Raw genomic sequence first — 63,068 nt, 5'->3', positions numbered from 1 at the left:
TTGTAGAGTCCCAGTAGATGGTATGTCCCCAGAGGAGCCCCAGGAACACTGGCAGTACAGGACTGCCTACAAGAGTGGGATACAAAACCTCAACTGTCAGGTGATCTACCCTCGTTGTCATCACTCTATTCCTCACTGTGTGTTGTAGAGTCCCAGTAGATGGTATGTCCCCAGAGGAGCCCCAGGAACACTGGCAGTACAGGACTGCCTACAGGAGTGGGATACAAAACCTCAACTGTCAGCTGATCAGCCCTCGTTGTCATCACTCTATTCCTCTTTGTGTGTTGTAGAGTCCCAGAAGATGGTATGTCCCCACACGAGTCCCAGGAACACTGGCAGTACAGGACTGCCTACAGGAGTGGGATACAAAACCTCTACTGTCAGCTGATCTGCCCTCGTTGTCATCACTCTATTCCTCTTTGTGTGTTGTAGAGTCCCAGTAGATGGTATGTCCCCAGAGGAGCCCCAGGAACACTGGCAGTACAGGACTGCCTACAGGAGTGGGATACAAAACATCGACCGTCAGCTGATCTACCCTCGTTGTCCTCTCTCTATTCCTCACTGTGTGTTGTAGAGTCCCAGTAGATGGTATGTCCCCAGAGGAGCCCCAGGAACACTGGCAGTACAGGACTGCCTACAAGAGTGGGATACAAAACCTCAACTGTCAGCTGATCTGCCCTCGTTGTCATCACTCTATTCCTCTTTGTGTGTTGTAGAGTCCCAGTAGATGGTATGTCCCCAGAGGAGCCCCAGGAACACTGGCAGTACAGGACTGCCTACAGGAGTGGGATACAAAACCTCAACTGTCAGCTGATCTGCCCTCGTTGTCATCACTCTATTCCTCTTTGTGTGTTGTAGAGTCCCAGTAGATGGTATGTCCCCACAGGAGTCCCAGGAACACTGGCAGTACAGGACTGCCTACAAGAGTGGGATACAAAACCTCAACTGTCAGCTGAACTGCCCTCGTTGTCATCACTCTATTCCTCTTTGTGTGTTGTAGAGTCCCAGAAGATGGTATGTCCCCAGAGGAGCCCCAGGAACACTGGCAGTACAGGACTGCCTACAAGAGTGGGATACAAAACCTCAACTGTCAGCTGATCTGCCCTCGTTGTCATCACTCTATTCCTCTTTGTGTGTTGTAGAGTCCCAGAAGATGGTATGTCCCCACAGGAGTCCCAGGAACACTGGCAGTACAGGACTGCCTACAAGAGTGGGATACAAAATCTCAACTGTCAGCTGATCTGCCCTCGTTGTCATCACTCTATTCCTCTTTGTGTGTTGTAGAGTCCCAGTAGATGGTATGTCCCCAGAGGAGCCCCAGGAACACTGGCAGTACAGGACTGCCTACAGGAGTGGGATACAAAACATCGACCGTCAGCTGATCTACCCTCGTTGTCCTCTCTCTATTCCTCACTGTGTGTTGTAGAGTCCCAGTAGATGGTATGTCCCCAGAGGAGCCCCAGGAACACTGGCAGTACAGGACTGCCTACAAGAGTGGGATACAAAACCTCAACTGTCAGCTGATCTGCCCTCGTTGTCATCACTCTATTCCTCTTTGTGTGTTGTAGAGTCCCAGTAGATGGTATGTCCCCAGAGGAGCCCCAGGAACACTGGCAGTACAGGACTGCCTACAGGAGTGGGATACAAAACCTCAACTGTCAGGTGATCTACCCTCGTTGTCCTCTCTCTATTCCTCACTGTGTGTTGTAGAGTCCCAGTAGATGGTATGTCCCCAGAGGAGCCCCAGGAACACTGGCAGTACAGGACTGCCTACAAGAGTGGGATACAAAACCTTAACTGTCAGCTGATCTACCCTCGTTGTCATCACTCTATTCCTCACTGTGTGTTGTAGAGTCCCAGTAGATGGTATGTCCCCAGAGGAGCCCCAGGAACACTGGCAGTACAGGACTGCCTACAGGAGTGGGATACAAAACCTCAACTGTCAGGTGATCTACCCTCGTTGTCATCACTCTATTCCTCACTGTGTGTTGTAGAGTCCCAGTAGATGGTATGTCCCCAGAGGAGCCCCAGGAACACTGGCAGTACAGGACTGCCTACAGGAGTGGGATACAAAACCTCAACTGTCAGCTGATCTACCCTCGTTGTCATCTCTCTATTTCTCACTGTGTGTTGTAGAGTCCCAGTAGATGGTATGTCCCCAGAGGAGCCCCAGGAACACTGGCAGTACAGGACTGCCTACAAGAGTGGGATACAAAACCTCAACTGTCAGGTGATCTACCCTCGTTGTCATCACTCTATTCCTCACTGTGTGTTGTAGAGTCCCAGTAGATGGTATGTCCCCAGAGGAGCCCCAGGAACACTGGCAGTACAGGACTGCCTACAGGAGTGGGATACAAAACCTCAACTGTCAGCTGATCTACCCTCGTTGTCCTATTTCACTGCTCTCTCTCCTAATGACCTTAGAGCCAGCAAATTTGTTTTATAAATAAATCAAATGTGGTGATAGTTGTACATGTTTAAATCCTAAACTTATGCTTTCATATTTACATTTAAAATAATTAGGTTATTTTTAACACCGGTATGAAAAAAACTGATGAGTGTTAAGATGTGTGTTAAAAATAAAATGGCAGCATTGTTATTAACTAGGATCAGCTGATTCTTTAGCCAATAAAGGGATGTAATAGCTATTTACCTAACCCGCCATGTTAAACTTCCCTATCCCAAGCGTGATGTATACAACTTCCTTACTTCTCGAGTGATGTAAAGTTGAAAAAAACTCACTCGGTGATGTAATGAAACCCATTTAAATAACATTGAGTGGATAACTTAAAAAATATACCTCTATGGAGCCAACGACGTTCAACGCTAGAAATCAGCTGTGTTTGAATTTTATTGTCATGCTTTGAAGAATTTTCCTAACCTAGCTTTTGTTTGAAATAGTTATTTGTGTAACTAGTGGTGAAAGTGGCACTTTGCTGCACACGAGAGCAATGTTTACGCACGAGCCGCAGGCGAGTGCGGAATGATCTCGAGTGCAGCAAAGGCCTTTTTCACTCGTGTTACACATTATATTTTTCCTACAGTCACTATAAAGCATATAAATAATTAGTCTTTCAAACACTATACAACACGTTTTTAGGTTCAGCTGGCAACACAAATAGGTGCTCTAGAGAAAGTAGTACCCGCGGTCTGTATCACTCCGCTATTTTTCCTCGGCAAGAAATGTGCTCCGCGTTTTGAGAATATAGTTCCGTATGTTTTTGTAATTTAAAGTGGTTTCCACGCCTAAAAAAATGCGTTAAAGGCATTTTCTTGTTTATTAAGATCGTAGGAATGGTTTAAAAACGTTTAAATGAAAAGTCCAGAAAGTTCAGAAATACCTAAACTATAAACACGAAATGACAGGTTAAATCGTAGTTATAATAGTCAATCAGCTGCTCATAGTATTATTATCTTTAAGTGTTGCCAACCTATTTCCAAGCGGACACGGATTACGTGCATAATAGAACCACGCTGTTTTGTGTTGTTTCGTTGGAATCCTGATGTGCGGCAAAGTATAAACCGTGCGGCAAAGTATAAACCGTACGGCAAAGTATAAATATGCAGCAATTAGCAGCTTTCTGTACTATAAACAGTACAAGGAAGCCAACTTTGTCGGGTGACTGTAGGAAAATGAACGTTACTGTTAGAAGATGAGTGAAATTGATAATGAAGCATATTGCTCGTGACCTCCTGAATATTGTCGGGTCAGGTAAAATCTTGTACGTTACACGTTACGCAAGAGCGTGTTTACATCACTTCGGTGAATTATGCAACTCGCCTTCGCTCGTTGCACAACATTCACCTGCGTGATGTAAAAACGCTCTTACTACACTTGTAATGTAAATAGCTATTACCTTACAAGTGTAGTAAGAGCGTTTTTACATCACGCAGGTGAAGGTTGAGCAACGAGCGGAAGCGAGTTGCATAATTTAGCTAAGTGATGTAAACACGCTCTTGCGTAAGGTGTAACGTACAAGATTTTACCTGACCCGACAATATACAGTAGGTTACGAACAGTAATCATCATCCATTTCACTCATCTTCTAACAGTAACGTTCATTTCATTTACAAACAAAAGATAGGTTAGGAAAATTCTTCAAAACATAACAATACAATTCAAGAGCACAGCTGATTTCTAGCGTTGAACGTCGTTGGCTCCATAGAGGTATATTTTTTAAGTTAATCACTCAATGTTATTTAAATGGGTTTCATTACATCACCGAGTGAGTTTTTGATACTTTACATCACTCGAGAAGTACAGTAAGGAAGCTGTATACATCACGCTTGGGATAGGGAAGTTTAACATGGCGGGTTAGGTAAAAGACTAAAAATGATACTGTAGATTGAATGTCAATGATATTTTTCAGCCAGGTACTGTTATCAACGATAAAATAATATTCTGACTCTTCTCCTGATCAAGTCTGGTATTAGTTTGCTATTATAACCACTATGCATTTTTCCGGAGATGTTAACAATATGGCGGCTGACGATGATGATGTGCCTGAGATTGCCACAATCACGGACCACAGTCGTCACAGTGTAAAACAGTTCAATATAGTCCAAAAGTTGATTTTATTTGCCAATGTTGCTATTTGCAAGAATCCTCACTCAACATTTTCAATAAACTAAAGTTTCACTTGTTCCACTGGATGAAAACTTACATCCCAAAAATCAGGAAGGAACTAAAAATCCTGCACCAAGCTAAAATTACAATCCCGTCCATAAGTTTAGTTGATATAATCCTTTAAAAAATCAGGATTTGGTTTGAGTAAATCTTTGTTTGCTATAAGTGTCTATAGACTTCTCATCCTATTAATAATATTATAAAAGATGAAGCCATTTAAAATAGATGTTTAATTTCAGCTTACTTTTAAGCGAGATAAAATTGATTAAATGGGTTTTTCTTATTAGATAAAAATACTGTATTTTTTGCCTTACTCACAAGATGGGTAATTCAGATAGCCCAAAATGTTAGTACGGAGGCTATGACTACGATTATATCCCCCATGACATCTTCCATTATGTGAGTCTAAGATGATATACCTTTAAAATGGCCTTAGGCTGGATATCTTTTGAACACAGTCATCTAATGTATTCTAGTCACATATCTTGGAAAAGTGTGCCTGCATTCTCCAGAGCACTGAAGAAGCCAAACTTGCACTGTGATGCACCAAACGCTGCTAAATCTGGTTTAACATTGTTTTTGGAGCATACATTTTTGGAAATACCATCTCTGGCATAAGAATGCACCCTCTTGAAGTATTGCGAACAGCGATTACTAGATTGCTTTCATTTCGAGGACTGATAGTTTTGTAGCTGGCAAGAGTTTTATACACTAAGGTAAAATACACTTATACTGTATTCATTATGATGAATACTGCTTTTCTCTATGTAAAAAGTGCGATGCATCCAAAATGTATCGAAATTCCGATTCGATTCGATTCAGTTCAGTGGTGGTAAAAAAATGATTCGGTTCATGTAATCAGTCAGTAAACAGTATCCATATTCGAAAAATGCCTGCAGAAAGTCAATGCAATACCCGCAATACAGGAACGCGTTGTTGTAGCGTTTTCATTGCGAAGGCGTTCTTATTTGGAGTCCTATACCACGCATGTTAAATTGACAAACTTTAGGTACCTATTACTCTTAGAATACTTTACTTATCACAATGAAGCTTTGTATGCTTGTTTATTATGGTCTATTAACAACTGGAGGTAAAACTATAATAATACTCGTACAGATAATAATAAAAAAAATTGGAAACCACTTTTTTCTTTCAGATTTATTTATTCATTCGTTATTTCTAACACAAATTTTGCCTAATCCTTATCCAAAAGGGAGAACATTATGCAATTGCAAAAAAATTGTGATATACCAGAAAATCATAATACAACATGTTGCTTGATTCTCCCGTGATGTCACTAAACACACACACACACACATCACAACATTTAATGCATGTATCACCATTTCAATGCAGCAAACAATGCATGTATCACTGTATCACGTAATTTCAACTGTCATAAAATTACTAAATCAGCTGACAAAAAAATAAATGCTTTGTGTTTGTATTGTGTCCATCATCAAGTTGTTTATCAACATTATCAAAATGTCAACCAAGAAATAAGTCAAGCTACTACAGACCAAGATTTATTGCAAGTTTCCTAAATTATTTGTGAAAATGTCTGTCAACCTACTTGCAAGGAGTTCAAAATCATTACTGTTCCAAGAATATCAAATATATCAGAAAATTACAAATAAAATATGGACGAACTCTAATAGAGTCATACATAACAACTTGCTGAAAAGTCAGTTGAAAGCCATAGTTCCATCTATTGTTCAATCAGTAAATACAGATACTTTATTGACCACAGGTAAGAGATTCTTATACCACCATAATACAGTTTTATCAATTGCATTTCAGTTGATATTATCTTTTCTTGAATATTAGTTGTAGTTTATATTTTATATTATTTTTCTGTGAGGTGTCGTTGGTGGGGGCCATGGATTTTAGTGTGAAAAGCTAAATTTAAAATCCACTATGCTCTTTAACAGATTGTGTTATACTGTGACTTGTTTGTAGAGGAGTGCGTTTTCCTGCGACTCTCAAACAAGATACTTGCTTGCGCTAAAGAAAATTCCTAAGGACTTTTATGCAATTGGTTGAAGGTATGGGGATATTTAAATATTTTAAACTTACGGGGGTTTATTTAAGTTTGCCTCTCACTTTGAAACAGGTGAACTTCTCATGAGCTGCATATCGGACCTGACTGAAACATTATTTAAACTTGAACCCTATTGAATATTTGATGCACCATATGAAGGGTCGCGGTTTGGCCCAATAGAGAATTGCGATCTTTCCACCTCCTTGTGGGCTCAATATCAGCACTTTTATCATCATTGCGCCCCTAACAAACCAAAAACCTCTTGCGCCTCTGGTCCATTACTGAAGCGGACATGACCACATGTCAGTTAAATCAGCTCTTTTGGTGGAGTTATGAACACATTTCTACGTGAAGGTTTGTTTATTTTACTTTAGATGGTCAAACTGTCAGGCCCCAAGAGATTGCGAGTTGTCCACAAATATTTACAATCAAAATCATGCACTCTGATATTGAGCTTGATCCTTTAAATTTAGGTAAGAATACCTGCTGTATTGCTAATTTCCAAAGACTCTCTTCGAAAGAGGCATACGAAGACATTCCAATTTGTCTCTCAGAACTACGAAGTCTTCTGAAGAATGGTAATGCTGTGCTGATTGATGTCAGAACTGAAAGGGAAACTTGGAGATCTGGAGTATTGCCTGGGAGTATTTGTGTCCCTTGTAAGTGTTCGAATGTAAAGTGTACTTTAATCTTTTACTAGTGTACATGTTGCTCGAATTCGAGCAATTTCAAAGTATTACAGGTGTTGTCTTAAAACGAATAGCAGTCATAATTTCCGATGAGTTTAAAAGAGTCAACTCAAAGATAATGTAACTAATGGAAATACTCACATGTCCATACCAGTTCGATATAATCAACATTCCTTGTAAATATTTTATCATTTTTCAAATGCTGATCTTTTATTTACTTAGTGTTTTCTACAAATGTTTCCCACTCATAGCCGAATTAGATTGTCCATTATTATATTCGTCATTGATAATGTAGAAACATGGTACCACCATTGTTGCCAGTATGTTTAAAATTTTATGATTTTTTTTTTAAATAACGATAACATTTGTTCACATTACTTAACATAACATAACCAAGAACTACCAGATTTCCTGTGTAGGTAACCTGTCTTTCACAATTTTATATGCCTCAATTGGCATTCTTTTGGTTAGTGGCTTTAATAACGTCAATTATATTTACCTGAAAAGATCTGATGTTTTTTCAGATGATTTTTTTGTTTCCCTTAACTGTGAATACTAATTGCATCTTCAATGAAAGTTTTATTTAAAAAGTAAAAGTTTCTTGGATGTATTGCTAATATTTTGATGTTGATGAGTGATTTATTATTTTGAGTTTGGCGTGAGCAAATTCTTTCTAAGTTTCTATGCAATTCTTGTTAACTCAGATAGCTAAGAGTAAGTTGAAAAAGAAAATCGTAAAATATTACATAATATGCCTAAACAAAATATTAACTTCCTTGAACATTTTAGGGCCATAAAAGTTATTATTATCTTCTCTAATATATAAAATTCTCGTGTCACAGTGTTTGTCTGCAAACTCCTCCGGAACGACTTCACCGATCGTTATGAAATTTGGTGTGTAAATTCTGTAGGTATGCGAATCGGACGTAAACTATTTCCCGTTTCGAAATTCTTAAAAGGGCTCCGCCCCAGTGGCTCTGGAGTTTCCCATGTTAACCTTATGAGAAATGGAATTAATGAATCTTAACAGCTGTTTCAATTAAACAAGTTGGTTCTGTTCTATGATGTTCAATAGCATTAAAGTTACAAAGATTACCAACAGGGTGCAGCACTATTATTTCTTTTACATTTATGACAACAGCTAATTTGCAACCAAAAGGTGAGTGAGCGTAGCGAACGAACTTCAACCTGGAGGCGAGTTAGCGTAGCGAACGAGCTAACCTGAAGGCAAGTGAGCGTAGCGAACGAGCTCCAACCTAAAGGTGAGTGAGCGTAGCGAACGAGCTCCAACCCAAAGGTGAGTGAGCGTAGCGAACGAACTTCAACCAGGACGTGATTGAGCGATGCGAACGAGATCATCTTGAAAATTAAACGTAACGGTACTTTCTTTCCATCGGTCTGTCTTTTAGGCTGGGGCTCCACTTGCCGTAAATCGTCGCGCTGCAAATTGTAGCGCGCTACACGCGACAGTTGGTGGCTCCACTAGCAGCAGAGTACGAACTACAATCTGCAGCGTCCTCACATGCACCGTGGCTCCACTAGCAGTTTAGTGTAGCGCGGAGGTAAATTTGACCCTGGATCATGCCGCAAATTAACATTCGTAGTCTTGTTGTTATCAGTGTACTTTTACCAAGACGACGCCGATCACAGCATCCGAAAATGTTGGATCCATCCAATTTTAAGCAATAGAAAGTCCGAAGGGATGTTCTACACATTGCATACTAAACTACAAAAGTATTCAGACAGTATCAACACGTTTGAAGAAGAAGAATACCAAACTAAGAGAAGCAATTGGAGTAGGGGAACGGCTTTCAGTGACATTAATGCAATTTTAGTGTACTGAATTTTAACTAATTAATTTTATACAGTGAACCCTCGCTTCATCAATCCTGGGTGTGTCGAATTACCTACTCTTACTGTAATGGTCATTTTATCTCTATTTCTATTCTATTTCCATTTTTTATTTTTTATTGCACTCATTTACCCTCAGAAGTAATATGTCTAACCAAAGTAGGCCTACGCTGAATATCAATGAGTTTCTTGAGTTTTTGTTGTACATATTAATAATAATCTAAAACAACCATTAGGAACTTTTCATTATAGGGCTAATCATAACAATTTGACGACTGCTGCATTTAAAAACAAATTGAATGTGTTTACGTATTTGCTTCTCCAATCACTACTGTATTAATTTATAATATGTATAAAGTAGAAACCCCCTACACAACCTCTATAAAACAAGATCCCCACACTCCCGATATAATAAGTTATAAATTTATAATATAATAATTTCACAGTCTATAGTTCAGGCTCCATTGATTACAAATCAATCCACAAAAATCAAAAACTAAGGACACTAAAAAGTCGATACTGATTGTAGCGTGTGTCTCGTGCCTGTATGCTGGTCGGTTGTACGTACACTTTGACGCGGCACTACAATCTACAGCTAGTGGAGCCACCTGTTCGCTGCAAAATGTAGCGTGAAAATGGTCCGAGTTCCATTCCCGCGCGACGCTACATTCTACGGCGCGCCGTAAAATGTAGCGCGCTGCAGACTGTCGCTAGTGGAGCCACCTTCGTTTGATCGCTGCCTTCCCATTTCTTCAACTGACCAGCTACAATTTGCAGCGCTGCAATCTACGGCAAGTGGAGCCGCGGCCTTAGGGGAAACCTATAACTTAGGCGATACGAAGTTCGCCGGGTCAGCTAGTATTTTTCTAAAATCACTTGACTTTTATGAAAAGAAAACATATATTTAATGTTCTTGCTGTAACAATTTTATTTGGCTTAAGATGGGGGTTTCCTCTGCAATTATCACAAAGTTAATACATGTTTTCTACTAAAAATGGAAACACTTCGGCTAAAAGGAATTTTCAACTTTGTAGGTGTTCTTCTAGGGTAATAACGATGATAAATTCCTAAAAAACAATTATCTATTTATTCTACTTGGTGGCGTTCTATGACTTTTTTGTGTTTCCATAGTTTGAAAATCGATTCTTTCAAGGATTGCTCAAGAAATGTAGTACTGTGTCAATTCATTTTTCTTATTTGGTGAAATAATATATCAAACTGTCCAGGCTTTCTCCATTTTTTTGCATTGTTATATGTACGCAAAACCAAATTTAAATAGTAAATATTTAATTTAATTCCCACCAAGTCAGTAAATGATACATTGAATAGCAATGATAAAGGGAGTTTGCAAATCTACGTGACACGATATTTCCAATCAAATCTTTCTCAATGGTCAAAATCGGTCAAGAAATGGCAGAGGAGTTCAAACTAGGCAAATTTTGTGTTGGCGTACCGTATTTAGTAATATAGATATAGATATTTATATAATTTTATATATTATTAGTCATATATATATTTTTGTTTCTTTCAAAAATGAAAGTGAATAAAGGGAATCGCAGAGTGACCAAAATTCAACTATTGAACTGTTACCACTGCAAAAATTAGGATTTTAACATTTATTATTTAAATTTGTGAGAAAAAGAAAGCAGTTTTGAACTCATTAACGTGTTGCATTACTATTAGATGGTTCATCAATTTGAATTAACCCTCTAGGTCGCCTATACGGTACTTTGCTATTGAGTACTGTGTGTGTATACTCAATAACTTTACTGAATAAGGTAATAATAAAAAGTTTAATATGAGTGCAAGAGTAAGAGTAGAATGGAAATAAGACTTTTGGTACGCTTGATTTATAACCTGAATTTTGGGGTTGTAGATTGTCATGGTAGATAGAAAAAAAGACAATTAAAGCTTAGGTGACTTGCCTTCTTAGGGGAATTAAAAAAGGAGCAGATAGTCCGCTAAGGCTGCAAGTCAAGTACCGGTATGTAACAGTTGTTAAATCATCTCCCAATAATAAAAAAACTCTATTATTGGCATCAGGCTTCAAGATGGGATCTGGAAAGATGGAAAACTGATTCTACCAAGCAATTAAGCAAAACTCTGCGATGTTGCAGTCAGATTATTATCGAACTTTGGAGAGAGATGTCACTTATATTATTAGTGATGCTTACTGCCATGAGCCCCACTCCTTCTCTAGACGAACAGTGTACAAAAATGACACAGCACAACAGTTTTCCCTTGGTTTTAATGTGTTTATTCTGTGCTGTTATCTGGAAGTCTTTCAAATTCTTATCACTTTAAGATACGAGGGGTCATGTAAGGGGGGCAGAGGGAGATAACACATGATTTACTAGGAGAGCATGTACAGAGCAATTTTCCAAAATTTCCTTTCAATTGTGTTTTTGTAGAACAAAATATTTTAAACGATGAACCCCTCTAAACGAAAAAAACTGTTTAATGGCCCTCTATTCCTGTGCTGTGTCTTTGTTTGACTTAGTAGCGGGAACTATATTTACCGGTAATTTAAACTTATGGAAACTGTGATCTGTCACCAATCAAATTCTTATAACTTAGTGAATTGATTAGGTGCTAACTACTATTTATTTTCAGTACATCAACTTGATGAAGCTCTAAAAATGGCTCCTGAAGATTTTTTAAGGAAATATTGCAATGCGAAACCAACTAAGGATAAAACTATCATATTCGTATGTCAAAGAGGGTCAAGATCGTTTCACGCGGCTAAGAAAGCACGGCAATTGGGATATGAAAGGTTTTTTAATAATATGTATTAACTATTGCTTGTTTAGCAGTATGATCAAATTGGTTTGATATTATAAGAAGAGTTGACAAATCTAGTTCTTTGGGTGATGATGACCTTGCAGAACCGGCTTCAGGTACGTGTAAAAGCTGTGGCTGCACAGGACCCCGCAACTGGTGAAAAAATTGGAAAAAGTAGTGAAAGTTATATAAATTATGTCAATTGTGAAGATATAAAAAGAGGGGAGTATAAGTATTAACATTATGCATTGAGATTTTTGTTAGTATTTTTGGGATAGGCTACTACTTTTATAGTAGTGAGGGGCCCGCTCTGTATCTTTGTACTGGGCCCTACACCACTCGAAGCCGGATCTGCAACCACGTCGTTGAATAATCTAAACTAACTAGAGGCAGACATTTCGTTTGGGTAATAACTTTGACTATTAATACTTCAGTATCCAATAGTCAATGGTAATAATCCATCTTCAGGATAAACTGCTATTTAACTGAAGAGGTTCTTGTGCTTCATCGTTTGTAGGTTATTTTGGAGTGTGGGTGACGATTGTATGTCGAGTCTTGTCAAAACGTTCCTGGATTCTGTAATGTTCTGAAATGTCGTTGTGCAGGGAGTGACTGATACTATTGTCTGTGCTGATACCTGAACTGTTTTTGTGATAGGCTAAGAATGGTTTAGCTTATTCAACGACTGGTCATCACCCGAAGACCTAGATTTGACACTCTACTGTGACCGTGGAGGCCATAATCTTGCTTATAGAGCTGCACAACTTTTATAGTTTTAGAGTGCAGATCTAAATCGTTGATAATAAATTAGGAATCCTTGCATGGTACAAAAGATAATTTATTTAGTTTGTGATAGTATGTTTTTCTAAACATATAGCAATTTACCACAAAAGTATGTACACTACATTCGTTTTTAAGGATACTAACATGCATAGCATTTTCTTAATTTTTTAGTGTTTTTGTTGGTTAACCTAATTTAATTGAGAATTGATACCTATTATATTTATGTATGTGTAATCATTTTAGTGTGCATTCAGTTCAAGGTGGGTTTGTAAAATGGTTTGATAGACAAAGGAAGATAAGGGAGTATCAAGACCAAGCTAAAGAGTGTGAGAGTGACTGAATAAAATATATAGTGAATGAAAACTGGAGATGAAAAGCTTTAGTAATAATACTAAAATGAAAATGTAAACGACTTTAAACTAATAAAGTGTCAGATTTAAAATGGACAAATTTTGTGTTTTATCGTTAACTTTTTATTTGGATGTTTTACTCCATGTAAGACTACAAGGATTTTTGGATGTAAGGATAGCAGGCTCTAAATGAAAGAGTCCAAACTCTGGGACAAAAAACACAAAAACATTTCATAATTTACATGCATACAAAGCATTAGATAGTTCATATTCAATACTCAACAAAACTAGGGTTAAAATAAATCAAGTGGAAATTATAGATTATACGATTATTTTTCCTTTATGGCCATATTTAAAAACTTATTACCAAAAACTATGTTCACTTTGAGTTGCAATATTACTGCCAGTCAACAGGTCTTTTAAAATTTAATTTGACCGCCATAAGTAAAATCAATAATTATAGTTACAATTAATTTTGAGTTTTTATCTTATTACAGGGTGTTAAAAAAGGTGATGACATTTATACGTAGTGATTCCTTGAGTGAAAATAAAGAGAAATTCAAGAATAACATTTTTCCAAAATCGCTTCGTTAACCAGGTATCCACCATTTTGTAATTTTTACATAAACATTTTGATTTTAGATTTTTTTCAACCATCTTTATGAAACTTGCTACGTATGTTGAGATAGAAGAAAATTGTCAGTTATTTCACCCAAAAAGAAGAAAAACCACTAGAAAAAAAATTATTTTTATAAATTTACAAACTTTTGATGGTAAAACACAAAATGCATATTATCGAAAAATAGTAACTTACAATCTTGCTGGCAATTTAATAAGCTTTCATTTTGTATATGACCATAATTAATTTTACTTGGACCCATAGTTTCCGAGATTTTTACAAAAAACTGAAAAATCGGACCATCAAGCGCCCCTCCCTCCACCACAGCACAAGGGCTAGAGGTAGGGATTTTTGGTACATTTACCTCCTAAATTGCGATAGCTAATCAAATCTAACTAATCAAAGTTACGAAGTCAGAAATCATGTTCCAAACATTTCCCTCTAACCTTTTCGTTGCCTGGACTATAGCCTACTAACGAAATTTAGTTTTTCCTACCAAAAAAAGGATTTGCGATTATGGAAAATGTGTAACTTTAAACTATTTATCCCAATATGTTTCATATTATCAAATTTTGTCGTAGATTTAATTTGTGTCAATATACAGTTTTAATGACAGTATGATGATTTGTACCATTTGAACTCATGTTAGTAAAATGTTTTTTTAAGATAAACCATCAATAGATTGTATGCGTTATAACCAGATAGATTGTATGCGTTTGTACCATGGGTTTGTACACATTGATAGTTTGTTTTTCATTATGTCTGTCCGTCGGTATACCATTTAATGTTGTAAAAGAAAATAAAAATTTTAACCAGATACTTAATTGTGCAATATTGATCTCTTAGAAAAACTGTTGAAGTTTGTTGTCACGATTAACCAAAATCAATTTATACTATACCATAGTTTTGTATTCATTAACCATAAACCATCCTAGAAATACTACCATAGACTATACAGGGTGATCAACTCAAGGAGGCCACCATTGGGATATCGGAAACGGTAAGAATTAGAGAAAACTTTAAATGGGGGACATTCCTTTATTTTTTGTGGCAGTTAAAAATATGATTTTATTTTTTCGAAATTCAGCCGCCATTTTCCAAAATGGTGGCCAACTTTGATATTTCTTACGGAACACCCTATATTTTATCATGTTTTCGGATAGAACAGGCAATTTAAAAACTTTTTTATTTTTGAAATTTTTCGATAAACCCACTCGTTTAGGAGTTACAGCCTATGGAAAAATGACTTCCGGTGTACATTTTACATCATGTAGCTCATAAAAAAGTAAGTTTATAGCAAAAATTCGAAAAGTAAATAAGTCAAATAAGTCTTAAAATTGCATCCACATTCCAAAAAGACCATAAAATACACAGTTTTCCACTTTCCAAGTTTGCCGCCATTTTGGAAAATGACCGCCATTTTTAAAATAATAGATTTAATATTTTTAGCGAATTTTATGGTCTTTTTGGAATGTGGATGCAATTTTAAGACTTGTTTGACTTATTTACTTTTCGAATTTTTGCTATAAACTTACTTTTTTATGAGCTACATGATGTAAAATGTACACCGGAAGTCATTTTTCCATAGGCTGTAACTCCTAAACGAGTGGGTTTATCGAAAAAATTCCAAGAATAAAAAAGTTTTTAAATTGCCTGTTCTATCCGAAAACATGATAAAATATAGGGTGTTCCGTAAGAAATATCAAAGTTGGCCACCATTTTGGAAAATGGCGGCTGAATTTCGAAAAAATAAAATCATATTTTTAACTGCCACAAAAAATAAAGGAATGTCCCCCATTTAAAGTTTTCTCTAATTCTTACCGTTTCCGATATCCCAATGGTGGCCTCCTTGAGTTGATCACCCTGTATAACACTATATATAGTCATAAGCACAAACATTCACTTTTGTAGCTGTCAAACACTAACTTATTGTCTTTGTAAATTGGTGTATTGCCGTTGGTAAATAAATAAAATAAATAGTGTTATATAATCAATGGTACTACCGTCTGGTTCAGAAAATTAGCTGGTGCTGGGCACTACTGAGGAGTATGTTTTATCTATGGCACTACCCAAATTCACTAGACAGTGAATTCGAAAAAAGCTAATTGTGTCTGAAAATGGAGGGCTGAGAAAATATATGGACCTGTTCATGATAACGAAATTAAGCACTTCAATCGTCAATTGAAATTGTATTCCAAATTCCAATTACTTTAGTTCCACAAGGTTGCTTCTTAGAAGACTAAGAATGAGGTAGAGAACCAGATTGACCAGCTCGCTCCCTAAATTAATTACCTTTATACAAGCAATGGTTTATAAATCGATGGGTAGTTTTATTTGGTTATTTAATTTATCATTTTAATCCGTTAAATAAATATAAGAAAAATATAGTATCGTAAATTGCTTTCTTCACTCAACTTTAAACATTAATCAGCGGTTAGATTCTCTTCGTTTCTGGTTTCTCCCGTCGGTACCGTACCGTCAGCTGTTGTTGTTTTGTTTCTCCTGCTCCTGTTCCTCGCGAGCCTTTCAAGACAGGAAAATGCCGCGCTTCTGCGCATGCGCTAGTAACTGGTGGCGTAACAGCAGCTATTTCAGAAAGTCACGGTCACTAACCACTAACTAGCGTCGTCGTCGTAATATTTATCTTGGCTGCACTGCAACTGCAACTAGTTTCTCATAATTATTATTCATATCGTTTGTTATTCTTTATGTTATGATCGAGTTATGTCTGAGTTGAAGTTGGGGTTAATGTTATTGATAGATTTTGATTGCTGCTGTGTTGCGGAGGTCATTTATTATCGATGATGTGCTCCTTCTTCAATGCGAAGATTCTGAGAAATACGAGTAATATGGAAGACATCAATAACACGTACTGGAGTACTTTGTAGTTTATGTGGAAAAGTTTATTTTTAGTTTGGACGAGAAGTACAGAAGGATTCCAATTAATAAGCCAGCTATGTTCAACAAGGCAAAGCCAATAAAATAATTTGTTTTATTCACTAGCGCTTTTGAATGGAAAACTTGTTTCTGAAAGCGCTAGTGAACAAAACAAATTATTATGTATTAGCGTTGTTGAACATTTACATTTTGTTATACATTTCATTGTAATCTTGCATTGTAAGATGCCAATAATTCTCAAAAAGCTTAGACCATTAAAAATGAAATGAGAATTGGGATCTTCACTTTTGGAAAACATGTTTGGGTACAATTGAAGATAGATGAATAGATGATAACGGTAACGTAGCCCACCCAAGTTACTTAAAATTTATTTTATAAAATAAAGGAGGTGCCAGAGGTTACAGTAAGTAAAGTAACACAAACTTTACATAAAATATTTAAGATATAAAATATTTACATAAAATATAAAATATATATTTATATATATATTATATTTATATAAAATATTTACATAAAAACACATACATAAACATAATCTGTAAAATTCTTCATTCAGTTAAGCTGGGTTTTCCTAGACGCGGAGTCGGCCAGAGGAGAGCGGACAACGGAGAGCGGAATTGAAATTAACATGGCATTCCGCTCCGCTGCTAGGAAAACAGTAACATTAAATTGCCTAAGACCAGCTGAGTCCGCTCTCCGCGTTCCTCTCTCCGCTGGCCGATTCCGCTGCTAGGAAAACCCAGCTTTACAGTAATTAAATGGTTTGGAGTTAAACGCAGGAGAACCGTTCCAGTTTCAAGTAGATTGTTGTGTTGCAAGAGTTGCCATCAGTGAAGATACTAGTGTGATTTTCTGAAACAGCTGCAGCTGTTACAAGTGCTACGAATAACGCTTACTTGCGCATGCGTAGACGCGCGGCATTTTCCGGTCTTGAAAGGCTCGCTGTTCGCCACTTGCTTCTTCTCTTCTCTACAACCTCATCAACGGGAGAGATTTATGCAAAGCAAACGCTACAATAACAAAACACTGTACTGTAACGTAACAGTAACACACAACATCACAACAACATAACCTGCTGACCTGACTGTTCTTCGTTCTTGTTAACTGTCGCTGTTATTCTCTACTAACTTGTGTGTTGTGTACTAACTGCCTATTTCGAAGACAATAATTTCAGGTTAGTTGACAACATCAAGAAATATGTACAAACTATTAAAATTAGCTGGACTTTCTCAAGTTGTCAGAAAAAGTACATGTAGGCCTAGGCCTATTTGCCACAGAAACATGCTAAGATTATCCGCTATTTCAAATAACTTTCAAGATTCTATTTCCTTATGCCAGGTGCTTCAGCTAAGTACTCTATCTTATCAAAATAAAAGGGTAGGCCTACTCAACATTTTGGGACTACACAGTAAGAAACTAATAAGTTAAATATTAATTTATGCATGATATGCTTGTATTTGTTTGAATTTTAACGCCTAAGTCAATAGCATCCCTCCAATCAAACTTTTGGCTCTTTTAAGCTTTATACCTAGAATAGCTATTTGTGTTTTTAAGAACGCAAAGTAACTTAGGCTATGTCTTTGCCGCTCAAGAACTGTAGATGGCAGCACGAAACTTAAGCTGAGTGTGGCCATAAATTTTGTGAGCAGCAATGACTGTTTTTGCTCTTAATAGCCTCCACACAAGATTTTTGAAACCACCGTAAGTTAACTTAACCCTTGAGCTGGCACTAGTGTAACGCTGTACTGGCATAGGGATATTATTGATTACTAGAAAACCCGTGCGGCTCAATGAGCCGCATAGTATGGAACATAACTCCGAGGAAAACGTTATGCTTAAATTAGAGTAATTCTAGTTACATCTTAGAGTTGTTTAAACGCTTGTTAGAAACTAATTTTAAATATCTCTATTTGGGTCGTAACAGGTTTACATACATTATTTCTGCTCTCAGTTTTAACTTGTAACTTCTAACGAATGCTAAACGATCTGCTTCAATTCGAGTTAACATATTCCAACAAAGTTTTTCCAGCATTGAGAATTAAAGAAAACTGTTGCCTTACTGATAGCCTGTGTTAAGTAATTTATGTTTGGGTCATATTATTTCTTTGATTTAAGACTTCCCTCTAATCAAATGAATTTTCTCCTTAGAGAATCCTGAAAAGTTGGGTGAGATCAACCATTTCATGTACTCCATGTTTTACCCACAAACTCTGGGTTACCTACTGGACAGCCATAATCTGCCAATAATAGGCTAAAGCAGCAACATAATTGAAAGTTGGTTAACGTATTTTTACGTGTTGTCTGTCAGTCACAGTATGTGTCCCGCATCAGAACGTTCTCACGTTGTTCAGTGGAATTCCTCTTTTAATACCTGCCCCAAAGTTTTGAAAGTATGGATTCATATGTCGAAATAGGTTGGATAACTCTTGTAGCTATAAAATTTGGATATGAATTTTCATTTTCTCTTTTTGAAAGGCGTATATTATTTGCCTCTTCTGAATCATAAAAATAAACTTGACCGATTCATATGTCGAAATAGGTTGGATAACTCTTGTAGCTATAAAATTTGGATATGAATTTTCATTTTCTCTTTTTGAAAAGCGTATATTATTTGCCTCTTCTGAATCATAAAAATAAACTTGACCGTAACTCCTCGATTGTTAAATACGGTAATACTAATTTCTTCAGTTATGGTTGGTCATAATATTGCCACTAAAACTTTCAATAGCAAATGAGTTTTTGAAACTTCTTATTTTTGACTTGAAATGTATGGATTGTGTTGGTGAATTCAGTCCAAAAACTTTGTATAAGTTTGTCCGATATACGGGCAACATAACATATAAGAAAACAACCCATTTGCGTTTTTTTCAATTAAAGTAGACCGAGTAAAACAAAAGTTTACAATAAAAACATAAGGTCCGCAAAGATTTGCCATAATGTTACTACTTGAACTTATCATAGTCAAGGCATTATTATAGTTTCTACTAAATGTTTGGAAATTTCTCGATCTGTCAGTGTCAGAAGTAAACATTTCTTGCATGCATTCATTTGATCTGTGATTAGGCAAGTTTACTTTACCACCGTGAAAACACTAGGTATGTGCTTCGTATATTGTTTCACTTCCAAAGTAAGTTGCATAGCACAACTGTCAAATATTATTCATCTCACCAAGTGAATTTGTATCTGGATGGACTATCTGTTAGACCAGGCCTCTCTTTTTCTACTCTCCTCATACGCATAAGATATCTTATTATTAATTGTCTCCTCCTCTCGTTTTCAATATTTCTTCTCTGAACTTGAGGCATTTTCTGTTCTTCCAACAAAACTAACTTGGTCTTAACCTATTGAATATTACAAACATTAATATTTACTCCCAAAAAGCTAATAAGTTTCTTTTTATAAACAGCTGTTTTTTTATTTTAAAATTGTTCTGTGTATTTCTTATGGGGAAAACCCGACCTTTGAGAGGGTCTCACGCCCTTAAGAGTAGGAATTTTAAAACTTTAAAACCTTATTGCAAAACTACATATTGAGACGAATATTTTGACACCTTAAACGTTAAAATTGGTCCACAAATAAGGGAGGAGTTGCGTTAACAAAAAACGGCTTCACGTATTATATATATAGATAGATAGATAGATGTAATAACATTTTTAAACCATCATAAAAATTAGAAATAGCAACATAACTATGGATTGTTAACTTATATATCATTTTGTTCAGAATAAGACAAAGAACAATAATATAGGGGGTTTACATGGTTACCAGTAGGCCTACCACAAAAAAATTTTTTTAGTTTTTCCAAATTGTAGGCATTAAAACTTATTAATTTTTTTATAGGTAAATTGTTTTTATATTCCGTCGTATAGGTAAGTGCATGTAAGACTTATCATCATAAGGTAAATTGTAAAGTTGTGGTACATTTTGTGCTGATTCCAAAAATATAAAGTTTACTTATATAGTTTATTTTGTGTATTTTGTTTGATATTATGTCGATCGTACCCCCGAGCTAGTACCAAATAACCATCCAACCCAGATCATGTACAAAACCTTACACCTTAGGCCTATATAATATATAATTCCAGGGTACTCTGGTTTGTATTATTTAACTTATTTATTACAACAGTAGCCCTAAAAAAGGAACAAAACTTTAAAAAAAAAAAAAAAATTATATATAGGCCTACCGTAACACCTGCATTGGCGCCGTATATCTGGCGTTGCCATTTCGGCCACGGCCGTTCGCGCCGTATATCCGGCGTTTGCCGGCGCTAGGGTTAATTTAACTTATAATAACACACAGATTAACTTTTCAGATGGAGCATGTAAGTTATAAAATGTCATTTAGGACATGGTGGAGTAAATTTACTTCCACCATGATTTAGGATATGTTTGCTTGTTCGCGAACTCGTTTGATAAACGTAGGTCTAAAAACACATTTGTACCAAATCAGATCATTTTTGGTCAAGCTATCGCGCTACATTAACTGACACATTTAAGTTAAGTTAGGTATTATGAATTTGTGAATATTGATTGTGTTTTTGGCCTCTCGAGGTCTCAAAACGAAAAAGTAAATCGGTCCCGGGTCTAGGTCTTACCATGTGACCTACGGTAATAGCTTAAAATTGTAAATTTAAAATTCCCATGTTATTCTTATGGACAATAAGTCAACTGTTGTAGTTTGCTTGTTTATGAACATATTTTGATCGAATTTGGAAAATACTTTCATTTCTTACTATACTATTAACATTTTACAAAAAAAAAAAAAACACTTTTTTACCCTCCCTGTTGCAGCAAACCTAAGTACTCGTTAAACTAATTCTATTTAAATAGGAAATAAACGTGATATTTTTATGGAGGCATTTTAGTGTAAATCCAATCAGGTTAATTGAAATTCGCTTAGTCTGCAGGTTTGCTGTGGCGGGGGTATTATACCTATGCAATCTAAAACTTACTACACTAGTCCTATGTAAAGTTGGGTGTAGACCTATACAATTTTCTCCCATCTAAGTTAGTGTTGTATTTATGTCAGCTGCTTATTAGTTTAAATAGTATACCGTAAGTAGGCAAGTATAAGTTAATTAATATTAAGTATTAGTCCAGGCAACGAATGCTAAAAAAAGAGTATAGAGGGAAATGTTTGGAACACAATTTCTGACTTCGTAACTTTGTTTAGTATAGTTAGGAGGTTAACATACCAAAAGTCCCCGCCTCTAGCCCTTGTGCTGTGGGGGAGGGGGGGGGCTTGAAGGTACCATTTTTCGGTTTTTTGCTGATATCTCGGAAACCATGTGTCTAAGCGAAATTATGTTAATATACAAAATGAAAGCTTATTAAATTTCCAGCAAGTTTGTAATTTACTATTTTTCGATACCTTGTATGGTTTTTGCGTTATTTGCCATCAAAAGTTTGTAAATTTGGAAAAATACATTTTTTCCTCATGTTTTTTGTTCTTTTTGACAAGTTGCCTCTTAAACTATGCACCCAAAAAATAAATGCTGGGCATAGGGGTGTAGAAAATTAAATTCCCTTCAATAATATATATGACTTTACTAGTTTACCTCCTTCCGTTCAGATTTTAAAGCAAATTAACCGTCAGTATAAAAAAAATTAATTTTAATTAAAATGTAAGAAAATTAAAATCTAGTGTTTAGCAAGGAATTTGAAGTCTTGCAACAGCTGTTGACTACTTAATATTTCAATTTATCACCTTACACAGTCAACTAATTGGTTGGAACATTCACTATCAAGTAGCTAAGGTGAGTGATGGGCGTCTAAAAAAAGATACCCTATAGAAAATATATACTTGTGGGCTGCCTAACTAGCTTCCTCACACTTGATGATCTAGCTAGACTATTGTTATGGGAAAATATGGTGTTATAACCATGTTTATGCATATAAGAGTGTCTATATGACACTGGAAACCAATCACAACCATAAAATTTAAACAAAGATAAATTACATATTTAAGTGAATTAATATAAAACATTACATCAGTACGTAGCCTAATATTCTATCCCTTGTTATCTTAGTTTAATAAGGACTACCATCCTCATCATTTTTATCCTTTTTTTCTCCATCGGACCTATTTTTGAAATAGGTATACTGTTTTTTTTCATATTCTTAGTCATCTTTCCCAGGAACAACATTTTGGTATTTTTGGCATACTTATTTTAGGCTTGCTTTTTTGCTACCTGATTTTGCACGAGTACAGTTTTATGTGGATAGACAGAAAACAATTTTGAGAATATCCTTCAGTGTAGTTTCATGCTGAGTTGAGTGTGCTCTGCTACTACAGAGTTTTTATTATTCTTTTCCACTCTTACATAAGAGAAGGCAGGTTATTTCCCAGCCACAGCTGAACCTTTTGGAATGTACATGATAGGAAACGATGTTTTAAAGCACCATCAGTCGGAGGAAGACAAGAGATATTAGGCTTTATGGAGACCATCGATTTAAAAATTGACTTTTACCTGTATAGATTGAAGTTGAGGGATACCTCTCACACTAGAGCCCATATCAAATCAAGATGTACATTTTCCCTACCTTTTGTATTTGGGTGGTGTTGGAGAGGGGGCGTGAAAGACTGATGATGCATTTTGGGCCACTGGGGAATTCAGATACAACTTCGCATAAGCAACCTTGCTTTTCTCAAACGATAAAGATTTTTTGTCACATCCAGTAGAATCGCGTTCAAAATATCATCTAATCCATCAATATCATCATATTAAGATAGTTTATGGTGCGAGAAAAAGATGTCCCTTACCTTCTTTCTTAGAGAATAAGAGGATAAAAACGATTATGAGGATGGTAGTCCTTTCCAAACTAAGATAGCAAGGCTGAATTGACTCCATATTAGGCTAAGGCTACTTACTAATGTAATGTTTTATGTTACTGTAATTCCTACTTAAATATGTCAATTGTCTTGGTTTCAATTTTATGGTTGTGATTGGTTTCCAGTGTCATATAGACACTCTTATATGCATAAACATGGTTATAACACCATATTTTCCCATAACAATAGTCTAGCTAGATCATCAAGTGTGAGGAAGCTAGTTAGGCAGCCCACAAGTATATATTTTCTATAGGGTATCTGTGCTATTTTTAGACGCCAATCACTCACCTTAGCTACTTGATATTGAATGTTCCAACCAATTAGTTGACTGTGTAAGGTGATAAATTGAAATATTAAGTAAGTTAGTCAACAGCTGTTGCAAGACTTCAAATTCCTTGCTCAACACTAGATTTTAATTTTTTTTTAATTTTAATTTAATTTAATTTTTTTTATATTGACGGTTAATTTGCTTTAAAATCTGAACGGAAGGAGGTAAACTAGTAAAGTCATATATATTATTGAAGGGAATTTAATTTTCTACAACCCTATGCCCAGCATTTATTTTTTGGGTGCATAGTTTAAGAGGCAACTTGTCAAAAAGAACAAAAAACATGAGGAAAAAATGTACAAACTTTTGATGGCAAATAACGCAAAAACCATACAAGGTATCGAAAAATAGTAAATTACAAACTTGCTGGAAATTTAATAAGCTTTCATTTTGTATATTAGCATAATTTCGCTTAGACGCATGGTTTCCGAGATATCAGCAAAAAACCGAAAAATGGTACCTTCAAGCCCCCCCCCTCTCCCACAGCACAAGGGCTAGAGGCGGGGACTTTTGGTATGTTAACCTCCTAACTATACTAAACAAAGTTACGAAGTCAGAAATTGTGTTCCAAACATTTCCCTCTATATCCTTTCATTGCCTGGACTATATAGTTAGTTCATTAGTTAAGCTGCTTTTTGGCTAGCTTTATAAATGTGTTCAAATCTGAACTTTTAGTTTGATTTACTTGTAGCCTATTTGTACTTGTTCTTTTTTGTTTAAGAAGTTACCTACTCTAATATATTTTCCCAATCATGCAATTTTACCTAGACATTGAGTGATGTTATTTTTAACCAACCCATGAGGTACAGTAGGCCTACTGTAGAGCAGAGCCTTCAATCCCTGGCTGTGTTGTCACAAACTCAATAAGTCACTAGAATTATTTTACCACACAATAAATATATTTGTGAATTTTCCATGTAGGTAGGTAGTGAACAAGCTAAGTACTGTAGGTGTCGTGTTAAGAGCTAGATTCGGAGCCGATTTTCCTTTTGATGCTCCCAGATGCCAAAAACACCTCAAATTTCAAATTTATATTTTTATATACCTGTATATATATGTCTCTCTAGATAACTGGAGTTAATATTATCTGATTTCCATTAAATTTGATACAAACGTGTGTCGTGTACACCTCATTTAAACAAGTTTGCAAGCTAGCATGAACGGACTACGGGTAAGGAAGTATAGAGGGGGTTTTATGAGGTAAACATTTTGGTTATTAATTGAACATATTATTCAAGTCATCATTTGCATTTTCTATCGTGAAACTCCAATAGGCCTAATGAAACCCAAATATCTGAGCTTCCGAGTACAACCTTGTAATATTGTATATTTTCCTGACATTCTGGCCTCGTTGCAGATGGCAATTTTCAGAGCAGTAGCCACAGAGAAGTAAATTAGGCCTACAGAGAAAACTTGCTTATGGGATGACTGTGACCTTTTAGTCCTAGTATGTTGTGCTGGAAACATACATATGACAAGCAAAGAAGAGCTTGAGCACCGAGCACTGTGTGGAAATTCCTATTGCACAGGGCACAGGTTTTCCTCCACCATGAGCGTTTTAGTACATAAGGGCAAGAGTTTAGGTGAGTCGGTGGCTCAGTTGGTAGCGTCACGGACTTGGAGCCAAGGCAGCGATGTCGTGGGTTCGGATCCTGGTCACTGCCACTAAAATTTATCAGTACAGTTCACTTTCGTACTGTACCAGCTCACTTCTTGCTTTGCTGGATACGTTCCACGCACAGATCTGTAGTCTATGTGTATGGGCAAATGCAAGGTAAAGAGGCTCGCCAACCTCTTAAAAAAAAGAGGGGCACTGTTGGGTTTTGTTTTGCCCTAGACACCAGCAACTAGAGCTAGACACGACTTACCGGTAAGCCTACTTGATACTTGATGTCTTTATTGTTGACTGAATTCCCAGATAGATTGCGCCAGGTTTCATTTTCATTTTGACATTTTCATTTTGCCCTAGTACTCAGTTCCCCTTTGGTACGCTAATGTAATAACTTATCTCATTGCTGGATACAGGAAAGCTATGTAGAGTTTTTGACAGTCTACAATGGTCGCTTTGCGTAGCATGAGATGTCATCTTTGATCGGGAGTTTGGCACTCAGATACTGACTGTCAAGATACCTAGTTGCTGGAAAGTAGGCCTACTGTGCCCAAGCAAGATAGTCAAGGTAATAGGCCTAATACCAAGAGGTTTCTTTTGTAGGAGAAGGATTTTAAAGAATTTGTTTAGAGCACTTAAGTGTAACATTATTACACAGAGGTACAGAGTTCATTCTGTACCTTACTTTTCTGTGCAGCAACAGAGCATTGATCAGTTAATTACTACACGGTTTACTCCAAAGCCGTAGTTAAGTGTGACTAAAGTAGCTTACTTATTAATTGAAGTAAAGAAATTGTCATATTTAACATAAATATGATTCTTAGGCATGAATGGCCCTGACAAAAAAAAAAATTAAATCTCAATAACAAAGCTGACAAGGCATCTCTGTCCATTCTACACTCATCCTTCATCCATATTAGGTTAAATTACACTTGAATCTACATCTTAATTAGCAATGATAACAATAAACTTGAAACGGCTAAATATTTTTCTAATAGACGGAAAGAGTCAACCGATCAAAAGTAATTTTTAATAAGTCGATGTAGTTGTAGTAATTTAAATTAATATTAAGTTAAATATGAAGTGTAGTCTTCAATCTCCCAGATTACCATGGATTTATCACTGTGTGAACGGACGTACATGTTCCTAAAAAATTTTAATTTCAATTTAAACAGGTGATCCAAAGTGAAGTAGATCTCCTCTTAACCGACCCTAGCGGGAGCTGACCTACGTCGGATAACTCAAAAGGTCAGTTAAAACGGACAATCCCTAAAATCTTAAAAAAAGTAAAGTGCAAGGCTTACTTATTTATTTGGAAATATAATCATTATTCTGAAGTTGTGCGTGCATTATTTACAAAATAAACTACACTCATCTCCTTTAGTATTGCCTATTTCATAAACCCCAAACACGGTAAAGTCAAATACATTCAGTGGAATAAACTTACAGTATGGTTCTTGACAATAGTGAATAAAAATTATAATTTTGTTACCTTTAGTAATTAATATGAATTTATGCCTTCCAAATTCATTGTAATACAGTGCCGAACTTCCCCGTGTATCCGTGATGACGTCCCCGTGATTGCGGCTCACGGGACACGTTTACGATTTAGCTGGGGGTGATGGTGATGTGTCCTCATGATTGCAGCCCGCGGGAGACGTTCAAGATTTAGCCACTGTCACGAGTGTCGATGATGCCCCCGTGATTGCGGCCCGCGGGAAATGTTCAATATTTCACCACGGTTGCGGGTGTCGATGATAATGTTACCGTGATTGCAGCCCGCGGGAGATTTTCACGATTTTGCCGGGGCTGGGGGTGTCAATGATGATGTCCCCGTGATGGCTTCCCGAAGGGGGATGTTTACGATTTCGGCACGGCCGCGGGTGACAATGATGATGTCCCAGTGATTGCGGCTCACGGGAGATGTTTACGATTTTACTGCTGTCACGGGTGACAGCGATGATGTCCTCAAGGTTACAGCTCACGGGATATGATCACGATTTCGCCATGGTCGCGACTCGCGAGTTGCAGCCCACGGGGAATAATCATGATTTTGCCGCAGTCACGGTTACCTATGATTGCTTTGACATGATTTCACGATTTCTTCCGCGATCGCAAGGAATTTCCATCATAGGGGGAGGGTCGCTCAAGTAATTTGGCCTAGGGCCGCAAGTACCCTAAATCTGGCACTGTCCACAATCCATATTTTTATTATTTGTTCCGTAGTATAAGCTAGATAAGTGCAAGATTGTTTTGGGAGTCATTTGACTCATGACTACCTATTTTCAATGGTGTGAATTTAAATCTACTCTTAGGCCTACATTTTAATTAGTTTTTTTTTCTTAATACTTTTGCTGTTCTAAATAAAATGTACAATTTTGTTTTTACTGTAATTCATCAAGTTTATTTCATTTTCATTTGCTGATCCATTCAGTTTATTCTTGATTTACAAAAAACTATAAGTTACAAGTCACTACGTACTTCGATAGAGTCACAAACTAAGAAGCATAAAAATCATATAGGAATCACTTGCACTTTAAGAAAGGCTTTTGATAATATTATTTGCCTAATGAGAAATATTTTTTTTTTTTTCATTAATAAGTTTATTTCCATATCAACTTTTTGAATTATAAAAAACCTAAAATAATCCAGGGAAATATTATGTATTTTGTATGAAGATGTTAACATGCCAAGTCTACTTGTAGGCCTACTGTACATTATACAAGAGTTAAAACACAGTACTTAAAAGTACTTAAAATTTACATGTTAACTACGGATTGTTTACATGTCAATTATAAGGCTACAAAGGTTGTTCAACTGGCTGTTTTAAATCGTAGTCAATAACTTACTATTTCAATACATTATCTTACTGATAAGGCAGAGATAGTTTTGGTAAGAATCATCAAAACTGTGTGAGTAAATGGTTTTCTAATTTCTAATATGATATGATAGATTGAGATTGACCATGGGTAAGTGCAGTGTTGTTGTTATTAATATAAAAACTATGTCGGGTTGGGTTTGAAACTCTCTTGTAATGTTTGTGACTGACTCAATACATCTTGATAACCTACTTAACTTCTCACTAATTATTCAAACTGTTGAACAATAATTAATCATTCTGTCATCTATGCGGATATGATATCAAATTTTACAGGAAGGGTCTTTTTTATGTTTTATTTAATTTATACAAAATGTTTGCTAAGTTATTCATCTGACGTGGATCCAGTTTTTTTAATGAGAGTCAATTACTTCTGTTCTAATATTTATACGGTTTTTACAAGTACAATGAATATATTAAGAAATATACCTATACTGATTTTTATCCTCATGATTTTTGAAACATGCATACTTACAGGAGGCACATCAAGTAAGCCTATAGACATGTCGACAAGTGTTAGTGATGAGTTCCGCCACCTTGACTACAAACAGCTGATCGAGACTAAGAACAGCCCGAACAACATTGTGATTGATGTGAGAGAGAAGAAGGAACTGGATGAAACTGGAGTAATCCCTGGAGCTCATCATATTCCTCGTAAGCAACTCAATTATAAAAATTATTTATATAAAAATTACATAGTGACTTGAGAGTCAGTGTGGTGGAGCAGTGTTAGGGTTTCAAGATAAAAGTAAGCATATGGCCATCTGTGTACGTTGACTCTATAATTTCAAATCGATTCAGTCCAGAAGTTGGCAACCCTTGCTCACACTACCAACTTCTCATGGCAACGCTCACTAGCACTTGACGCTGCAGTGGCGTGTGCCGAATCTACACGGCAATCCTAGCGTTGGACGCCAGAATATATACTAACCGCAGCAATGCTGTCTGTCTATATTTGATTCTTTGTCTATACTTACTTCCTTTCCGTGTCCGGAAATCAGACTTCGCTTTTCCAAAAAATATCTACCGATATGGCTTTGTTATTCGCTTGTAAAAGATCATCTAATGTGCAAGACTGGTCTAGGCGTGGACAGATCAGCAGATGGCCAGGATCCTGAACAGCACCACTCGCGCACAAGATGTTTTCTTCGTCTGGTAAGAGACCCGATTTCTGCATGTTTGTCTTGCATTTTGGTACCTCGACCCTGATTCGATATAGGATCTTCCACACTGAGTAGTGAAGGCCTCCTCCAGGAGCCAGTTCCTAACTGGCTGGTATGGGAGGGTTAGTCAACGTGGCCTCCCACCTTGCCACCCGATTGCTTGAGAGTAATCCATCCAGGACTCGTGTCCGTGATAAAAAGCTCTTTCTGGACCGAAGCTGTCGCTCTGCAGGTTGGTGGCCGTGTAATGGGTGACGAGGGTCTGTCTCTTGCTTAGTCCTTTCTGCGTCCGACATCACGTTGGATTGATGGAGGGGCGATCCCGACACACTGAGCGCTAAAGCTGAGGTTCTGAGGACATTAGGGTTAGCACCACAGCATCTGCTGGTGAGCTTCCTGATGATATTATTCCTCGCTGAGACTTTATCTCTTGTCGCAATACAATGCGCCTTAAATGTCAGTATGCGGTCCAGTATGACACCAAGATATTTGGGTGTAGGACATTGCTGAAGACCCCCGCCACTTCACATTCAACTCACGGCCTGCTTCTCTATTGTTTAGGTGAAAGGCACAAACTTGGGTCTTAGCAGGGTTCGGCTTGAGGTGATTTGCGTCATAGTACTGGGTCTTTGTCTATGATACTTTGTAAAATTTTAATCTAAAATATAATGTCAGTTTAGTATAGATTAACCCATTGACGACGACTCACGGGTCTACGGGTCTAGCCCGTTACTGCATTTTGCCGTGAGATAGTCGTTCTGCTAACCCACCTGTGTGCTTATACTGGCAACCAAACCGTTCAGCCGACAGTGGCATGATAGCTCAGTTCAGTGGTGGAGCGAGTGGAGCAGTCGCTCCAGGGCGGCAAGCATTAAGGGGGCGGGGCAGCGCCAAGCTAGGATTTTTTATACTATGTTGTTAAAAAGCGCGGTAGGGGCAGAAGGAAGGTGAAGGGGAGGGAGGAGGCCAGGACTCCCATATGAACTGCAAATACTGAAAATATTCGACCAATCACAGCGCTGCATCAGGCTTAACTGGTATACTGTAGGATGTTTGGGACTCCGTCCAAACAGTAGTTTTAACTATTGCCACAACAAGCGCTGAGTGCTGCGCTCTATCAACACAATCATCATCATTGATCACTGATCAGTCAAATAACTGAATAGGCCTACTGTAGTGATTTGTGAGGTTGTGTTTATTGTGCCACGCGCAGGGGTATTCGAGTTGTTAATTCATAATATACCACTGTTCCTTTAGAAGTGTTGTTTAGTGCTAATAATGAACTATGAATTCGGTTATAAATATTTCTACAAAGTATGCGGGTGGTGAGGTGGTAATAAGTTTTGAACAGAGAGTTGAGTTAAAGCTGCTAGGCCCGCCAAAACTCAATTTAACTTAGTTATTTATTACATTAATGTCAAAAATCCTGTAAAAGTAGGAAACGATTTATGTTTGTACTGTTCAATTATGCCTCAGATAATGCTCAAACGGGCATTATCTTCTAACTAAGTGCTTAAACGTCACCGACATCTACCCGCCATTTGTAAATTTGCTTCCTTTGCTCAGTTCCTGCTATTTACGTGCACTTGGTAAAGCTATTCTGTTTTTTCAAGGAGATTTCTAAGTATAAGGATAGGTTCTGTCCAAAGAACTCAATATAAATTCATGTTTTTATTTTCAAACACCATAATCAAATAGGTTAAATATAATAAACCGAATTAAAATAACAATTAATGTTTTACAAATTATTATGTCTATTGCATAAGAACGCTAGTTTACAGTTATTATTTTCAACATTTTTCCCGGGGGAGGACCCTCCTGTCTAACTACTGGGGGCTACCAGTTGGCTAATGTGTTGCACTGACAAGTGTAGCCAACGCCAAAGACCTCGTCAGTCTTTCTACATGTGCGGGTTTGAATCTCGTACATGCAATCCATGTTGATCTCGCTAATGTAAGCCTTAGCTGAGGATGACCCATCTTAAATAAGCAGTGTATTTGGTTTGGGTGGAAGTCGAGACGGCATAGTGACTTTAAGGATTGCACACAACAGGGGGGACACAGATATATCTTTTTTGGCTTATTTATTTGTCAAAAGTGGAAATATTTTGTTAAAATTTGTATATAATAAAAGACACAGGCCCTAACCTAAAAAAATTATAGATGGATAAATTTTTAAAAAATCTGTTGTCTTAATTAACCAAACACGCGAAAAGGTGGACAAGGATCCTAAAAGATTGCTGGGGACAAGGGGTACTGAAGTTGAAGTGACCCCTCTCCCCACTCCATTCAGAGAAAGGGGTTGTTGGCTGTCACGTCTAAATTTTGGTAGCTCTTGACTTCAGAAGTTTAAGCCATATATTAGAATTTCTTGCCATAGCACACATTGTACAACCCCTTTTAACCCTAGAGCGAGCTAAAAGGGTTAACTTCTAAAACATGAGATGGAGCATGCGGTAGCTTTTTCGTCATCGCAAAATCATACAAATTTGTTCAATTTAATTTGATTTTATCATGTAATTTTGCACTTAAATTCTAATTAAAGTGATAAAGAACCATTGTATAGCATATTTAAATTGTAAATTGTTCAACCACTTTTTATGAGTAATATTTCAAAACCCATACTTAGTTTTTTAAGGTCGGTGTTATGGCAAAAGGCGCGAGTGTGGATTTCATATGCAATGAAGCAATTGTACGTTAATAGAAAAAATGTATTTGATAATAAAATAATTATGCAGGCCTAACAAGATAATTGTACTGTAGGAGATGTGTACATTCTTTTAAAAACAAATTTTATAATAGACTAATTTTATTTATCAATATAGCCTATGTAAATGAATTTGTAAGAAATTAACAAAAGCCTCGGTCCTAAATAGGGCGCACACAGAGAAAACCCTACGCAACTTAACCGCATTCTTCATCAACTCACATCTCGGATTGAACCTAAAGGAAGGTTGTGTAAACATTGTTTTAGGGATACCCAGGAATTTGGTATGTCGGGTAGAGAGCTGCAAACAACTGCGCCACTAATGAAGTAGTTTTTGTTGTTTTGTTTTTTCCATACTAAAGCTAAACTCCAAAAGCGCCCTAAAATGTATAATTTTTGTTTGGGTTTGATCTGACCATCCACAATTATCTCAAAATCAAAGCATTGTGATGACAAAGACTGGTGTTTTTACAGTTGGTGACATTGAAACAGCATTCAACACCCCAGAAGATGAATTCAAGAAGAAGTACAATTTTGAAAAGCCAACAACGGAGGATTCAGTCATCTTTTCTTGTAGATCTGGAAAAAGAAGTTTGGTGGCTTTAGAAAAGGCTTTAGCAAGTGGATTCAAAAAGTAAGTTCTAGGTTCAAGTTAGTTCTTGGTACAAGTTTTATTGTGCCTTTGAGTCAAAATTACAAACTGTAGGGGAATGGTACCGGTACGATGTTATTTTGTCCTGAAAGTCATATTCCCTGATGAGGATGGGAAAAATCTTTTATAATGGGGATTTGGGTCTCGGTTCCCTTGTAGACCTGCCACGGCACTCCCTTTCAGGGCTGCGCGAATCCAGAAATTTTGGTTCGAATCCGAATCATAGCTGTACAGATTTTATCGAATCCGGATCGAATCCGAATATTTTAATTAATCCCGAGTCGAATCTGGGTCGAATCCGAATCTCAAATTTACAGCCATTATCGAACCTGGATCGAATCCGAATCTGAAATTTAAAGCTGTTATCGAATCCGAATATTTAAACCTGTTCAGAGTCTAATCCAAATCCGAGGAAAGTCAGCAGTACCAATTTTCACATTTTTAGACCACATTTTCTGGGGCTGAAATAATTTAGGGAATTGCTTAAAAAAATTCTTGAAATGGGCCAAATAAAAAAGTTATAAAATTTAGGCCTACCTATTTGAAGTTTTGAAACTAAAAAATTGGGCATAAGTTAGGCATACCACCTAGGCCTAAGTTACTCGCTAAAAGTGATGGACTACCAATTTGTGTAGTCTAAAACATAGGCCCAGCCTATTATACACCTCGGTAATTAATCCTCCACACAAGCCTATGTCTGCATTACTATTACAAGTAACAACTAACACTGTGAGGTTAAGTTTACTGATAGCCAAGATAGGGTTCAAATGCGACCTACACTAATGTGCCTAAAACCTAACACCAAGTTGGTCAGGTTCCTAACATGAACCAGTCAACAGCAAATCGGAGTGCACAAGTAGTTTTTTAGTGTCTAAAAAATTATATTGAAAATTATATTCAATCAGAATCTAGTAAATTTGAATATCGAATCCCAACTCGGATCTATTTCCAAGAAATTCGAATATCGAATCCGAACCCGGATCTCTTACCAGTAAATTCGAATATCGATTCCGAATCCGAATCCAGTTAGAAACAGTAGATTCGTTCTCGAATCCGAATCGAATCTCTAAAAAGATTCGGATTCGATTCGTTTTTCGAACTATTCGCACAGCCCTGCTCCCTTTATAGCCAGGTTTTTTTACAAAATTAGTACTGGTACCCCTATGTACAGTAGAACCTCGCTAATCCGTCACCTACGGGACCGGGAGCATGGTCGGAACAGCAAAAAGTTTGGATTATCAGAGGACCTTGTTTATTAACATAAAAACTTAGAAAAACGTAATATTTTGACCAGACCACGGATAACTGATAACCACTGTTAATCCAACATGACATAAACCAGTTGTTTCCAACTCATAAACAACACCTAATACTAAGTGTATGAATTTACTTCAATGTGAATTTGCATATTACATCATAAAAATACAATTATAGTTCGGCCGCTTAGAAAGCAACCTCCTCCATCCAGCATTGGTTTAGCATTAGCGCGCAGGTCGTTTTCTAAGCAGCCGAACTATAGTAGGCTATTGCGCAATCATGATAACTATGTTATGTCATTAACCTTGGTTCAGCAATAAAAACTGTAACGTTTAAAATCACAGCTATTTTACTTTAATCAAACAAACAAATTGCCAAACATTGTACAGCAAAATAAAGAACAGAACAATAGAAAGTTTAGTAAGCTACTGCTAGTCATAGGCTACTGCTACGCTATTGCAGGACAGAACAATGTCAATACAAAAACATTAGACAATGCATAAAAAAAGTATTTAAAATAATAGTAGCATAATAACAGTCGTAAAATACACCGATACAGATAACAATGGCAAAAAACATCGCTTATTCTTTCTCTTTGTTCTTCTATTCTTTCTTGAGTTTCTCTTCCTCCACCCATTCAACAAGTTGCCATGGTTACTAATCACCCAATCACAGGCTACTAAAGTTGTCATGATTATCAAATACCCAATCACAAAATGTTGTGACATAGCAAGCACACAGCAGACAGATGTGTCGTGCTCATGATGTGTATGCCTAAGGAGCAGACGATTGTCAGTGCAAAAGGATAGCTTGACCTTGAAGCTTTGATGGACATTCCTTTGTTTTGCTTCCAATTTATTGTTGTCAAATGAACTGGAATTTTTCAAAAACAATAATGTGGGAGCTACTTAATATTAATAATGGGCAGACATGGTTAAATATACTACGAATTTCAACACATTGACATTAGAGTAAAAAAAACACAATCTATAAAGTTTTCTGGGCATTTTTCTTGGACAATGCGGTTATGTTAGCGGAAGCCTATTGTGTTGGTGGCACGGTCGGTGGACCAAGGGAGGAATCGGACCATCAGAGGTCGGATTAGCGAGGTTATGCTGTATGATGAACATGTTAGGATTTTTTAACTGCGTCATGATACAAGATCGATGCATGGATGCAATCGAATACACCCTGTATAAACGCGATACTTAGACCTCAAATTTGTTTGACCAGATGCGACCTCTTGTGCTCGCGGGATCGACTTTAAGTTTTAGGCCTACTTAACTTGTGAAGTGAAGTTCCACTGGGTGTTGCTCTAAAAAAACTAATTCTAATATTAAATTATGATATTTATTGCAAGATAATAATGGGTAAGGTATGTCTGAATCACAAACAGCAGATTAACGTTTACTACAAGATGTAAAAAGTTTTGCAAATTGTTAAAAACTCGCTCCATTTATTTTTTTAATGTCCGGGGACCAACCCCCAGAACCACCATTTGGTATGGGGGTTTTCCATATCCTCCTAACCCTCCGGAAAGTTTTGTACCCCCAGAAGACCCTGGACACGCCTTTGCATATAAGCCTAATCTTAACAAAATGTCTCAACTCAAAAAAAATTCAAGTAATCCATGTGCATTGCATAACTTATTGCCAGGCTGTTTCTAACTTCTATTGAAGAATTTGAATGTGCTTAGCTATGAATTGTTGTAAATAAATTTATCAGTGTGAGAGTAGTCTTAACTTGTACGCTCCAATACCAAACAATAATACTCTCACCAATCTATTCATTATCAGGCATAATAAGGTCAGACATTTCATATCCTCGAGTGCTATTGTTTTAACACCACATGCTTTGTCATTTGGCCTTAATCTATTAATTAGCAAAGATTCATCTATCTTGGTAATTAAAATCGAGCATTTACACACTTCTTCTTACAACTGATCATCTCCTCCGTCCTCTTTTACAGTATTTCCTAACACTCAAAACTAGTTTAAGGTTGCTTTTAACTTATTTTAAATCTTAAGGTCGCTGGTTCGAATCCAAGCAAGTTTTATTCTGGATTTAGATGCCATATGTGATTGTTCTATTCAATTATAGACCGTATCTAAAAAAAAGTTAGACGTTAGATAGTAAAAAGTTCCTTAAAAAAGAAATACCATTAGCATAAAATCACACAAATAAGTAAATCCTTTTTGGTCCAAACTCAATGAATCGCGTATAATGGCACTCAATTCTTCCTTCTGCACGGAGTTCACTAGAGACCGTCTCTTGAAGTTTTACACTTAATATTTTGGTTCTGTGTACTTTGCTTATATCTCACGTTACTAACACTGTAATGGTTACCTAATAAAATTAAAATGCCTAATATAAATTTCAAGAAATAATATTTTACTGCTAAGCTACTAAGTAGTAGGATTAAGTTTTTTGTCATAGGCCTGTTTGTTCATATGACAAAAAATATAGTTCATCACACGGGCAAAAAGTGTCTTTTCAGCCCTCGCTCATTTTCTGACCTCGGCTTCACCTCGATTATAAAACTTCAGCTCCAGTCGAAAAGAGTCACTTTACGTCCTAGTGATGAAAGATAGCCTACTTAATTGGTTTCTAAAATTAATAATAGGTGTGTAACTATTTCATGCAGCAGGTCTATCTGAAGAACCACAGTATTCTCGTGTCCTCTTCCCGTTGCAAACCACCGGTATAGCAGCTCGTCTTTTTATATTTCAAAACAAATTGTTAATTAAATAATGTATCCGATATTAGAACAATATTGCAAAGCCTTACTGATCAATAAATTGTATTGCCGTTTATTACAACATTGTTTTTAATGTTTCAGTGCCAAACACTACAAAGGGGGCTGGTTGGACTGGGAGAAACACATATCCGAGTCTAAAAACTAAACACTCCTTAAAGGTTCACTACTAGAAGACTGTTATTGAGCTATTATTCTATTAGAAATTGTAATAAGATGTTACAAACAGAGAAGATTAAGGATATCGTTATAGTCATAATCAAAGTTAGTATATTACAGTACAACAACAATGATTTATGACTGCCAAAATGTCTCATAAGGTTTTATCAATATATTTATTAAATCTAAGGTAATTTAATGAATCATTAATTTGTAATTTGTAGCATTTGCTAGGGTGCTTACAAACAGTCCTAATTCTAAATAGATTTTTTCAGATCATTATTATGGCATTATTAATCTAGAATTTTTCTCTGAAAATAAAAAAAATAATCCAATTTTTTTAATTGAACAAATTTAATAGGTGCTAATTTACATCTAATCATCATTCAAACAACAATTTAATAGGACAAAATTAAGAAGTTGTGAAGATTTTAATTGTATTTCTTGTAAAAGATATATAATTATTTGATCAAATGTTTGGTTTGGAGGGAATAATGTCAATTTTCTTAACGTTTATCTGCGCCTTAATTTGTCAAAAAAGGGTAATTGACAAAGACAATGATCAATACACTGAAAACTACACAACTGTTGAACAATATGTTGGCTCCAAATCATATAGATAGCTTAAATAGACAGTACTTTCAAAGCTTAAGCTGTACTCAACTATTGTAAGTAATTTTACTTTATAGTAAATTAATTATTTTTCTGTGTATATTATAATCATGATGTTATAATAGGTATATAGTTGGGTAGCTGAGAGGTAATAGTGCTCGCCTAGTAATCAACAGGTCGCTGGGTCGATCCTGAGAAAAGTTAGTAGCTTTTGGATTGTTTGAAACTAGACCCAGCTGTCCTTGATCATTGGGCCTAAATGGTCCTGGCTAATGAAACAGCTGGTCTCAATCAGTAACAAGCTATTCAATATCAGAGGCGTAAGTACAATGATCAGTATATCGCCATAGATTTCCGTGACCGCGGCCAAATCTTGAATATCTCCATCTTCATGAACATGTCGTCTCCCACGGTCGTGCAAATTCGTCATCATTTCCCGTGATCGTGGCAACATCTTGTACATCATCCGCAGTCTTGTAGCTTGTCAACATCATCATCGTCTCCCGCAGTCACAGTAACGTCATCTTTTTTAACGGAATAATTATGAATATATTCTTCTGTCTTGAAGACATCACCTTCATCTTCTGCGACCACGAAAACAACGTCAACTTTCTCTGCGATTGTGGCAAAATCGTGAATATCTTCTTCAGTCTTGTAGACATCATCTTCGTCTCCCGCAGTAACAGAAAGGACTTCAACTATTTCTGAGATAGCGTCAACATCATGAATATATTCTTACTTCTTGCAGACATCATGTTTGACTCCCGCGGTCACGGAAGCAACGTCACTCTTTCTTCGTGATTACGGTGGACAATCAGCGCCTATACATCAGCGCCATCCCCCCCTTGTTATTTACACCTCTGCAAGGCATCTCACCCATTCGTTCATTCTACACTCATATTTGGGTTAAAACTAGGTGACATCCCCATCACAATTTGGTAATTTTAGTTAATTAGCTGGGGCCAATTCCTTGATGACCAAGTTTAATTAGGATGCTTTGTCTTGTCATTGGAGTTTGTTTGTACAGTTTTAACTTTATATTTATATTTATTATTCATAACAGTACTTGAGCAAAATTTTAATTGTTACCTGTGAAAAATAAATCATTAAATAAATATATTTATGTAATGTTGATATACATAGTTTGTTTTCTCTATAACCCAAATCCGTCAGGTTTTGATTCTCAGGCTTATGTGCAAACTACATCTTCATTTTCTCTCATTATAAGATACTGATACTAGTATACCTGTTGCTCGAGTAATTGTCAAGTACAGTAAATGAATTATCTATAGATTAATTTGAAACTGCTTTTCATTGTCACTGCTAATTTGAGAGAACTGCTGGGCGTAGAAACTCGGTAGAGGTGTCTAAAGAAAGCTCTTGGTCTGTACATTAGCCATCAAAAGAGAAACGAGGTAAACTCCCTTGGGGCTCTGCCCAGTGGTCTTTGAAGTTCCTCCCCCAGATTTGTTTACATTACAATCATATGCATAAGTTTTCACTACTTTTTAATCAAACAGCTGATAAGACTTAAAGAATTTACTGAATCTGTCAAAAAAAAATATTTACATAGTCGGAAACATAAATATTTTTTATTGTGTACTAAGTTGTTGTGCAGTTATACGGTTTTATTTTATTTACCCCTATTACCGGTACAATACTTTTTATTGTGTACTAAGTTGTGCAGTTATGCAGTTTTTATTTAATTTACCCATTTAGGACTTATTTATCCATCTAGAGCAATGTCTCAAACTCCAACTACATTGAAACGATGCCAGAAAAGCCTTGCTGGAAAACGAGAGCGATCCAGTAATCGCTTAACCCTTTGCGGTCAATTGGCGAGTATACGTCGCCGCCTTTCATTTTCCGACTGCTCAAAAATGGCACTGTAACCTTGAACGTATGGAACACTAATAATAGCACCGTTAGTGTTCCATTGTGTGAGCTGTTCACACTACACCTTTTATAGACTATAGTGTTTTTTTGTTTGTTATTATTTGCATGTTGTATCATGACTTGACTGCTATACAGTGCATATTTTTGGACTGCTACCCTCTGTAGTGTATTCCAACTTAGGTTGAGCGATTGCGTATTGTTAGTTAAGTTTTTTTCACCTAAGGACGGGATCAGATTCCAGATCCCAAAACGTTGTGTATTGTTTTTTACCATTGTTATGGAAAATGTCGCAATAAACCTTTGAACAGCATTAACTCACCGTCACCAACAATGAATTTTGGGGGATGTCAGTTTAACCGGAAAAACCGTTATCCGTACTGGCCTCCGTCCCGAGGAGTCCAGATAAGAGGAAGCCTACTGTAGTATGAATGCCTTTATAGAACCTTACTTTTAGCGAATTTCCCTATAGGGAAGTAGCTATTACCGTAGGTCTCACGGTAAGACCTAAGCCCGGGACCGATTTACTTTTTCATTTTGATGTCCCCAGAGGCCAAAAACACCATTCGTTCAAATTTTTATATATCTATATATAGATATATATATATACTAGCTGACCCGGCGAACTTCGTATCGCCTAAGTTATAGGTTTCCCCTAAGACAGACCGATGGAAAGAAAGTACCGTTACGTTTAATTTTCAAGATGATCTCGTTCGCATCGCTCAATCACGTCCTGGTTGAAGTTCGTTCGCTACGCTCACTCACCTTTGGGTTGGAGCTCGTTCGCTACGCTCACTCACCTTTAGGTTGGGGCTCGTTCGCTGCGCTCACTTGCCTTCAGGTTAGCTCGTTCGCTACGCTCACTCGCCTCCAGGTTGAAGTTCGTTCGCTACGCTCACTCACCTTTTGGTTGCAAATTAGCTGTTGTCATAAAATATGTAAAAGAAATAATAGTGCTGCACCCTGTTGGTAATGCTATTGAACATCATAGAACAGAACCAACTTGTTTAATTGAAACAGCTGTTAAGATTCATTAATTCCATTTCTCATAAGGTTAACATGGGAAACTCCAGAGCCACTGGGGCGGAGCCCTTTTAAGAATTTCGAAACGGGAAATAGTTTACGTCCGATTCGCATACCTACAGAATTTACACACCAAATTTCATAACGATCGGTGAAGTCGTTCCGGAGGAGTTTGCAGACAAACACTGTGACACGAGAATTTTATATATTAGATATATGTGTCCATCCGCACGATGGGTAACTTGAGTAATTTTTGTCCGATTTTCATAAAATTTGGTTTAAAGGTGTAAGGCGGGATAAACTTGAATGAGTTCGCGAACCAGCATGATCGGACTATGGGAACGGGTGTTTATGGGGGGTTTTATGGGGTAAAAATAGGTTTTTCCCATTTTTGACCATAAAAACACAAAATTTCACAATTTCTTTTTAAACCATTTTGTAGAGCTTAAAAAAACAAATAATTTAGTATATTGAAGCGTTATAATGCGCCTAACTGTTACGGAGAAAATTCAAAAAAATTGTAATTTTAAATTCCCATGTTATTCTTATGGAGAATAAGTCAACTGTTGTAGTTTGCTTGTTTATGAACATATTTTGATCAAATTTGGAAAATACATTTTGTACTAAACCACAGTACTTTTTAACATTTTACATTAAAAAAAAATTTTACCCTCCCTGTTGCAGCAAACCTGAGTACTCACTAAACTAATTCTGTTTAAATAGGGAATAAGTGTGATATTTTTAAGGAGACATTTTAGTTTAAATCCAATCAGGCAAATGGAAATTCGCTAAGTCTGCAGGTTTGCTGCGGCGGGGTATTTATATAGTAAGCAGGATTGGCGTTGATAAAACATAAAAGTAACCATAGATTTTTTGACGGGTTTCACCTAATACAGGAGTTATTTTTAAACTGAAAACCGTCATAATTTTTATTGAGTGCTCGAAATTTTGCAATTACAGTAGGCTGTCGGAGTTATTTTAAAACTAATAACAGTCATAAATTTCAATGAGTTCAATGATATTCTTTTTGTGTAATTTTTGACTTTCAAATTAAGTTGAATAGCAGAACTAACTGGAAAATATTATTCATCACTCCAAGTGAGTGTGATCTGTTCTGTATTCCTTTGGCCTCTATTCATCTACTCTTACCATACTCATAATCCCTTAGTCGCCATTAGCTGTATGGGCTATTAATTAACAGCTGTGTCTAAGAAATATGTCGGCCTTAGTCACTAACAACGTCTTAACTTTTGGAATTGCAGTTTAAATACAAGATCTTTTTTAGGATTTGTTCAAAAGAAACGCCTTATAAAAGCGATCATAAAATACCTACTTTGTATGGTCGCCATTTCAAAAAAAAGTATTAAAGTATTTCCAAAAACATCTGGCCCACACGGCTCTTTGGGGTTGTTCAGTGCCTCAGCGTTGTCTTCATGGCTTTGGCGTGAGGGATGTTTAGTACACAAGGGTCTGCGTGCCCAGACTAACTGCGGCTATTGTACTGTAGATGTCGTGTTTTGTTTACAATTTTTTTCTTATTATTCAGTAATTTAAAACCTTGTTTAACCAAATAAAACTATCTAATCATAAACAATAATTTGTCCACTAGCTATATAACAAAAAAATGAGAATATAACCCTAAAATATTAGAAACAAATTTTAAACAAAACATGACATCTACAGTAGGCTACACCAGACACAACTAACAATAAAATTGGCTTCAGCTGTTCCAATGATGGGAAATCTACTAAGGGAGTATGTTTTATCCACAGCCGCCTTTAACTCCAGCCGCGGCCTTCGAAGTGGCAACGTTGCAGGTAGGGTTGTAACAGCTGTTTTGTTTGGAAGCATCTAATGTTATTTGTGTATTTCATTTGGTTACTGGACTATGATAATATTGACTCCGCTTTAAATGTAGATTTCAAATTAATATTTTTTTGGTTTTCAATTCTGTATGTTTTATTTTCAATATTTTAATAACTGTATGTTCATGAACTTAAATAAATAAAGTGCGAATTAATGAGCGGATGTTACCTGCCTGCCATGTTATCTTATGGAACGTCTGACACCTAACAAACCTACTTGCGACATTGCAAATTCCACCAGGCCGCGGCCTGGAGTTAAAGGTGGCCGTGGTTTTATCTATGGTATTGCAACCATAAATATTTTACTCCCGAAAAAGATGCTGAGTTTCTTTTTATAAACAGCTGTTCTTTGTTTTTAAATTTGATCTATGTAATTCTTAACTGTTATTTTATATCGAGTCAGTCAACGATCTATTAGCACTTCAAGGTTGACAAGTGTGAATCTATGCAAAAATTTAAAAACTTGTAAATTCTATAATAAGAATAAGATAAAAAGATAATTAAACCTATTTATTTATGAATTGAATTGTGTAAAATTGTTGTGACACCTCGCAAAATCTAGTAACTTACCGTTAAGATGTAATGACGATTATTAGAACAGAAAGGCGGTAAGGATCATAAACATAAACAAATTACCTATGTCATTGGCCCGAAAGTAAACATTATCCATATATAAATATATATATATATATATAATTATATATATATATATGTAAATATATATATATAATTTTATATATATATATATCTTACTAATATTATAAATCTGAAAGTTTGTGAGTTTGTGTGTGTGTTTGTGTGTGTGTTGCTCAATCACGCATAAACTACTGGACGGATTGGGCTGAAATTTGGCATGATGATAGCTCACATTCCCGATTAACATTAAATCATATTTTTATCTCAAAAATCCTTTTGGGCTCCGCCCCAGTGGCTATGTGGTTCCCCATGTTAACCTTATGAGTATTCATATTTAAAGGGAATTAAAGAATTTAGTCAGCTGTTTCAAATTTACAAGTTGGTTCTATAATATGCAATAGTATTAAAAAGTTATAAGGTTTCCCAACAGGGTACAGCACTATTATTATTTTGTTTTTGCATATTATATGGCAACAGCTAATTTGAACTAAGCAGCAACAAAAAGCTGTGATACACAATGAGAACTGTCAAAGTAAGATTGTTTACAGTTAGGTTTGAGTTTTTAATTTAACGAATAATTTGTGACATAGTACAAATGTTTGGTAATTAATTTTTTCTATTGTTTAGGTGCAATGTTAAAATATTATGGCTATGGTAGATGTGTTATACTATATCATACCGTAAATTTAATGAACTAAATTTTATGAAACTGTATCCTCCCCCATTGCAATGGCAAAGCTTGAGTAAAACTACCATCAGCATTTTATACTTATATGCCAACCCCGTACGAAGGACGGGTACTCTGCTAGTAATTATATATATATGTAAATATATATATGTTTATATATAAAGGCCTGAATCCCAAAGTACCCATGAACTTTTGAGAAAACTAAAAGTCACACACCCTTAAACTATAAAATGTTTGTCATAACGAGAAACCTTTTGCAAAAATATCCGTTATTTCTTAAATTGCCCTTTAAGGTCGTAATTCCTTTCTAAAAGAAACTTTCCATATATCTAATGTTAAAAATACCTCAGCTGTACTTATTTATTTGTTATTCTTTCAATTTATTACTTTATTAAAATCAGGTGTGATTAATTGTTTGCATTATTGTATTCTATTTTGTTGAGCGGAGCGAACGAAGCGAGCGAAGCTCTTATACGTCGACTCTTATGCATTTTGTAATATGCAAACTCCTCCTAGATGGCTGAATCAATCGTTTTCAAATTTTGCATGGTGATAAAGACCATATCGGTGAGTGCCAACATCTATATGGTGTTAAAAAAGTCTCTCAGGAATCCGCCCCACTGAGTCTCAAAGTTTCAATGTAATCCTTATGGAAGCAGTATTTGACACATAAACAAAGACATATGATCAGCTGTTGACTTTTGAATGCAGTAGATAAAAATAGCTGAGAGCATTATTCCACAGATTTTAGAACAGAAACGGTATGGATCATAAATATAATCAAATAACGACACTAGCTTGAGGTCCGTGCCGTAGGAAGTGGTGAAGGTAGTAAAGGTTAACAGTCTGAGTGTGGAAACTGTTGACGATTAGATTAAGGTATCTGCATTCCTAAAATTCTATGGGAAGGGATGAAAACAGGTCCGCGGTTTAGGAAGTGGTGAAGGAAGTGGTCAAGGCGAGCTGTCCGGAGTGTGGGAACTGTTTATGACGATTACATTCAGATATCTGCAATCCTAAAATGCTTTTGAAAGGGAAGGAAACAGGTCCGTGACATAGGAAGTGGTAAAGGAAGTAGTAAATGCAAGCAGTCAGGACTGTGGGAACTGTTTGTGACGATTAGATTAAGGTATCTGCAATCCTAAAATGCTATGGGAAGGGAGGAAAACAGGTCCGTGACGTAGGAGGTAGTGATGGAAGTAGTAAAGGCGAGCAGTCCGGAGTATGGGAACTTATTATGACGATTAGATTAAGGTATCTGCAATCCTAAATTGTTATGGGAAGGGAGGAAACAGGTCCGCGACGTAGGAAGTTTTGAAGGAAGTAGTCAAGGCGAGCTGTCCGGAGTGTGGAAACTGTTTATGACGATTAGATTAAGGTATCTACAATCCTGAAATGCTATGGGAAGGGAGGAAAACAGGTCCGCGATGTAGGAAGTGGTGAAGGAAGTAGTCAAGGGGAGCTGTCCAGAGTATGGGAACTGTTTATGACGATTAGATTAAGGTATATGCAATCCTAAAATGCTATGGTAATGGAATGGAAAGAAACAGGTCCGTGATGTAGGAGGTAGTGAAGGAAGTAGTAAAGGCGAGCAGTCCGGAGTATGGGAACTAATCATGGACGTCTCGGCCCTGCACTAGTGAGCATTCATACTTACAGTACATGGCCACATCCAAGATGTAGAGACAGGGTACAGAGAGCAATCCCAACACCCTGAAAGCATTTTTACATGAGTCTCTCCTTCGCAATTTTGCAGATTATCATCACTGCCTTTTTCTGCAGTTTGAAAACTCGTTTGAGCCTGAAGATAGCACAGCTTCCCCACAGTCTTATTCCATAAGAAATGTGAGGGTAGATGAGACCGAAATATGCCATTAAAAGCACTTCATTTGTGCAAAGGTTTGCGAGGTTACGTAAAACAAAAATGATAACAATGGTATAATAATGGGATAACAATACCATTGTTAATTGATTAACAATGGGAAAGAACACAAAACACAATATTCTACTTTGAGGTAGTGTTGTATTAGCCACGCACAAATCACTGTGAAAGTCAACAGATACAAAGGCGATTTTTGTTGAATACCACGGCGATAATTTGAAAAATGATGCGTCAATTTTAATGTTTTGTATATTAATATTTTTCTAGCTTCATACAACATCGTTCCTGATGTGCATACACTTTATTTTTAATAGACAAAAATAAACAACAGTGGATTGAGTATCCAGTGACACCTGGTGGTGACTGAGCGATAGAGTTTTGTAGGAAATTTTATTTTCTTTCAGAATATCATTTTCCACTTTAGCCAATTTCCTCACCATTTAAAAGTTATTTGCAAAAAGGTTAAGCAACTTCCAAATTTATAGTGGTGAGAAAATACCTAGGAGGATTAAACATTAAATGTTTAATACTCCTAGGAAAATACCGAGTTAGAGATACTTTTAGCGAATTTCCCTATAGGGAAGTAGCTATTACCGTAGGTGGCACGGTAAGACCTAGACCCGGGACCGATTTACTTTTTCATTTTGATGTCCCCAGAGGCCAAAAACACCATTCGTTCAAATTTTTATATATGTATATATATATATATATATAGATTTATATATATATATATACGTCCGTGAACGCGATAACTTGAGTAATTTTTGTCCGATTTTGATGAAATTTGGTTTAAAGGTGTAAAGCGGGATAAACTTGAATGAGTTCGCGAACCAGCATGATCGGACCATGGGAACGGGGCTTTACGGGGGGTTTTATGGGGTAAAATTTTGTTTTTCTCACTTTTGACCCTCAAAACACAAAATTTCCCAACTTCTCTTTAGACCTTTTTAAAGAGCTTAAAAAAACAAATAATTTAGTATATAAAAGTATTTTTGTTCGGTTATTAGTAACGGAGAAAATTAAAAAAATTGTAAATTTAAAATTCCCATGTTATTCTTATGGAGAATACAGTATTGTCAAATGTTGTTGCTTAATTATGGATATATTTTGATCAAACTTGGCAAATTTATTTATTTTGTACTAAGCTATCAATATTTTACTCAAAAACACACTTTATTAGTTTCCTTGTAGCAGCAAACCTAGGTACTCGTTAAACCTAATGTTATTAAAATATATTTAACTGAAAATCAATTCAGACAAATGGAAATTCGCTTAGTCGGCAGGTTTGCTGCGGCGGGGGTATTTTTTATTTTGTAGGCTACAACAAAATCTACAATTGTACTGGACCGTTTTTAATAATTAACAGGTCATTGGAAAGCTTCATCCGTGTAGATTTGCGAATAGTTATGAAAGGGGTTTTCAAGAATTTATGGTAGTAATGGGTTTGCCGGTATGCATAATCTTTTCATATGAAACATGTATTTTTCTAGAGACCGTTGTATTTAACCACAACGGGTTCTGTTACTAGTTGTTACAGATATTATATTTTTTTACCAAACCCAGTTTAAGCTAATCTGGGATTTGTGCCTTGAAATCGCTTGAAACCACGCGGCTTTCAGAAAGTAGTTGGTGTCTTGAAGGCGTTTAGCAATAAATACAACAATTAATTGTTGATTTTGAAAGCAACCACTATTGAATGACAACATGCTTATGATATATGGTAATTGGCAAACAAACACACTTTATATTTTCCACGAGTCACAAACAATACGTGTTTAAATTCCATTGTGTATTATGCTATTGTTTTCATATTTGCTTCTTCGATAGCTTTAGGTTTTAACCTAAGAATTATTTAATTCTTTTGTCCATGGCTTTAACCTAGACAAGTTAACACCTTGGTTACACGTATCATTTTATATTTCCAACAAGAACGTTTTGTTCGTGATATTTATCTAATATATGAAAGTATGATGAGTAAAATGTCACTCAGCAGTATGTCATCAATTTATTTTTATTATGTAAAATAGGATATCAATGAAATTTTCTGACAACTAGCACGTTTGACAAAATTATTATTTATTTACTAACAGTTAAAATCTATTAATAAATACCATATGACAAAGGTATAATTTTTGCTGCCACTAAGATAGAATTTCTGTATTTTAGAACGCCTTGGGGATACTGACGACTAAGTTAATAGCATTATTGCTTGGCGGACGGTATCAACTGAACTGCAGGGACTTTGAAACACCTGTTTTTACAAAATATTTTCCAGCACAAACAGCTTCGTAAATAGTTTTACGCAGCAAAACACCCGTTTCTATCATAAACTGATAACAATGTTAAATCTCTATTATTTCGTTACAAACTTGATAATAGGTAACTAACCTCTATACCTCCAACTGTTAATAAGGTAACTTAGTTGCTATACCCGTGCTTCTCACAACGGAAACATGTAGGCCTACTATACCACCTAATCCAAATACTTGTTAAGTAGTTTAAATTTATAAACAAACGAGCTGTTGGCCCGTCCTACGTACGGGAATCGAGTAGTCAATTAAAACGGAATAGTTCAGAACATCTAGTTTACACGCACAGTGACAAATTCTGGCAGTTTTAATTGGGACCAACTGCCCCCAAAACAACCTAATTAACAATTAATTGTTATTTTTTAGTTGTTGACCTTATTAACAAATGTCACGTGACTACCTATTTCTTCCATCCGACTATAGACCTAAAATATAGCGATATGCATATTAAATTCGATAATTTTAAATAAAATAGCAGTTGCGTCGATTTGAAAAGACTTGAAGTGAGATTGGAGACCGATTCACACACACTGGTATTGAGTAGAGTTGCTACAATTGCATTTACCACTTATATATGTACTTACCGCACCTTTACCTCCGTGACTACAGACTGACACCTTATGAGGATTCTGGCCACCCATTCTCTTCCATCCCCTGTCTCTTATAATTTAGATCCCGGTCTGAGGATGTATTTCATAACTTGGTGTTTCCACTTCATTCTTGATCTTCCAAGTGGTCTTTTAACTTGTGGTACTATGGAATATACTTTTAAAAGTTGATTTATCTCCTATCCACCACGCATAGCCTGCCCATCCAAGCCTTTTACTTCTGGAAAGCACCCCTATATCTGTGTGTTTACACATTTCTCTTAGCTCTCTGTTTGTTTTTATCTCGACCTCCGTTATCTTGAACTGGTCTGTATATTTTGTCTGCGATTTTCAATACTACGGGGAGAGTTATGGTATGGTATGAGTCGACTTTGGTTTAAACTGCATCTTGCAGCTCATTGGACAGTTTTATAGAGGCCTACTACACCAATTGACGCTTTCATTACTAACCAAAATTATAGTATGACTCACATACATTCGGACATACAGAAAAAGAAGTATCAACACGTAAGTAGTGGCGAACTACCGGTTTAAAGTCACTTGGGGCACGTTTTCCCATAAGAAATAACATGGGATCATTTTTTGGCCACTAAAACCAAAAATCCTGATCTTTGTTTAAATATCCCTATATAATTGTCAAACCTTATTTCTTACTTATTCCCCATAAATATATTTGATATTAAGCTAAAAAAGCTATTTCTTACATTTATTGACCCTTACAAGTGTAAATGTAGAGTAGTGGCGAACCCACAATATGACCTCACTTCCGGCATTTTTTGGCCCAGAACTTTTAAAATTTTCGGCGAAAAAAATGTCCGAAGCCCCAGGAGCTTTTTTTGGCCACTTTTTTTAAAGACCCAGCTCTCGACCTATACACCCATATATAAATTTTTTACTTTTTTAATACTGAAAAACACGTCTGGAAATGGTGAGCTTTTTTTGACCACTTTTTTAAAAATCCAGCTCTCGACCAATACAAGCCTATATAAATGATCAATACCATTGTATAACTTCATTACTATTTCAAATCCATATGCATTCACATGTATATTCTCAAAATCATCAACTTGACAGTGCGAGGTTTGTACGCGAACTCGTGCGCGCTCCGGCTCATGATGTATGCGTGCTCCCGACTTATGGTCAGGCTTCTCGCTCCCGACTCATGGTCGGTTTTCTCGTCTCTAGTGGTAGCTCTTGATTAAGCCTTGGGTGGGTGACCTCCCGTTAAAATAATTTCTAGTTAAATTGTTTAAAAGTTTTTAATTTCTAGCTAAAAATTTTGAAAATTTCACAATTTCTGGTTAAAAATTTTTGAAATTTTCGAAAAGTCTATAAATAGAAGTGACATTCGGGTGATATTTCATTCTGGACCATGAGGCCCACCTGTCAACACTGCTCCGTGTCGCTCTCCACCAAAAGTAACCTGATTCGCCACTACAAGGTAATTCATCAAATGAAGGTGAAACTGTGCAAGGTTTGCAATTTAATCTGTGATAATAATGTGGCTCTAAAGTCGCATATATTACAAAGACACAAGAGTTGTAATTTTTGTAAAAGAAATGTTGTTGGACATTTTAAAAGACACGCCAATTCTTGCATAAAATGTCCATACACAATGATAAAATTTGTTGGTGAATCGATTAGAGCTGACCTTGAAAGTACTCTGAAATCTTGTCCTCTGCCAATAAAATGGACTTTAGTTAGGAGAATCAAATTTATAAAATATTCAATGGATCAAAATGGAAAATTAGTTAATGAAAAAGAATGTATTGCAGATTTTAGAAGCCTTACTACCTTAACTATTGAGAAGAGAGATTTAAAGTCTCAAATTGAAAATGCACTTTTAAAGATTGATGCTTCTATACACAAATACCAAGCCCAAGGTAGTGGATGGATATATGACTATACTAAGTATTGGCAGTTGCACGTTTACAAGTACAAGCCCTTAACTCCAAAGTCATATATTCCCACACCAAAAACTATTCAATCGAAACATGCAGTTTTAAATATAAAAAATGCTGATAATAAATGCTTCCTTTGGTCAATTTTAGCAGCTTTACATCCAAGGAATTGTATCAATGAAAATGCTGAAAGGGTCTCTAATTATCTACAACATGAAAGTCAGTTAAATATGACAAACATAAAGTATCCCGTAAAAATATCTGATATAGATCAATTTGAAAGACAAAATAATATAAGTGTTAATGTATTTGGGGTTGAAGACCAGAAATTCATATATCCATTAAGAACAACCAAACTAAATAGTGATACTCATGTAGATCTATTGTTATTACAAGAAGGTTGTAAATCACATTACTGTTTAATTCGTGATTTTGATAAGTTAATGTTCCACTCTACAAAAGATGACCATAAGAAGCATTTTTGTAAGTTGTGTTTACAACATTTTTACACTAATGATATATTAGAACGTCACATAACATATTGTAAAAATTTTGATGCTCAACGAGTGGAAATGTCTAAACAAGATACATTACAATTTAAAAATTATAAATATCAACTTAAAGCTCCATTTGTGATTTATGCAGATTTTGAATGCTTTATAAACTCTAACAAGCATACTCCATCTGGATTTGCATTTGTTGTTGTGAGAGATTCTAAGATTATTTCTGAAGAGTTATATAGTGGTGCAAATGTTATGGATGTGTTTTTCAAAAGGTTGTTTGAGACTTATGACTTCATTAAACGTCAAATGTCAATATACATTCCCCTAGTAATGACTCCTGAGCAAGAGGTATCTTTTAAAAACTCAACGCATTGTCATATTTGTGAAAAGCCCCTATATTTTGATAGGGTACGGGAACATTGTCATTCAAATGGCCGTTACCGTGGAGCTGCCCATAATGATTGTAATTTAAACTATAAAGTAACAAAGAAAATACCAGTATTCTTCCATAACTTGAAAAATTATGATGGACATTTAATAATGCAACACTTGGGAAAGTTTAATCGTAAATTAAATTGCATAGCCAAAGATATGGAAAAGTACATTTCATTCTCTGTTGATGATTTAGTATTTTTAGATTCCTATAACTTTCTGTCCCTTCCATTATACAAATTAGCTTCCAATTTAAATACATTTAGATTTATAGACAATCCACTACTACAACGCAAAGGCGTATTTCCCTATGAATATATGACAGGACCAGATAAGTTTGCAGAGTCTCTACCTCCAATTGAAAAATTTTACAGTACTTTAACTAAAGAACATATCTCTCCCAATGAATATGAACATGCTAAAAATGTCTGGACCCATTTTAATATCAACAATTTACAAGAATATCATGATTTATATCTTAAAACAGATGTATTGCTACTGGCTGATGTGTTTGAGACATTTAGAGACCTGTGTTTAAAAGATTATAAACTTGACCCCGTACATATGTATTCACTTCCTGGATTAACATGGGAGGCCTGTCTTAGAATGACTGGTATAAAATTACAATTATTTCAAGATATTGACATGCATTTGTTCATAGAAAGTGCAATCAGAGGAGGAGTCAGTATGATTTCCACACGTTACGCTAAAGCCAATAATAAATATATGGGCGAACACTATGATCCCAATCAAGAGAGTGTGTATTTAATATATTTAGATTGTAACTCGCTATACTCAACAGCGATGTGTGAGACACTGCCCGTGGATGAATTCCGTTGGACTAATGAGATAGACTACAAATATAATCAAAATGATGAGTTTGGATACATTTTAGAAGTTGATTTAAAATATGATAAAAGCTTACATGATTTACATAATGACTATCCATTAGCACCTGAGAAAATGAATGGCAAATTAATACCTAATTTAAATGACAAAACTAAATATATTTTACATTATAAAGCATTACAAAAATATGAGGAATTGGGTTTGGTTGTTGTAAAATACCATAGAATTTTAAAATTTAGACAGTCCAAATGGCTTGCACCCTATATTAATTTTAATATTGAAAAACGCAAATGTGCTAAAAATGATTTTGAAAAAGACTTTTACAAATTGTTAAATAATAGTCTCTTTGGTCGAACAATTATGAACCAACGCAAGTTTCGTGATATATATCTCAAGGATGAGTCACTATTAACTAAATACGTCACTAATCCAAGGTTTGACTGTAGCAAAAAGTTTGATAACAATTTACATGCTATACATTTAAATAAATTAGTTGTAAAGTTTAATAAACCTATATATTTGGGAATGACCATTTTGGATATTAGTAAAGTAATAATGTATGATTTCCACTATAATTATATGTCAAAATTTAAGAACAAAAGATTTCTAATGACAGATACAGATTCTTTAATGTATTCTATAGTTACAGAGGATTTTTACAAGGAAATAGAATGTGACTTACACTATTTTGATACCTCTGGATATAGTAAAGACCATTTCTTATACTCTGATAAAAATAAAAAAGTCACAGGCAAGTTTAAAGACGAATTAGATGGTCATATTATGTATGAATATTGTGGTTTAAGACCAAAGTTATATTCTTACATTCCTCTAAAATGGTTATATGAAGAAGACAAGCAAGCTTTAGAGGTGAAGAAAGCTAAAGGAGCTGATGGTGCCACTGTTAAACATCTCCTTAGACATCAACATTATTTGAACTGCCTTGCAACTGGGCAAGATTACTATGAGAATGTGACAAGAATTAAATCTACAAATCATCATCTTCAAACCTTGACCATGAATAAGAAAGTACTATCCTTTGACGATGACAAGAGGTTTATTCTGGAAGATGGTATCAATACTCTTGCGCTTGGTCATTATAAAATTGATCAAACATAGTTATGTTCAAATGTATGTAGATATATTTAATGTTGCAAAATAAATACAAATGTTAAAAAACTCCAGTCTTTTATTTATTTACCCTTACCATCCTCTTGATAGAATTGGTCAAACATAAATCTATATTTGCCATTATTCTTTGACCTTTCTTTGTCTATTACAAAAAAGCCATATTTAGTTTTATCCCAACATTGATGACAGAGATTTTTAAATTGGTCAAATGAAAAGTCATTACCAACATGATTGTGATATACATGTTTTAAATTTAAATCATCTTGTTTGAATAATATTAGGAAATTTACATTATCACGTAAATGTTTGTGTACTTTGCTGTAAGATTGACACAAGTAAAAACAGTTAATATTTTTATGTCGACCCATTGAGAAAAATTGTGTAATATTTGGACTATTTATGTCATCAAATACAACAACTGACTGTGATTTTACATCATTTGGTGTGATTTCACAGTCAGTAAACGTGTGTAATTTCACTTCATCACACAAACTAAATATTTCAATTATTTTTTTATATTTCTCTTGTTCTAATGATTTAGATATTAAATATAAGTTTGTAAATTTTAATCCTTCCTTTCTTACAATTAAGTTATAAATTACAACCGTCTTCCCACTTCCACTTGGACCGCAAATAACACATCGAATATTGGTGGGAAATAGACCCATTTTCTTTGGTATATTTTCCTTAGTATGTACTATTTTAAATTTGTGTTTTTGTTGAATAAAAGACATTTTTTATATAATAAAAATGGTAAAAAATGTTAATAAGAAAACATGTAAAAAGGGCAAAGGTTTATTCCTAAAGCCTTATAGGGGTCGAGGGTTATTGAATACTCTTATAAATAACCTTCCATTCCCACTTCACATACCATCATATCGGTACTGTGGACCTGGAACGAATATACGTGGGAATCTAGCCAAAAATGTACCTCCAAAAAATAAACTAGACTCTTATTGTAAAGAGCATGACATATTCTACATGAATAATCCCGATACCGCTGCTCGGAACAAAGCAGACATGAGATTAGCAGACTTAGCTTGGACTAGAGTTACGGCCAAGGACGCAAGTCTTGCTGAAAAAGCTGCTGCTTATGCCGTGACAAATTTGATGAAGGCAAAAGCAAAGATGGGAATGGGATTAAAATTTAATAAAAAATATGGACAACTACCAGCTGTTAGAGGCCGCAAAAGACGTGCCTCACTTCAGGGGGGTGTACCTAAAAAACGAGCTAAAAAATCTAACACCAAGAGTAAAAGAATGCGGAATAGTTAATTTAGACAGTTCATCTGGCACACATTGGACAGCTTATCGTAAAAATAAAGATATTGTAATTTATTTTGACCCATTTGGAATCCAACCTCCAAAAGAAGTAATTAAATATTTTGAGGGATATAAAATCTACTATACAACTGATCAAATACAAGATTTAAATAGTTCTATTTGTGGAATTTTATGTTTATCATTCATAAAAAATATTTCTTTATAAAAATGGATTCATTTACTATAGCATTTTCGGGTACAGAGCCAGAGCTAAAGTCAGTGTTCTTTCCTCCCATTGAATTAAATGATGATTATGTAATTGGATTAGTAGATTTTCAAAGTTATAATTCTATATTTAATGTTAAAAAACCCCTAAATACTTTAACATATTACAAAGTAGAGAAAATTACATTACCAAAAGGAGAGATCTCAGTTGATGATTTAAACCAGTTATTAGATGGTAAACTTAAAGTTATAGTAGATAAAAATGGAGAAGCATTAATTAATACTAAATCCAAACTTTTATTCAAAGGGCTTATTCCAAAATTAAATCAACTTAAAGGCAACAAATTAACCATTAGAGAAGGTGATGATGTTTTCTATTATGACCACAATGCTCCAGTTACAATAGAAATTTCTGAAGGAACATATGAGGTGGTTGAGCTTGCAAAGGAAATTCAAAAGCAAATCCCAGACTTTTTCCTTACAGCTAATAATAAAACTATGAAAGCGACATTACTTTCTAGCCACGTGTTTGATTTTACAAAACCATGTTTAGGGTCTATTTTATTAGGATTTAAAGGTGTTTCTACTCCTGGTGTTCAGTTTGAATCTACAAATAAAATAAACATCAATAATGTAAATGTGATTAGAGTAAAATGTAATATTGCAAACGGGTCCTATTTAAATGGCAACAAATCACACACCATACATAGCTTTTATCCAGAAGCTCCTCCTGGCTACAAAATTATCGAAGTTCCAAGAAATATTATATATTTTCCTGTAAATAAGAGAAGTTTAGATGTTGTCAGTATTACATTTGCCGATCAGCACGACAAGGCAATTGACTTTAACGGAGAAGAAACTACAATTACTTGTCATATAAAAAAGATATGAGAATTTATAAGAATTTATCTATAAGTGCACAAAATGCTAGGTTCCTAAAGTCAATAGGACTAAAGTTAAAATTTTCTATTAATAAAAATGGAAGATTTTCTAGACGTTACAGGGAAATCCCAATTCGACGATAGTGTGGTTAAAATTACAAATCACTCCTATGTTCCCCACAACACTTTGGCAATAAATAATTCTGATGAAATTCGAATATGTATTAATAATCAAGATTTGCTAACTCTCCCATGTAGGAGTTATCTGTATATTAAGGGAGAAATTGAGAATCATGATAAAGGTCATTTTATAAATAATGCATTTGCGTTCTTATTTGATGAAATTAGATATGAAGTTGCAGGTAAAGAAATAGACATTGTAAGAAACCCAGGAATTTCTAGTCTTATGAAAATATTGAGCTCTTACAATAAAACAACTAAATTGTCAAATGTAGCATTTGATTCTGACACAAATTTAAAAGAGTTCCATAAAGGTGGCAAGTTTAGTACATGTTTGCCATTAGAACTGTTAATGGGTGTATTCGAGGACTTTAATAAGGTATTAGTAAATGTCAAACAAGAATTGGTGTTGAAAAGATCCAAAAATGATTTGAATTGTATATTAACAACCACTAGTGCTCCAGCCAGTGGCACTGCTGATACAATTCCCAAAATTACACTTAACTCTATTCAATGGGTCATGCCACATGTGATACCATCAGATGGGGAGAAGTTACAATTACAAAAGATGTTATTGCAAAATAAAAATTTGCAAATTGCATTTAGAAGTTTAGAGTTGCATGAACTTCCATCATATCCCAATACTACAAGACATACATGGTCAGTAAAGACGTCTTCCAGTTTGGAGAAGCCTAGGTATATTATATTTGGTTTCCAAACAGCTAGGGATAATAGTGCACGAAAAAGAACTGACGAATTTGATCACTGTAAATTAAAAAATCTCAAAGTATTTCTAAACTCTGAATATTATCCGTATAGTGATTTAAATCTTGACTTTGAAAATGGAGATGTCTCTAAAGCTTATGAGATGTTTATGAGGTTTAGAGAGACTTACTATAATACTATCCCAGATCCTATGATTAGTAGGGCTGAGTTTATGAAGAAATATCCACTAATTATAATAGACTGTTCTAGACAGAATGAAACAGTGAAGGAAGGAATTGTTGATATTAAATTAGAGATTGAAACTGCAGACAATGTACCAGCAAATACATCTGCATATTGTTTGATAATACATGATAAAGTGTTTGAGTACAATCCTTTGTCAAATGAGATAAATAAAATGTAAATAAAAGATGAAAAACATTCAACAAGAATTGGTTGACTCTGCAAATCAAATACGAGAGAAATATAGAGCTTTAAAACGTGGCAAGTTTCTAGAGGCTGAAGAGAGGTTCCAAACATTCCAACCTTTAATAGAGCCATTACAAGAATTAAAAAAAATCACAGCTATTGGCAAAACAGAGAGGCCTCAAATGGAGATACTCCCAATGACTCCATCTAGAATATCAATGATACCAAGATTACAACCATTACAACCATTACAGCAATCCACTCCACAGAAATTAGATTTTGGTCTTTTAGCATCAGACTATTTAGGAAATTACCTCAGTAAAAGTAGTATGACAGACACTACATATGGTATTAGACGAGAAGCAAATAAATTTTTTATTGGAAATAAGGAAGTTGATATTGCCAATGATGATGTCACAGTTGCAAATAAAACCTACAAGGGGACAAAAGGCTTGTGGCAGTTGTTAACTTTAAAAGAACCTGAGGATTATACTCAGGTTGATTTGCAAAATTATAAAGAGATTTTGGAAGCCACAAATGGACATTTAAAGAGTTACAAAGATGGTGCACCAATTTCAAGTAATAGACATACTAAATATCTTAATATAATTAAACCTCTTTTTAAATCTGTTGGTGAAGGTTTGAGACAAGTGACTGGTAATAAAATAGACTATATTTATTGGGATGATCCTAATGAGCTTGTAGATAGGTTAAGACTTCTTTGGCTAAGTCGCCAAGCCGGTAACTCAGGAGTGGATAATGAAATAGATTCCATTATTGAGGAATTAAGAGAAAGTGGAATTATTTATTAAATAAAAATATGTTTATAGATAAATTTTATCGTTTATATAATCCATATAATAAGCCTACAGAACCCAGGGCTAGTAATGAACCTACTTTAAATTTACAAGACGATAGTTGGAATTGTTTAAACCGTAAAATTGGTAATGTTAAAGATGGGGAGTTTGTAGATGATGTATCAACTTTGGGTCAGACATTAACTAGAAAAGGTGATGTATTTTTACAAGGTAAAACTAAATATGAGTTTTTAGAATCTAAGAATAAAAATTGGAATGCTAAAAAACAGAAAATTACTAATGTGGAAAAGGGTGAAAGTTTAGATGATGTGCCCACTTTACAACAGACTTTAATACGAACAGATGGTAAATTTGTACAAGACAATAAAAATTATGAATTTTTAGAATCAGAGAATGGTGTTTGGAATGCTAAGAAACGGAAAATTACTAATGTAGAAAAGGGTGAAAGTTTAAATGATGTGCCCACTTTACAACAGACTTTAATACGAAAAGAAGATGGTAAATTTGTTCAAGATGATAATAATTATGAATTTTTAGAATCAGAGAATGGTGTTTGGAATGCTAAGAAACAGAAACTTAGCAATTTGATAGAAGGTACAGATAGTAAGGATGCTGTGAATGTTTCACAAGTTCCAAAAATGGAAGCAGGCTATTGGGATTTTAATAATAAAAGGTTAGTATGTGTTAAACCTGCCATTGATGACACTGACTGTGTTACAAAAGAACAGACTATAACTTTTGATAAAAAAGAAAAATGTTGGGATGCCAAAAAACAATTTATAAGGAATCTGCCAAAGGGGGAATATTTAGATGATATTTGTTTAATGTCACAAGCTATGTATTATGATGGATCAAAATTTGTATATGCAGGAAGAAAATTTAATTTGATGGAATACAATCCTGATTTATTAGTTGCCGACCCTACATCTTTGAGCGGATTTAAGTATATAGATAATAGACCATATATACCAGAAAACTATGTATTTAAAAGAATGGAAGATAATCTATTGATTGGGGCTAATGGTAATATATTTACAGTACAAGGAAAGAGTGATGTTATAAAAAATGAATGAAATTGCATACGAACTTCATAAGCCTGCAAGAAAGAATTTCATTAGAAGGTCTTTTAAAGTATTAGGTATAAACGAAACTGTACAAATAGATTTAATTGATATGCAAAACTATGCTAGAGAGAATTCTGGCAATAAATATATTTTAACTTTAATAGATACATTTTCTAAAAAAGCTTATGCTGCTCCACTAAAGAATAAGACAGGGTTGGTGGTTACAGAAGCCATTAAAACCATTCTACCAAAGGGGGTTAAAAACATTCAATCTGACAATGGAAAAGAATTTTTTAATCAATATTTTAGCAAACTAATGAAAAAATTAAATATTAATCACTATCACACGTTTTCTACAACTAAGGCTGCAATTGTGGAGAGGTTTCAGAGAACTTTAAAGAATTGGTTATATAGGGAATTTAGTGCTCAGGGAAGTTATAAATGGTTGGATTTACTTCCAAAGTTAATTCGAAAATATAATAATAAGGTGCATAGATCCATAGGAATGAAGCCTAAACAAGTGAATATTAAGAACAGTAAATATGTGCATGAGAGGTTGACTTCTAAAGTAGTGCAAGTTAAAAAGCCAAGATATAAGGTGGGTGATAGTGTGAGGATTTCCAAGTATAAACATGTTTTTAGTAAAGGATATACTCCGAATTGGACAGGGGAGCTATTTACAATAGCAGAAGTAAAGAATACAAAGCCTGTGACTTATATCTTGAAAGATGAAAATGGTAATATAATCAGGGGAGGCTTCTATACAGAGGAATTGTTAAAGACCAAATATAAAGACATGTATTTGATAGAAAAGGTTATTAGGAGAAAAGGTGATTTATTATATGTCAAATGGCTTGAGTTCCCAAGTAGCCAGAACTCATGGATTTCCACTAAGGATGTCCAAGGGAGCACGCCGTGAGCCGGGAGCGCGCACGAGTTCGCGTACAAACCTCGCACTGTCAAGTTGATGATTTTGAGAATATACCTGTGAATGGATGTGGATTGAAGTTATACAATGGTATTGATCATTTATATAGGCTTGTATTGGTCGAGAGCTGGATTTTTAAAAAAGTGGTCAAAAAAAGCTCACCATTTCCAGACGTGTTTTTCAGTATTAAAAAAGTAAAAAATTTATATATGGGTGTATAGGTCAAGAGCTGGGTCCTTAAGAAAAGTGGCCAAAAAAAGCTCCTGGGGCTTCGGACATTTTTTTCGCCAAAAATTTTAAAAGTTCTGGGCCAAAAAATGCCGGAAGTGAGGTCATATTGTGGGTTCGCCACTACTCTACATTTACACTTGTAAGGGTCAATAAATGTAAGAAATAGCTTTTTTAGCTTAATATCAAATATATTTATGGGGAATAAGTAAGAAATAAGGTTTGACAATTATATAGGGATATTTAAACAAAGATCAGGATTTTTGGTTTTAGTGGCCAAAAAATGATCCCATGTTATTTCTTATGGGAAAACGTGCCCCAAGTGACTTTAAACCGGTAGTTCGCCACTACTCACGTAAACCACTTATATCTTAAACGATTAAGCAATAAATTTCTGAAAAAATATTTCCCAAATATGAGATGAAATTTCCATGGCATAAACTAAATAGCTTACTTACACAGTTTGCATTTACAACAAAACTTGATTAAACTGTTTGAGATGTATAGATCAAAATAACACATTTCCTGATAAAGCAGATCCTTCACGGTAGAAAAAAACTAAATTTTTAAGTGAAATAGTATGCAGGCCAACACTGAAAACAATATTTTTGTAGACAAACAACTTGTAACATAAACATTTCAATGACAGTTTGTAACCAGCTGTTAGTTTAACCAGCACTGAAAATACTTTGAATTGCTAAAACGTCGGCTGCTAGACTTTTTAAAAATTGAAACTTAATTTATAAAAAACTGGGACCCTAAACTAAAATTATGGCTTCGACATTCCCTAGTTCTCAAAATTATCTTTCTTTCAACACAAAAATCATGAAAATCGGTCAAGTGGTTGATTCAGAATCGTGAAATAAAAAAACCCTGTTTCGTTTTAATATTATAGATGAGGTGTTAGCCCGTCCTACGTACGGGAATTCAGTAGTCAGTTAAAACCGTGTACAATTCAGATCAGCTAGTTTACACATAAAGACAAAATTTTTTACAGTTTTAATGTGAAAAATCATCTTGTAAACAAATGCTGTGTGACCAAATATGTTTTTATTCTATCATAGCCTATACGATATGCATTTTAGATCCGATAATTTTACAATAAAACAGCAATTCTGCAATTTTTGCGATGTGAAAAGCGTTGAAGTGAGATTTGCAGCCGATTCTCACAGACGCACACTGATTATAAGTAGCCCACAGTAGAGAGAGTAATAGTCAATTAAGAAGTGTATAGACTTAGTCAACGATACCACCTTCCATAGCATGCCTGCCTCTTCCATAATTTTATCACCATAATACAACTACTATACACAATTCCCAGTAGGTCTGAATAGAAACGACCTAAAATAAAACGATAATATCCAATAAAATTCACAGTACACATAAATCGTCACACCTATCCTTTATATCAATTTCACTACATTAATTGCTAAATAAATAAGTGTAAACAAAGAAAAGTAAAAACAATAACAGTTTGTTTTGAAACAGCTGTTTGGTTCAAATAACATTGATTTGAAAAAAAAAGAACCCACGATTACTAAAAGAACTGGTCACATGTAGCAGGAATATAAGAAGCAAACACGCTAGTAAAGAATATGACGTAATTGTCAATGTTTATTATCCATACGGTTATCAGGTCTATCCCTAATAATTACCCACCCTCATTGAATAAGTGTACATCGTAATTTCCCATATTAGTTAATTTAAACTACAATATATTCATAGTTGAAATAAAAGTGATATTTTAACATATATATATAAGGTTACATTACCTTGATCGCCAAGTGATCCATGTAGTCCAAAAAATAGGATTACGCGCGTTTCGACGTCAAAGCGTCATTGTCAAATCGTACTACAAAAACTTTCTAAACCATATGGTCACGTCACGGTCTTTCCGACACACACAAAAACACATTACCGGTACAAAAATACATTTAAAAGTAGGCCTACTAGGCATGTAGGCATGTCGAGTCTCGGCATGCGAGCAGATCTGTCGCGTTCACCACGAATTAGTTAGTAGGCCTACTTTTAAATGTATTTTTGTACCGGTAATGTGTTTTTGTGTGTGTCGGAAAGACCGTGACGTGACCATATGGTTTAGAAAGTTTTTGTAGTACGATTTGACAATGACGCTTTGACGTCGAAACGCGCGTAATCCTATTTTTTGGACTACATGGATCACTTGGCGATCAAGGTAATGTAACCTTTTATATATATATATTATCATCAGTGATTCAGAAAACAACATACAACATGATGATATTTTAACGTTTGGGGGCGCTGATAGGCACCCCCAAACGTAACCACACTGAACACGATTTCATAAAAGGATGGTTTGTCTAATTGCAGTATCCTAGGTCAATGTTGACGATGTGTTCAATCTTTGTATAAAACTCGGCTGAGGTTGTGGTGGTAATTTAAAATCGTAATTCCTGATTATTCTTGATCTTCTTTTTATGACATCAATATTTCCGGGCCAAATCCTAACAAAGCTAAAGCAGGCAAACATCAATTGTAAACAAAAAGCGACCATGAAGAATTAAAACATGTAAACATTGTTATTTTTCTATTCTTTCCTCGAAAAGTGGAATAGTAAAATAATTTGCATTTATCCTTTTTTATTAAGACTCGTGTACAGAGCCTCGAATTGTACTGTGGTTTAATTAATTTTGGGCAAAACTGTGTTCTAATTATCTCTACTAATCTTACTTATTTCCTATAATCAATGACAAAAATAAAATAACCTCATAGTTCCATAGTTTATATTTAACCAGCTGTTAGTTAAAACAAATTATATTGCTCTAAAACAAATCGAAGATTACAAAAATTGCTTTAAAAAATAATTTTAACATCCTAGTATTTTACTATGCATAGTTAATTAATCTGTCATCCTCTTACAGAAGAATTGAACGTATCAATGATTAGCATTACACATAGTATAAATAAGTCAACCCTAAGTATGTCTTTACATCTATATATATAATACGCTAAGCCGATTTTTGTAAACAGAACTCCTCCCTCATTTTTGGACCGATTT

At 35.3% G+C, this 63,068-nt stretch overlaps 2 protein-coding genes across 6 annotated transcripts; both read left to right on the top strand.

Moving 5' to 3' along the window:
- Positions 1 to 6,108: 6,108 nt before the first annotated feature.
- LOC128988826 (uncharacterized) lies at positions 6,109 to 13,151 on the top strand. Of its 2 annotated transcripts, none has more exons than XM_054410506.1 (4): positions 6,109 to 6,377; positions 7,142 to 7,327; positions 11,822 to 11,981; positions 13,027 to 13,151. In XM_054410506.1, exons 1-4 carry the CDS (start codon positions 6,185 to 6,187, stop codon positions 13,052 to 13,054), a joined length of 567 nt encoding a protein of 188 aa, XP_054266481.1. In that variant the 5' UTR covers positions 6,109 to 6,184; the 3' UTR covers positions 13,055 to 13,151. The 2 variants fall into 2 exon arrangements, with proteins under 2 accessions (XP_054266481.1, XP_054266480.1); XM_054410505.1 differs by having other exon boundaries at positions 13,016 to 13,151.
- Positions 13,152 to 17,689: 4,538 nt separating this feature from the next.
- Positions 17,690 to 38,728, top strand: LOC128988828 (rhodanese domain-containing protein CG4456-like). Of its 4 annotated transcripts, XM_054410510.1 has the most exons (5): positions 17,690 to 17,813; positions 26,584 to 26,656; positions 28,764 to 28,940; positions 32,630 to 32,789; positions 36,904 to 38,728. In XM_054410510.1, the coding sequence occupies exons 3-5, from the start codon at positions 28,790 to 28,792 to the stop codon at positions 36,965 to 36,967; spliced, it is 375 nt and encodes a 124-aa protein (XP_054266485.1). In that variant the 5' UTR covers positions 17,690 to 17,813; positions 26,584 to 26,656; positions 28,764 to 28,789; the 3' UTR covers positions 36,968 to 38,728. The 4 variants fall into 4 exon arrangements, with proteins under 4 accessions (XP_054266485.1, XP_054266484.1, XP_054266482.1 ...); XM_054410509.1 differs by lacking the exon at positions 26,584 to 26,656; XM_054410507.1 differs by lacking the exon at positions 26,584 to 26,656 and having other exon boundaries at positions 17,690 to 18,047.
- The last annotated feature ends 24,340 nt before the right edge of the window (positions 38,729 to 63,068 follow it).

Source organism: Macrosteles quadrilineatus, unplaced genomic scaffold (assembly GCF_028750875.1).
Source record: "Macrosteles quadrilineatus isolate MER2022 unplaced genomic scaffold, UCM_ALF_1.0 Scaffold_3__2_contigs__length_128488019, whole genome shotgun sequence".
In the NCBI taxonomy this organism is placed as follows: domain Eukaryota; kingdom Metazoa; phylum Arthropoda; class Insecta; order Hemiptera; family Cicadellidae; genus Macrosteles; species Macrosteles quadrilineatus.
Note: the sequence above shows the minus strand (reverse complement) of the source record. Positions and strands in the feature narration are given on the sequence as shown.

Excerpts from the sequence above, each read along its gene's own strand:
- LOC128988828 (XM_054410507.1), top strand. The coding sequence starts at position 17,837 with ATGTACAAACTATTAAAATTAGCTGGACTTTCTCAAGTTGTCAGAAAA. Across the intron at positions 18,048-28,763 it reads CAACATTTTGGGACTACACA|GAGGCACATCAAGTAAGCCT; the intron begins GTAAGAAACTAA and ends GCATACTTACAG. Across the intron at positions 32,790-36,903 it reads TTAGCAAGTGGATTCAAAAA|TGCCAAACACTACAAAGGGG; the intron begins GTAAGTTCTAGG and ends TTAATGTTTCAG.
- LOC128988826 (XM_054410505.1), top strand. The coding sequence starts at position 6,185 with ATGTCTGTCAACCTACTTGCAAGGAGTTCAAAATCATTACTGTTCCAA. Across the intron at positions 7,328-11,821 it reads TGGGAGTATTTGTGTCCCTT|TACATCAACTTGATGAAGCT; the intron begins GTAAGTGTTCGA and ends ATTTATTTTCAG. Across the intron at positions 11,982-13,015 it reads CGGCAATTGGGATATGAAAG|TGTGCATTCAGTTCAAGGTG; the intron begins GTTTTTTAATAA and ends TAATCATTTTAG.